The sequence below is a fragment of the Crinia signifera genome, chromosome 6 (genome assembly GCF_055691185.1).
Source record: "Crinia signifera chromosome 6, ASM5569118v1, whole genome shotgun sequence".
Taxonomy (NCBI): Eukaryota; Metazoa; Chordata; class Amphibia; order Anura; family Myobatrachidae; genus Crinia; species Crinia signifera.
This window is the reverse complement of record NC_139222.1, coordinates 243,160,851-243,232,939: the sequence shown is the minus strand read 5'-3', so window position 1 is coordinate 243,232,939 and position 72,089 is coordinate 243,160,851. Positions and strand designations below refer to the sequence as shown.

At 43.1% G+C, this 72,089-nt stretch overlaps 3 protein-coding genes across 3 annotated transcripts; all 3 read left to right on the top strand.

Moving 5' to 3' along the window:
- Positions 1-27,380: 27,380 nt before the first annotated feature.
- LOC146009744 (olfactory receptor 5AR1-like) lies at positions 27,381-28,313 on the top strand. The gene has a single exon (XM_083150206.1). It carries the CDS (start codon positions 27,381-27,383, stop codon positions 28,311-28,313), a length of 933 nt encoding a protein of 310 aa, XP_083006332.1.
- A 3,306-nt stretch (positions 28,314-31,619) lies between these two features.
- LOC146009743 (uncharacterized) lies at positions 31,620-55,922 on the top strand. The gene is made up of 3 exons (XM_083150205.1): positions 31,620-31,808; positions 54,663-54,923; positions 55,813-55,922. Exons 1-3 carry the CDS (start codon positions 31,781-31,783, stop codon positions 55,920-55,922), a joined length of 399 nt encoding a protein of 132 aa, XP_083006331.1. The 5' UTR covers positions 31,620-31,780.
- Positions 55,923-63,062: 7,140 nt separating this feature from the next.
- Positions 63,063-64,001, top strand: LOC146009742 (olfactory receptor 5V1-like). The gene has a single exon (XM_083150204.1). It carries the CDS (start codon positions 63,063-63,065, stop codon positions 63,999-64,001), a length of 939 nt encoding a protein of 312 aa, XP_083006330.1.
- The last annotated feature ends 8,088 nt before the right edge of the window (positions 64,002-72,089 follow it).

Genomic DNA, 72,089 nt, shown 5'->3' with positions numbered 1-72,089 from the left:
TACTTATAGTTATATTTATACTGTAAAATAAAACAATAACACACAGACCACTTCGAACTTTCAACACAAATATTTATTATGACATAACAAAATCTTAAACTTGAAAAAAATTTAGAGCAGCAGGTCACATACAGTCTCCACCTCTGCGGCCATGACAAGAAGGTGCTGCCGCAGCCTGAGTAGGGCCCCTCTTAAGCCCTCGCCTTCTTGCCTCTGGGGATTTGTTGGCATGTTAAAGGGGGAACAACATTAATTATGCTATTCAGGTTGACCTTGTACAGTCAATCCTAAGTACCTACAGCATGATAAATCATACATACAAACAATTACATAGCCAATACTGTTTGTAATGGGAAAAATAAAAATGGGCCCACACACACACACTGGCTTACACTACTGAATATGTGACTGATAAAAATCTCCTGCCTTAACACTCACCAATCTACTAGAAAGCTACATCCAATACAACATGCCACATTTTTCCATACATATATACCTGCATGTCACTGCTTAATAGCTAAACTGCATGATAGATAGATAGATACATAGATGGATGGATAGATACATGGATGGATGGATGGATGGATGGATGGATGGATGGATACCACATTTAAAGGCTAGCCTAGTCCCTCTACCCCTTACTTCCTGAATCATTGTCACATTGCCAGATAGGTGAAACTGCTGCACTAATCCGCTTCCTTACACCAAACAATTTCTAAAGTCAATCCATCCTACAAAATAGCTTTGCAAAATACATGGCAACAACACGGGCCAACTGGCAAGAGGGGGGCTCAGGGGAACTGGCCACTTGTGACTCCATTATTAATCACGCCTGACCATACTCCATTGATGTTTTATTTGTGCTTGTATAGAAAGGCCCTCCATAAATAAACACTCATCACCTACGTGAGCCTCCAGATTCCACGTTTTATGCTTGGGCCTATAACCCCTAAGTGTGTCTGTTGTAACCCACTTTTGTTTATTAATTAATAATAGAGTAAAATACACTAGATTCACCAGTGGTACCTAACAAATAGTACTACCACCAATTATTATTGATGCCTTATGTTTACCTACTACTTTCTTCTACCTCCACCACCTCACATGCCTCCTCCTCCTCAAAGACCTCCGAGGCCACCTCCTCCTGGGCCACTTCCACAGGTTCCTCCTCCTCAAGGGCCACTTCCTCCGGTGGCTCCTCCTCCTGGGCCACTTCCACAGGTTCCTCCTCCTCAAGGGCCACTTCCTCCGGTGCCTGCTCCTCCTGGGCCACTTCCACAGGTTCCTCCTCCTCAAGGGCCACTTCCTCCGGTGCCTCCTCCTCCTGGACCACTTCCTCAGCGGCATCCTCCTCCTGGCCCTGCTCACGGGCCTGTCTTGCACGGTCACGTGCTGTAAGAAAAATCAAAATGCAGAGTGTTAAATAAGGCCCTTATGTGCTGGAGCTTTTCGGGCTGCCGGCGCCTCAGATCAGACCATCGCCGCTCCGGCTGGGCGATGGTCCTGCGCACCTGGGTGCGTGCGAATATGCGCCTGCGGGCAGCGGCATACGCCTGGCGCTTCTGGCGGTTCGTTATGAACGGCCCCGCACGCCCCAGCCTGGTCTCCATAACGGAGACCAGTGTCCTCAGCTCCGCGGGCGAGAAGGGTGCTGTTCTCCCATAGGCCGCCATCTTAGCAATGGCACAATTCAGTCCTGTCATAGGTTGATCAGAGTGATATTTGGTATTAACTTTATTGTTCATTTTGTCATTAACAGTGTGTATGCGCCACAACAGACGGCTAACCCATTGCATCGCCAAACCACACTTGCTGTACCTTTGCATAGTTGAGCAGACCATGCCATTACTTAGTATCTCCTAAACAGACAGGGTGAAAGAAGTTTGCAACCCATTATATATAATCTACTAGCTGACCCGCAAATCATGTCCTGTCATAGGTTGATCAGAGTGATATTTGGTATTAACTTTATTGTTCATTTTGTCATTAACAGCGTGTATGCGCCACAACAGACGGCTAACCCATTGCATCACCAAACCACACTTGCTGTACCTTTGCATAGTTGAGCAGACCATGCCATTACTTAGTATCTCCTAAACAGACAGGGTGAAAGAAGTTTGCAACCCATTATATATAATCTACTAGCTGACCCGCCCGGCGTTGCCCGGCAAACCCTTGGGGTTTCTTTATTTTCAAAATTGCTGAAAAATGTCATCTTACAATATGCTGTGCCAAAGACCTAAGATTGTAATTTGTTATAGATTCCACCATAATGTTAGAATGTGTTTGCATTGATACTCAATGACGGCAATGAAATCAGGTGTGGTGTTGTTGTTTGAAACACAACGCTCCTGAGTTGATTACTTGTATGTGTTGATGAATTCCACATCCAGTCCTGAGATTTAGCACCTACTGTATGACATATCCTCCAACATCTGAGGGTCAGAAATCGGTACAAAATCAGAAAGGGACGTGGCCACACCTCCATTTCTATACTTTCAAATTGTACAGTTTCTAGGGTGTGTAATTGCAGGCGCTGAGTGTGAAGGGACCGGGGTGGGCGTTACTTACCCCGCCATAATTAATTAAAAATTCACTGCTCCCTGACACTGCCACTCCCCTCACCGAACCTGCAGCAGTCTCTGAGGTCTGGGGATCTGTAAAGCACATGCACCGGGCATCTCTACCAAACAGTGGGGCAGCCCCTGAGTGTGGGAGCAGGTCCACAGGCCTGGCCACATGATGTCATGACGCGATGCACGCTACCCGCACCACTGTAATGCCCCACTGGGAATGGGTGCAATGGCCCAAATTCTTCCCTACACCCGCCGAGCCAACCCACTGATCCAGCCATCACAATCATCAATGGGTGCATTGATAAGGTTTGAGTGTAAGAAGTTGAAGAATAAGACTGAGAAAAAGAATTGCCATGTTACAAAGTGTACAATTTACTCAATAAATCGTGAATAAAATGTAAGTGTACATAGAAGTACAATCAAGAAATGAAAATAGGATTAAAAAATAAGTTCTGATTCAAACTGATAATTGTTTGGATGGGGTGTGTTGTGAAACAAATCTATAGGTGGGGTATGGATATTGTGGGCATAATTGGTGTTTGTTACACCTACATGGGGCCCTCAATTGATGGGATTTTCGCTACAGTGTAACGGTCACATTGTCACCATAGGAGGATTCCCAATTGGGGTCCAGGTGGTCTTTTAGGAACCCTTTACAATCCTGTAGGTCTCTTCTCCTTGAGCTTACGGTCTCCCTTAATGATAGTCAATCACTGAGGGAGACCATAGGCTCCAGAAGAGACCAACGGAATTGTAAAGGGGTCCCTAAAAGACCACCTGAACCCCAATTGGAAATCCCCCTACGGTCATACTGTAGTGAAAATTTCTCATCATCTGGGTACCCCCTGTAGGTGTACCAAACACCAATTATGCCCACAATATCCATACCCCCTCCACCTATAGATTTGTTTCGCAAGCCACCGCCATCCAAACAATTATCAGTTTGAATCATAATTTATTTTTAATCCTACTTTCATTTCTTGATTGTACTTCTATGTACACATATTTTTTTCACGATTTATTGAGTAAATTGTACACTATAACATGACAAATCTTTATCTCAGTCTTATTCTTCAACTTCTTACACTCATAACATTCAAACAAATGCATGCAGCGCTCATGCCCATCGACCAAACATTATCTATGAACCAAAAGAGTCTGGGAAACCCTTAAGGCAGAGCAGTGCCTGATATCCAACTTACTAACAGGGTGAGTGCAGTGTACCTACTTTGTATTGATCAATGGGTGCATTGGCCAGGACAAAGATTTCTCAGTGCAACTGGAGGACTGGAGAGACGGATATGGGGAACAAAGTAGAAATGGTACATTAGGTACAGTTTTTATTTGCCGGTACAGACTGTTAAATAAACTGCAAATTATTATTTATGTGTTCTGTGTGTTTGTGTGTGTTGTACTGTTTTTTGTGTGTTGTAATGTATGTGGTTTTGTGTGTTATATTGTATGTATCTGTCCAATGCGTAAGTGTGTAAGGTGTGCTATATATATACAGTATGTGTGTGTTGTGTCTTTGTGTATCTGTGCAAAGTTTAAATGTGTGTGTTGTACTGTTTTTTGGGTGTGTGTGGTGAATGTGGGTGTGTGTTGTGCTGTTAGAGGTATGTTATGTGTGTGTATCTGTGCAATGTTTAAGTGTGTGTCCTGTGTATTGTACTGTTTTTGGGTGTGTGTTGTAGTGATGTTGGTGTGTGTTGTAGTGTGAGTTGTGTGTTATGTGTGTGTGTGTTGTGTGTATATCTGCCGAATGTGTAAGTTTGTGAGGTGCGCTACGTATATATGTGTGTGTAGTGTGCTGTGCATATCCTGGCAATGTTTAAGTGTGTGTGTTCTCAGTGGCGTAGCTTGGTTTGGGGCGCCCCCCCGCCGTTAATGAGGGGGTGCCCCCCCTCCCCGCCGGCCTCCACACCCCCACCGTTAATGGGGGGCGTCTCCCTCCCTCCCCACCCCGGCCGCCGGTGCCACCCCCCCCCCTCATCGCCGCAGGCTTACCTGTCTGCGTGTCCCGGCTCCCCTTCTGGCTTCAATTAATAATTATATGCAGACGGACCACGATAAAATGGCCGCCCCCATACCGCAAACAGTTTCAGAGAACTGTCTGCTTTATGGGGCGGCCATTTTATCATGGTCCGTCTCCATAGAATTGATTGAAGCCAGGAGTTGTGTGTTTGTTGTACTGTTTTTGGGTGTGTGTTGTAGTGTGTATGGATTTGTATTGTACTGCATGCGGTGTGTTTCCAGCGATTTCAGCCCCTATCTCCCCCGTGTGTACACAGCTTAAGTGTGTAAGGTGCTCTACAAATAAATGTGTGTGTTGTGTGCTATGTGTGCGTATGTGGTGTACTGTGTGTGTGTGTGTGTGCGTGTACAATGTGTACGTGTGTGTCTTATGTGTGGTCTATGTATATCCTCAATTATTTCCTAATTGTTTAAAGCCTTCACCATAATGTTAGAACGTGTCTGTCATACTCAATGACAGCAATGAAATCAGGTGTTGAGTTGTTCCTTCGTCCACGGTTTCCCAGATCGTCGATCTTTTCCCCAGATCATCAATGAAGGAAAATTAAAACTTGTTTTTTTTTTTTTAAATTCTAAGTGAAATTTCCCAAAAACGGCTTCGAGGTGCACACCACCGGGTCCAGAGGTATCTTGTTGCCAAGTTTGGTGTCTCTGAGTGCCACGGTGTGTCCGCAATGCGACGGACACGCACACACACACACGCACACAGACTCTTCAACTTATTATATAGATTACATTACATTCACCAAACATGGGTGAAAACAACAGGTGAAATAGTCTGCATCACTAGCCAGTTACACCTAACTCTACAAGGTACTAAACAGCTTTATTATAGTGAAAGCTATACAGCAGAAACATAGCAAATAGTGCAAGGCCATTTCCAAATATTAGTCCATGGTGCCATGTGAACACTTACCTTCAACAAGCTCAAACTAGAGATGTGGAATGAAATGTACCTAGCATCAAGCCAGTATTTGGAGACCTTTCACATGTGATTTGGATGCAAGCACTGATTACTATTGCCTGAGTGGTGGACTGGATTTACATATGGAATGGGTTAGTGTCATTTGTAGTACATACCAAACAAGTGCACAGTACAAATGTACATTGGTGTACAAATCTGCAATTAGCTACTAAATCAGACTTACTAAGTTTGCCAGGATTTTTTTTTTCGCTGGTAGGGGCATGGCCTATGCGCCGCACGGTCTGGGCTGCCGTACCGAACGCTGCCGCACGGAACACAGGGTGTCGCTGATGTACGCCAATTACAGAAATAGGATATAAAGGTGTGCTAGAAAACTGCAATGTTGTTGCAAACATGGCTGGCTCACAATCTGAAGGAGACCAGGAGTGCCAGGATCTTTTCGAACGCATGGACTTCATCACCTCCTATGTGCCCCTCAGCACAGACCAGCCAGGGGCAGATGAGCAGGCTGCTGGGCCATCCACATCAGGCCAAGCAGCAGCTGGCCCATCTTCTGCCTCAGCAGAATCGTTAGGAACACAACAGGTGGCTTCCCAACAGAGTAGCCTGGCCAGCACTTCAAGTACAGCGACAGGTGGCCATGGCCGAAATAGGCCAACGGAGGAACCGAGCAGCAAAAACATGGCATTCGAAGCGCAGGAGCTTGTCATCCTGGTACCCCGCGCACGGGATTGGATCAAGTGTCCACAGGACAGGTTGACACACACAAGGAGATGGAAGATTTGGGAGGACATAACTGCGGAGATTAATGCGGTGGCTCCACAAGTTCGTGAGGCGGAGCACGTTAAGAAGAGGCAAGTTCATGTGTAGAAGACCAGTAATGTTTAAAATAGATGTTAGATGGAGTTGGGAAATGGCCGGTCACGTTGCTTGGAGCCACAGACATGTTTGCCATGTCATTTAATCGATAGTTATTGTATGGTGAGTGTGAATGTATCCTCTAAGGGTTGTTTTAATATTTTCAATGATTGTAAGTTGTGTGTAATGAAGCACATGTTGTAATCTGTTGCAGATTGCAATGTTTGCTACAGCAAACATGAGGAGTGACATGTAGTAATATGTAAACTTTGATTGCAGGTGGCACGACTTCAAAATCAACCTCAAGAAGAAATTGACCAAGCGGTGGGAACACAGCCACACCTCTGGGGCTGGCCTCATGCCAGGCCGGCTGAAGCTCACCCCCCTGGAGGAGATGGCAGAGTGCTGCATTGCAGTAGAGGAGGTCCGGGGGGTGAGCACCATGGATAGCGAGTCCCCAGCGGAAGTCTTTGCTGCTTTTGTTGAAGGTAATTATTTGCCATGGCATAAGTAGTTGGTACTAATTTTCGTGGAATGTGTTGTAATTGTAATTTTCTCTTTCACCAGCATCCCCACCGCTTGGTGAAGAATCTCTTGAGGAGGTGGAGGAGTCTGTGCCACCTGCCACCAGTGCCAGGCACGTGCAGCAGCAGCAGCCACTGGCCAACCCTGAATACGACAGGTGGGTGCAGGTGCTTGGGAAGATTCACCAGCAGGGAGACTTAGCATCAGAGCGGATGCGTAGGACCGAGGAGGTCATGCAGGGTTTGGTCACCACCCAACAGACAATAGCTGGGAGCCTGCAGGCTATGGCTGAGGCCCAGCAGTCCATAGCTGCAAGCCTGCAGGTGCTGGCAGATCAAGCCCTGCGCCAAAATGACCTCCTCCTCCACCATAATGAGCTTATGGTGGAGCTAGTTTCCAGCAATAGGGTCCTAATGTCATCCGTTTCTGGTGCATTCCCACCAGCAGCACTCCCTGCTGGCAGAGGGGGAACACCATCCCCCCCCTCACCAGCATCTGCTCCACCTGGGCCACCATCCGAACGTGGCCGTGGCCGAAGAGCTGCTGCATGTGGCAAGGTGCCTACCAGGGCCAAACGTGCCCGCAAATGAATTTGTGTCCGCATTAATCTCCACCCTTATGTCTTCCCAAATCTTTCATTGAGCTGTGTGTGTCAGCTTCCTGTGTCCAATCCCGTGCAGAGGGTACCCACATTTGCCCTCGTTTCGAATGTGTTGTTTGGTTCCCCTGTTGGCCTCTTTTGGCTACCATTACTGTCTGCTGTACTTGAAGTGTTGGTGCTATACTTTTGTTGTGAAGCCACCTAATGTTTTCCTAATGATTCTGCTGTGGTTCTGTATGTCACAAATTCATTTATTTATTATATATTATTTTTGTACATTCCTGGCATGGTACCTTTTATTTTGTTACGGTTTCCATTTTATTTTTGAATTTATTGTAATAAATGTATATTTTTATCCCCAAATGTGTGGTTTAATTGTTACATGTAGAAGTGACATGTCTATTTCTATTATTGATAGTAAGTTCTGTCCATTGGTTGCAGTGTAAAAGTGTGTGAAAACTGCAGCATATATGTGTGTGTTTAGTAATGGTCCATTTAAGCTGCAATGGTTCCAATTGAAGCACTGACAAGCGTGTAATTAATGAGTAATGAGTAAAGGAGTGGATTGTATTGTGTTCAGCTGACATTGGTTGTACTGATTGGGCGTTCCGATTGCCTAGCGCATGAACGAGTGGTGTCCGCAAAGCAATACTTGCTTATGAACACCGCATATTTCTAGCCTTTTTGTTCGCGTGCATTCGGTGTGCTGTCCGAATGCACGCCTACCAGAATGAGTGCACTCCCCAGTGTCCGCCCATGTTTACGCCCAGTTTAGCCCACTTTGAAAGTACGCCCCTGTGTAGTTCCAAATGACGCCCATAATACGCCCATATTTCCGAGTGATTGCGGTGCACATTTCTGTACGGGATTATTGAGAACAAGTACGTAGACCATGCGTGGCACATGCGCATAGCGTTCCCCACGCATGCGCAGACGGCTAAAAAACGCCATCCGAAAGTATTCGGAAATATACGCACCAACCAGAATAAGGCCCAAAGTCTCAAACAAATCATCCCAGAACACAAGGTCGAACGCCTTTTCTGCATCTAGTGAAAGAATGACACTTGTTTCTGGGCTAATCGCAGTTTCCAACCATTGCATCACCAATAGAACCTTTTGCACATTAGTAAATGATTGTCTGCCCCAAATGAACCCTGACTGGTTCACATGAATTATTGAGGGAAAAAAAAAATTCAGTCTATTTTAAAATATTTTGGTCAAGATCTTATAATCAGAGATTAACATGTTATAACACACACCATAATGCCCATTACACATTATACCACATAGAATAATGCCTATTACATATTATTTATTTATTTACAGTTTCTTATATAGCGCAGCAAATTCTGTTGTGCTTTATGCCACATACAGTAAGTCCTGCTTTACTACATGCTCGTGGTCAGGGGTTACATGCTTGTTGCCAGTGGTTTTTTGCTCAATGCCTGAGGTTTAATGCTTCTAGTCAGAGGTTTAATTTTCACTGCCAAGGGGGATTATGGCCCTTATTCAGATCTGATCGCAGTACAAATTTGTACTCAAAATGGGCAAAACCATGTGCACTGCAGGTGGGGCAGATGTAACGTGCAGAGAGAATTAGATTTGTGTGAGTTATTTTGTTTCTGTGCAGGGTAAGTACTGGCTGCATTATTTTTACACTGCAATTTAGATTTCAGTTTCTGCACATGTTACATCTGCCCCACCTGCAGTGCATATGGTTTTGCCCATTTTGAGAACAAATTTGTACTGGGATCAGAACTGAATAAGGGCCAATATGCTTGTTCTCCAGGGGGAAGTTACATGCTCATTGCTAGGGGGAGTTACATGCTTGTTGCTAGTGTGAGTTACACGCTCATTGCTAGGGGGAGTTACATGCTGATTGATAGGGGGAGCTACATGCTCATTGCTAGGGGAAGTTAAATGCTCACTGCTATGGGGAGTTACAGGCTCATTACCTATTGGGGAGTGACATGATTGTTGCCAAGGGGATTTATATGCTCATTGACAAGGAATCTTACATGTTTGTTACCCTGGGGGAGTTACATGCTTGTTGCCAATAAGACTTCTCATTGCCCAGGGGGGACTTACATGCTCATTGTCAAGGGGACTTACATGCTTGTTGCCCAGGGAATTCCTTTAACCGTGCCTAAGCAATACTGGAATCTGCACTTCCGGGAAGCGCTACCAGCTTCCCACTGCTGCCTGTCAAGGTGATCAAGGTAGACCTGGTCACCAGGGCACTTTCTAGGCAATTCGGCGTCCAGTGCGTACAGTAAAAAAGTGGCCTAGCAGGGAAAAGTGTGTGGCCTAGCAAGGGAAAAAAACCTTCCCACTTGAACTCTTTGCTGGAATGCAAACTGGAAGCTTCCTGTGACCAATACTGGAGGGCAAATAAATTTCAAATAGGAAAAAAAGTAAAAAAAAAAATTCTATTATCAAAAGGGAATACGGTAATTTGACATTTTGACATTGGTTCATTTGCTTCTGCCCCATAGTTACACAAATATAAACCAACATACATAGTGTCACACACACACGCACACACACAATATATACATACATATATACAATATAAATACAAAAAATCTGATCCTATTACATGTCACCCATAGTCGCCTCTGTCTAGATCCCATCATGGGGGGATTGGTAACAATTCCATTAACACGTGACTGCAGCATGATGACTACTGGGATAGGATATTACCAGCAGATGAGCAACGGAGAGGACGGCTTTCCATACCGTCCTGCTATGGAAAGCTGTCCGCCCCCAGAGAAAATGGCTTTGTCCATTACAGCGGCATACACTAAGCTAAAAATGCAGTAAAACTCCAGTTTTTGGGGGTTTTACCACATTTCCTAATGTATGAATCGCCGGCCGCCGCATCACCCCATAGCCTATAGAAGCCTATGGGCTTCTCTTCACCACCCGCCACCTCCGCCGCAAACTCGCCGTCTCCGCCGCCCCACTCTCCACCTCCCTCCGGCTTACCTTGCTGCAGGTCTTCCTGGACCCAGAAGGTAAACCCCTCCTCCCTCTAGCAAGGCAGCCGGACATCCTTCCGGCTGCAGGGGGAGGAGGAGGTGCTGGGGACAGCCATGCTGAGCTGTACCGGCATGAGGGGAGGTGCCAGGGAGGTGACGGAAACCCGCCGCACACCACATTACAGGGGGCCTCCATCATGTTAGTACATATGCGCTGGCATCGCGGCGGTCGGGCGGCGATGTATATTATTACTTCCCACCCTTAGAGAGAGAATTTGCTTTTGCAAGTGAACCAGAATCAGGCCCTTAATGTAAATAAGCCTCATCTCTAATACATTTGCAAAAGTTAATAATCATTCATTTGAGAAAACTTCCCCTCTCCAACTTAAAAAAAAAAAAACTTTTCACAAGCTCTGTAGATTCCCTGAGGGACAAAATATCCCATGATATAACAGTGGAAGCCACAGTTACTTTTCATATGCTGTGACCAAGCCAGCATCTCTCGGCACTTGATAAAGCAGATAACACAGATTCAATTTTGTCATCCTTGGGTAAGTAAATATATGGAAATAAATAATTTTTTTTAATGTTACCTGCATATTTACTTATTATGCGTATTGGAGACTATACTACGGTATACTGTATGTGGTTTTCTTTTTTTCTTGAGACTTTATTTTTAATGAAAAACATTGCAACTTGTTACCATTTTAGTTCATTTAAAGCATATAATATATACCTCTCTGTTTCTTAATGCTGTCCTCTGGACCTCTGACAGATGGTGTGACATTTAATAGGATGAGAGATTCAGAAAGTGAGAGATTTGGTAAGAAAATTCCAGTTTTTTTAAGCTGCAATCAATTACACTTCAGAATAAAACTGGTTTTGCAGTGTAAATGATTGCCGCTTTAAAAACCTGAAGATTTCTTACCAAACCTCTCACTTTCTGTATCTCTCATCCTATTAAAATTCAACTTTCATGTTTTCCATACCACCTGTTGGTCTGTACAATGTGCAGCAACTAGGTGATCTAGAAAATGTGAACTGTTACGGACCCTGAGGACTGAGAAACACTGATATACTGTACTGTATAATTACTATTTTATCTATAGAATGAAATATTGTACATGCATGCTGATAGTGCAATTGTATATAGGTTTCTTTGTTTTAGTTTTATGTTTATCACCTGTTTTGATAGTCATTGTCAGAATTAGTAATCACACCAGCACACATTGGATGCAACAGGTTTGCCATGTCTGAAATGCTGGAGGACAGAAGTATTTTGGATTTCTAATTTTTCGGAGTTTGGAATATTTGCGTTCCATAAATGAGATACATATCCTGATAATGGGATCCAAGTCTATATACAAAATGCATTTGTGTTTCATATACATCTTATACACATAGGACCTGATACACAGGGCTGCTGGGAGGGGGGGGAGCAGGTACAGTTTACCCGGGCCCAGGCCTGTCAGGGGGGCTGGGGTCTGGACACACACACACAGTTTTTTTTGTTATTTGTTGGCTGGGTGCTCTGTGTCTGCTGCCTCCCTGCATGCATGAGATCCAACTCTGGAAGTCAACATGTAACCCCTGACAGAGCATGTACTGTAACTCCATGGCAACAAGCATGTTAACCCCTGGCAAAGCATGTAACCCATGGCAGAGCAGGTTAACCCCATGGCAATGGGCATGTTAAACCCTGGCAGAGATTGATAACCCCTGGCAGAGAATGTAACTCCAGGCCGAGCATGTAAACCCATGGCAACAAGCATGTTAACCCCTGGCATCAAGAATGAAACCCATAGCAACGAGCATTTAGGTAAGCGGAACTTACTGTATGTGTCATAAAATATGTGGTACTGTATATGTAATAGGCATTACAGTGTGTTGCATAATATGTAATGAGCATTATGGAACGTGGACTAACATGTAATGGTCATTACAGCATGTGGTAAAATATGTAAGGTATTAAGGTGTATGGCATAATTTGTACTGGGCACTACGGTGTGTGGCATAATGTGTACTGGGCACTATGGTGTGTGGCACAATGTGTAATGGCCATTATGGCATGCAGTATAATATGTAATGGGTGTGTGACAATAGGAATGACAGTGTACATTTTTGGCGCGCGCCTTTGGCGCACACTGTCCCTGTATACACTTTGGAAGCAGCAGCATAACAACAGGTCCGCAGACCACGCAACGGCTTGGGGGAGCCAGTGCCGGCAGAGTGCACAGTGAGCTCTGTCTGTGAGGGCCCCGGGAAATTGTTTTACCGGGGCCCAGGATTTCTCTTGGCGGCCCTGCTGATACAGACATGCTCATTAGACTGCTTATATTCACTGCCTAGCAAGCAGGTAAACTCCTGTCCCCTGCTGCCCTTATCCCCTCACTAGCATGTGAGCGTATGTGATCACTTACACATCCACTCGCATGCGGCCACACAGAAGAAAAATCATTCGATTCTCCCTCCCTATTAAATGATTTTTTTCTCTCTTTGCGAATAAAAGAAAGCCTAGACTTACTTTAATTCTGTCCGGAGATTGCCAAATTTGGGGCGGGCGCTGATGTCAGCTGCACATGTGCATGCGCAGACCCCCACCATTGAGGACAGGGCTGAATTTGGACCTCAGCAATCTTAATTGGCCCCACAGTCAGAAGGTATATTTATACAATATTTATAATCCTGTGCATTAAACAAATTTTGTATACATTGAATTATTGGAATGATTTGGGGTTGTCAGAATATTTTGATTTTCACATTTTCATATACTGTATGGGACACTCAACCTGTAAAATCATCTATAGTCAGTGACATATTGGGTGAGATTTAATAGGATGAGAGATTCAGAAAGTGAGAGATTTGGGAAGAAATCTCCAGATTTTTTAAAGCGGCAATCATTTACACTGCAAAATCAAACTGGTTTTGCAGTGTAAATGATTGCCGCTTTAAAAAAATCTGGAGATTTCTTCCCAAATCTCTCACTTTCTGAATCTCTCATCCTATTAAATCTCACCCAGTGTGTCTAACCACATGATATTGCTGACATGTCGTTCATTGAGACAGGAACATGGGGGCATCTCACATGCTTGCGCATACCATTACTGTGAATGGGGGGTCTCACACACACCCCCGTCCCTTTCTCTGCAAAATGGGCGCTTAGACGTACAGCTGTGGCGCACATGAGGGAGGAACTAACCTGGCTTCATCTGTATGTAAACGTCTTGCTGTAACTAAATTAGAACAACAGAGTTACTGTCTATTTCTCAGTAATCATTATTCACATTTTACACTGATTCACCGAAAATTAACTCATGCAAAAATTTAAAGAACTGGGGATAAATTTACTAAAGCTTCTGAAAATGAAAATTGGGCATGTTGCCATAGCAACCAATCAGCTTATGTCTATTATTTCTCTATTGCATCCTGGAAAATGATGTACAGAACTTGATTGGTTGCTATGGGCAATATCACTACTTCTCACTTTAAGAAGCTTTAGTAAATTTAGCCTCTGGTCTATGAACAGGGGCAGCAGCGTCACTGGTATACGGAGTCTAATCTGTTCCCCTATCACTGCAGCCAGTGTTCTGTCACTAGCCGTGCATCTTCCTCCACTCCTATTCTCCGCCCCCAGATGTCTCAGTCTTCGTTTCTGAATTTGTGCATGCAGCTGCTGCCTCTGCGCTGCCCCATCTGACTCTGTCTGTCCCTGGTTCATCGTGTGGCTTGGCCTCCTTATTTGTCAATGCAACTACTCAGCTGCTGGTCTCCAACTGAACTAAACTAGAGCCAGTGCTCGTGGGAACCAACCAAAACCTTGCCTAGGGCATTAAATTGGCTACCATTACCTTCCATAGTGGTCAGGGGAGGCAGAGTCTAATATACTACAGAGTTTTGACTATAAAATGATTAGAATAATGAAAACTGCATATTTATAAATTATAACTATCATATTTGTATTATTTGTATCATCTTTGTATTTAGCTAATCATTTTATAGCCAATAATCACCACCAAATCATGCGTGTGTCTACATCTGGCTCTCATACTAGCCAGTGCCTCCCTAGCCATTGACCTCACCCAGTGGTGGATTATACACGGGGTGACAGGGGTGGTTGCCCAGGGGCCCCCACACATCCTGCGCCCATACACCGGTCCCCCCCCCTCTCCTGGTACCTAGCCAGCGTGGGGATCCAGGCAGCGGGGTCCATGCAGTGCTGGGGAGGCAGCGGAGTCCCTACGGAGGATGGGAAGTCAGCAGCAGGGTCCCTGTGGCAGATGGGAACTTTTAGCGCTACTAGTTCCCATCTGCCACAGGCACCCCACTGCTGACTTCCCATAAGCTCCAGGGACCCTGTTGCCTCCCCAGAGCTGCATGGAACCCGCTGCCCAGATCCCCGCACTGGCCAGTGTGGAAAACATATTTGCACCTCAAACGCCATTGGCGTATTACGGTCGGCCTTTACGCAATACTCAGGCGCAGTCGCGTCTTATTAGCATAAATTCACGGACAAGGACGGACGTAATGCATTAATGGCTAAATCATAGTGATATTCCTTTTTGTATGTACATTTGTGTATTCCCCAAAGTATTGGAATATGATCGTCCATACTTTATATGTAGAAATGTTGTAATTGCCGCCACAGACGCAAGGTCAGTATGGTGATTGTAATGTGATCACAATACATGACCTTAGATATATTTTAACTGTGTAATCTAGTGAATCATTATGTGGGACACCAAGGACAAATCAATTCAAAACAGGTTTTTGCCTCATGGCCAGAAACAAAGGGAGTATTTAAAGGAAATGCATCATGAGAACAGGAAGATGCCCCTATGGACAGGAGGGCCAATAAAGAGAGGCCCAGTCTCTTTATTTTAGCCAATGCCAACCAAGATTGACTTCCCCGCCCCCTTACCTGCTCCCAAAAATATACTGTGTTTCTTAGGCTCTCTCTGATCTCACAGACACACCAAGAAGATGTGATCCAAGGAGGACTCTTTTCCCCTGTCTCTGTGGCGGTAATTGTATCCATGTGTGTATACTGGTGTTAGGATGGTGTTGGGCCTGCGTTCATTTACATGTATAATTGTTATAGTTGATGTAATCTGTGTATAGTCTAAACAGTATTGTGTAAGTACCATGTAAATATCTGTTACCCTTTTTGGACCATTTTCCCATATAATATACTATCTGTGATCTCAAATATAACCGTGTGTCTATGTGCATCTTTTCTTTATACTTATAATGGCATCTCAGATGCAAAAGAAAGGTTTATTATTATAAGTGTGGATAGCGATTATCGCTGAAAGATAACCGTCAGTAACCTGAAAGTTTATATTGTGTGGTATTTTTCAATATATATATTCTTAGGAGATTAGTCGTATTAGCAAGTGATTCACACGTATAGTCACATGTGGGGCCGCATTAGACATGCAGTATAGATTTATTTCTGGATAAGCATATAGTAATGTATATAGGTTTATTTCTTATCAAGCCAGTAAACAGGTTCAACATGTGGGGCACAATGTACAATGGATTCAAGAGCATCTATTCATATGCTAATGTGGTTTACAGCCCTCCAAAGTGTCTGTGAATAGGAGAGAAGTTAGGTAAATGCTTACATCACCATGGTAACCTTGTTGCTAAGGGTAACGGTATATGTATTATAAGGTAACGAATATAAAACCAAGAGAATATAGTGTAACAATAACTTTAGTCACCGGTTTGTTATCATAACGATTTTTACACCAGGTACCAGAGAAGAGGGGGAACCTGCCTCCATCCAGGGGGGCCGACCTGCCTCTGTACGGGGGGAGGGGGTGGCACAAACCATTTGTTGTCCAGGGCCCCCACAGACCTTAATCCGGCCCTGACTTCACTACACCTCACTCTTTAAGCTCTTTTCTGTATACTGTGTTGTGTGCTTATTTTTACTCCATATTGTGACAAGGCTGCAGACAGAAAACATACAGTAAGTAGGTATATAACCTGCCCCCTTTAACTTTTGTTGTACAAAAAAATAAGTATTCTGTCTATTGCAGTAGCAAACATATTATTTGAAATAGCTGACAATTATGTATTCCTTTCAGCTTCAGCCCAACTATCATTGTGATTCCAGAAATCTCTCTTTTTTTGGTTTTCTGTTGTCCATATACTGTATATATAAAATAGCTATGAAAGCACTATGAATACAAGTGTACAGTGTATAACTGTAGTATAGGAATTAATTTTTGTGCTATTATCCATTAGTAACTATGTGTAATGTGTGATGAAACTTTTTATTTTCACAGGGTTTTTTTTTCTGCATAAACATGATAACAGGTTGTAATAATGTGACAGAATTCACACTGCTGGGCCTGTCTGATGACCCGGAGTTACAGATCCCTGTCGGTGTATTACTTATATTTGCCTATTCTATTATATTATTAGGAAATGTCACCATCATTATTGTTTTTTCTGCTGATTCCCACCTGCACACCCCCATGTACATCTTCTTATTCAACCTTTCCATTATTGACATCACTTCCTCATCAAACATTCTGCATATACTATTTAATATGCTCTTCACAAAACATAATATTATTTCATTTGCAGTCTGTATAACCCAGATGTATATCTTTGCATCCCTTGTTGGTACTGAGCTAATCCTGCTGGCTGCCATGGCATATGACCGCTATGTGGCAATCTGTCATCCTCTTAATTACATTGTTCTAATGAGTATAAGAAACTGTGTCGGTCTCTCAATTGCTACTTGGGTTGTGGCTTTTTTGGACACAATTGGATACCCTGTCCTCATATCTAATTTGTGCTACTGTGAAGATCGTCCTATTGACCATTTCTTTTGTGATATATCCCCATTGCTGATGATCTCCTGCAGTGATATATCCAAGGTGGAAATGTTAAACTATATAGAAGGGGTACTACTGGGATTTTCTTCATTTCTGTTTATATTAGTTTCATATATATTTATTATCTCCAATGTTCTGAAGATAAAATCTACAGAAGGGAAACATAAAGCATTTTCCACCTGCACCTCCCATCTAACCTGTGTTATCATTTATTATGGAACTATGCTCTGTTTGCATATGAAGCCTACAACTAGTTATTTCCCAAAACTGGACAAGCTCCTTGCTCTGGGTTATGTAATTTTTGTGCCTATGCTGAATCCTTTTATTTACTGTCTGAAGAATAAAGAAGTAGCAAAGTCCTTAGTTGGTCTAAAGGATAAGCTCTTTATGGGCTAAGCTTTATAATTGTCTCTGTGATTTACATAGTTACTGCCAGCGGAGCATTTAGGGATGACGGCGCCCCTAGACACAACAATAACGCCGCCCCGCACCCTCTGTCTAATTGTATTATTTTTATTGATTTGATAATAGCCAATATAATGGATTTATTAAAAAAAGCCACTTACTGTGACATGTTCTTTTATTATGAATACATATTTACTAAGTAGGACAGTTTACAAGGGCAGTATCTGCTTGTCCTATCCATTTAAACTCTATTTAAGATGGAATATAGTACAGTATACTAAATATTTTGCAGTTATAGGTACATTTTGGGCTGACAGTGCCATCACAGGCATCCAAGTGCCGCCCCCAAACATGTGCCGCCCCTAGGCACGTGCCTAATGGAAAATTCGGTTCTGGTTACTGCCCTCCAGTGGTCAGCACAGATCTATCCCACAAATAGCTTGTCCCCCTTAGCTCTCTGTAGCTAGCCACTGGATTAAATGTCATTGTCACTAAATCCATTATTTATCCATTATGGCAGGATGATATTTACCTAAAAAATGTTTTGAAGAGTTATATCAAAACATTGGTGTATTTCTAAATATATGCAATCATTTTATATTCTGTTTTTTTTTTTTTTTTCATTTAGTAATGTTAATTTCTTCTCTACGTTTCATATACTGTAGTAGTGGTTCCAGTACACATCATTTGCCCAATAAACATGGAGTACATGGGTATAAGTAAAGTGGTGGGCCTGTGTCATCATCCAGAATGCAATGCTCTAGGGATGTCACAGTCTCCGGCCTAGCTCATATTAGTGCCAGTGTCCAATTGCCTATGTTTCAAGCACTACAGTGACACAATGCTCTGTAATATATGTGCTGAGAACAGGACTGTATACCTCCAAACTGTCCCAATTTTTGTGGGACACTGCCACTGAGACCACTCCCATTTTGACATGCAGTCATGCCGCTTTTCAGGCATCCTGATCCTCGAGTTTGGAAATGTTGGAGGTATAGGACTACATGGGCCCAGCTTTTTGTTTCCACGTTTTCTCAGGCTGTTTATGTTACAAGATTATGGATGGAGAGAATAATTGCAGGGTCATTGCCCGGAGAAATAGAACAGTGGGGGTTAAGTGATGAAAGGGGTTTTTATGGCTACTGTATAGGATGCAATTTTTAGTATGGTTCTGAAATCGCACCATATCACATGTTTTCAAATTGTGTGATTTTTTTAAAGAAATCGACTATTTAATGGGATGCAAATTAGTGGCTGAAAATGTGATATGCTGCAATGGGGTGCGATGTGGAGGAATTCTATGACCTGATAATGTGCGAATTTTTGAGCAACTGGAATGCGAGTTCTATGAGAACCTTTCCAAACAATAGGACACCCCACCTAGTCCCCTAGAATATGCATCACACACCCTATATAAAGGGGTCAGGCACCATTATGACCTTTCTAAGGTAGTAAAGAGAGCAGGATGGAGAGGATAGATGGAAAGAGAGAGAGAAAGCAGCAGTGACAGAGGCATCATGGTGCCAAAGAGGGCAGTGGTGGGGAGGAGGCAGGTGGAGCAGCCACAGCAGGAGGAGCAGGAGGAGGTTGCTACTGCAACCTGCTACAGCAGCACACAGGAGGAGCTGTTTGGAACACATCATGAGGAAGAGCTGGAGGAGGCAGACATCTCCGATATTGACTGGCAGGAGGAGGATGATGCTGCCCAGGATGAGGATGTTACAGAGGAGGAGGGTGAGGAGGAGGTGGATAGTGAGGGTGGCTCTACCAAAGGACGCACTCCTAGTAGGTTCCATGTGCATTTTTCATACAAAGAAAACTATTCCCTTGTCAGAACCATTGTGCCACATTTTAATCAATTCCTAGGCAAAGATAATCCGTGCACTAATATGGTGCCTAAGCGCCAAATGTGAGAGGACATTTCTGTTGCAGTTAATGCAGTTAGCAATCACAAATGTAAAGTCAGGAACGTTAAGAAGCGCTTTAACTACATCAAATGACTCCTCAAGGCCAAAGTGGCAACAGAGAAGAAGCAGGCCACTTACACAGATGGAGGAACACGTTTTGTAATTACATATACTATGAGGAGAAACTGAAGAGAGTGATCCCACCAGAGGTCCTTCCCGGCCTACACATTGCTGACACAGATAGACCGGAATCACCACCACAAGCTGATAAATGTTGTCATATTTACACAAACAACTAAGCATTCTAATGTAAAAATAATGTTATGGTGTGTTGGTATGTTTTCTTCAATACACTGTAGTGCTGCTGCGGCACTACACTTCCCGGTAAGATGGCCTCCTGTAAAGATAAGGTTGAAAATAGAATTTTTGTGGCCATGCTGGTTCATGTAGTTCCACAACTGCTATTATTGTAAAAAAAAAACATTACATACTATTGTAAATGTTATAAACAGCAATATTTTATAAGATATTTGTAACACCATCAATAAGAAACATCACTAGGTTTTTTTTATAGAGTAAGGGTGCATACACACTGTACAATTTTGACCAATTTGGTTGAAAGACATTTCCATTGAACCCAGTGTCCTGGACTAAAGATGTTGACGAAAGATATTGATGACAGACGAAAGAAGAAAGATCTAGCTACAGTTTATAGGCTCTTTTTGAAAGATATTCAAATTGAGCTGCATGCACAGTTGACGAACAATCTTGATGAACAACTGGCGGGTATGCGCATCATCATTCATCGTTTGTTTGTTGACAATATCTTTTGTCAACATCTTTCGTCCAGGACACTGGGTTCAATGGAAATGCCTTTCAACCAAATTGTTCCAAAAATTGTACAGTGTGTATGCACCTTAAGATTTTTTTACCAAAAAAAAAAAAAAAACATTGTAATGATGGTTTTCAATTTTTTTTAGTTTCCAAAGTTTTGAGGGATATCACAGATTAATGTCGGGCCATGTAGTTAATTAGTTCTGATCAATTTACAAATCTGATGATGCATGCTGGTTACAAATGTCCATAATATAAAGCATTTAAACAGTGTCCACATCTCAGAGTCAGAAGGGGTTCTGCTCCACAGACTGCACAGCGTGTAAGAGTGGATGCACAATCTGCTGGTGAGTTATTCCTGTAAAAATGTACAAAAACACTATTAGCATGTAGCCATGAATGTAAAACTTAGGATAAAGTATAGGATAGCCAAAAAAACACACCCCGACAGTCCTTTGCATAAACAATATCATTCAAGCAGGTAATTCTTAGAAGACAAGACAAGGTTCAGGCAATTTGGATTTTAAGAATAAGAAGAAGATGTACCTGAAGATTGAAGATCAAATGATTGGATGATTGTAGATTGAATGATTGGAGATTGGATGATTGGAGATTGGATGATTGAAGATTGGATGATTGGAGATTGGATGATTGGAGATTGGATGATTGGAGATTGGAACAAGGTTCAGAATCAGAATCAGACCAGAAGGGTATTGTGATGAGCCAGGGAAGATCCAGGAAGGAAGACAAGTGGAGAGTGTAGCATACCAGAGACAGCAGTGATGGGGTCAGAGGCCAGCAGTGTGCATAGGCACTAGGATAGCCGGAACTTCCCCATGCTTGCAGGCTGAAGAAACACTTTGCACTGACCCAGATTGCCTTAGGCAGTTCCCCTTTATAGCAAGGGAAGGACTGCCATAGGCTGACTGGAAATAATGGGAGGAGAAGGCCTGATCTGGCCAACCACTGCTTTTGCCCTCAAGCAAGATGACAACACCGTACTCCGGTGCCGGCCTCCTGACAGCCAGACCGCCACGCCTCCATTTGAATCCATGCTGCCGCTCACAGTGGCACAACGCCACCACCGCCGTCCCGACCAGGACCCCAGCGGACACACGCCAGCCGCCGGTGCGCACGGACGGGTGAGTACTGTACCCGCCATGTGATGCCACGGTGGCGTGTGACAGTGTGACTCTCTGATCCACTGTGTATTCCCAGTGAGTTCACATCAGTGTCATACTCTGCTCCACTTTGTGTCACCATTGAGTGTGCATCAGTGTCATTCTCCGCTCTGCTGTGTGTTCCCAGTGATTATACATCAATGTCAACTTTCGCTCCATTGCATATCCCCAGAGTATGTACATCAGTGTTACCTTCTACTCCAGTGTGTCCCCAGTGAGTGTACATCAGTGTGATCCTCTGCTCCAGTTAATGCCCCAAGTCATTGTATGTCAGTGTCACCCTCAGCTTCACTGTTTGTCCCCAGTAAGTGCGTCAATGTGACCCTCTGCTCCAGTCTTTGTGTCCAGTGAGTGTATGTCAGTGTCATCCTCCGCTCCACTTGGTGTCCCCAGTGAGTATACTTCAATGTCACCCTCCGCTCCAGTGCGTTTCCCCCGTGAATGTATGTCAGTGTTACCCTCAGCTCCACTGTGTGTCCTCAGTAATTCAGACCTGATCGCTGGGCTGCAAGATTTTGGAGCCCAGCTATCAGGCAAACACCGCCTGCCACTGCATCCACAATCCCACTCCCTCGAATGAGATCACAGCCATGCCTAAGTGGGCAAAAACATTAAAATCCACTCACCATGGAATGGTTTTCCACTTTGGTCACAGCAGCGAGTAAGTAGTGCCTTACTTAGCACTGCGATGGCCGTTAGGAGAAGGAAGCCACTGATGACGTCAGTGGCCATCTCTCCCAACGGACAGGGAACACCTTCATTTTCCGGGACATTCCCGGAAAACACTGTGTTCCTGCACCCAAATGCAATATTAAAATAAATAAATTGTATATGTGTCAGTTATATGGTGAAGGATAAGATTCACTTCTGGTTGGTGACATAGTTTATGATTGGGAGCCACCAGCACTGGTTTTAAATTGGTCCTGGACCATCAATCCAAGGCCCCCCTGAGAGTGCCCCAAGCCATGCAAGGTTTTAGCTTCATTACAAATTGTTTAAAAGTTATGCACCAGTTGTGCATTCAATGGAGGTCACCACACCCACAGCACAGGCCACACCTAAGGGCATAAACCACACACCCACAGTTGTGTTCAAAAACCCCACATGAGTCATTCTGCCGCAGCAATTGTCACACACCCCGCCTAGAGTGGCACCCAATAGGCCATTAGTAAATGTCAGCTCAAGGCCCATGTGGACATTAATCTAGGACGTGCTCGGGCCTCTGATCTAGTACTTGATTAATGAAAACATCCTTATAATTTTCTATGTGGTTGTCTGGCTTATTAATCTGCCAAAGCAGTGCCGCTAGATGGGTCATGTTTGAAGTTGATTTTCCACAAGTTTGTGCCGCCCTCTGCTATAATTTAGCTTAGTCAGCCATCTAGCGTGGTGCCACCCTCTTGGCCTAATCTGGATAAAAATAATATTGTGAGCTGTTAAGTGGTCAAACTTGTTTGGAAATGATTGGTACAGAGGTTAATACTGTAGGACCAAGACAGGTCAAAATTACATGATTTAGCAGCTTTTCTTACTTTTTGAAAAAATACAGATCCAAAGCTAAAATATGTGTGGGTGGTTCTGTCCAAATTAGTATCAAAATCAAAATAAAGAATGTAATACAAATTCAAAACAAAAACATGAGGGTCGGTGGACATCTCTAATTATAATGTAGCAGAAGAGTACACTATAGTAGATGCCTTCAATATTGCAACTACTTCATGTAAATAATCCTCCTATCTAATACATTTGCAAAGTTAATAATCATTGAGTTGAGAAAACTTGTTCTCTCCAACTTAAAAAAGAAAACTTCTCACAAGCTCTGTAGAGTCCCTGAGGCACAAAACATCCCATGATATAACAGTGGAAGCCAAAGTTACTGTTCATATGCTGTGACCAAGCCAGCATCTCTCGGCACTGGATAAAGCAGATAACACAGATTAGATGTTGGCATAATTGGGTAGGTAAATATATGGAAATAAACTTATAATGAGACTTGGAGACAGTATATGTTTTCTTTTTTCCTGCAACTTTTTTCTTTGTAATGAAAAACATTTAAGCTAAATACTTTTTTTTAGCTCATTTAAAGCATATTAGTAATATATGCTTCTCTCTTTCTTAAATTCCGTCCTCAGGATCTTTGACAGTTCATAATTTCCATACCACCTGTTGATCAGTACAATGTGCAGCAACTAAGTGATCTAGGAAATGTGAACTAGGGACCCTGAGGACTGAGTCTGAGAAACACTGATATCGGGTTTTTTTTTCCTGTCTATTGAATGGAATATATGCTTGCTGATAGTGCAATTGTATATAGGTTTCTTTTTTAGTTTTGTGTTTTGCACCTGTTTTGAATGTCATTGTAAGAATGAGTAATAACACCAGCAAACATTTAATGCTACAGGTTGAGTCTGCCATATCTGAAATGCTGAAGGCCAGAAGTATTTTGAATTGCTATTTTTTTTGTAGTTTGGAAAATATGCATTACATAATGAGATACATACAGTAACTTGATAATGGGATCCAAGTCAAAATGCAAAATACATTTCTGTTTCATATACACCTTATACACATAGTCAGAAGGTAATTTGTAATTGTATGCAATATTTTATAATTCTGTGCATTAAACAAAGTTTGTGTACATTGAACTATTAGAAAGATTTGGGGTTGTTAGAATATTTTGTTTATCATATTTTCATATATGGCAGACTCAACCTACAGTATAATATCATCTTTAGTCACTAACATATAGAAGAAGTGTTCTAACCACATAAGATATTGCTGACACAAACTGGGATATTCTATTATCCCCGATAAAACATTGGGTGTGAAAACTTTAAATATTTTACAATTTTCCAGATGTTTTACTGATGTTTTTTATTTGGCTATCCATTATGGATTGCCTGATAAAAGCATGCAATCTCAGGAATACAAACAGGATCAGTGACAATTGGGTGTTTTTGCCCAATTTCGAGGGCTGACGTCCAGGCTCCACAGCCCTAGTGCTAGTAGCAGATTCAGTGGTGAGACACTTTAAAATAAGAACATTAACATCGTTCAAATTTAATGTAAACCATTTTTGAATAATAATTTAAAAAATTTGAATTAATTTTAACATTTAAATCAGACTGTTTGAAATGCAAAAAAAAAAATTGGACTGCAAAAGGTTAAAGCAATTCAAAATACTGACTGGATATAATGCTGTCCGTGGACGGCGGCCGAGCGGGATGCTGGCCATTCTCTGATGTGTTTTTAAAACGGCAAACACTTATAAGGCAAAACCATACCTTGTAAGTGATTGCTCCTTTAAAAAAGTGTCCGAGTTTGGCCGGCATCTCACTAACCCACCGGAAATGAGCAGCATTACATACCACCCTACATATCTAAGTAAATATTGCATTGACACTTTCCAATAGTGATTTGGTTATTGTTCGATTACTAAACACCGAACGCAATCCCATAATTAACTCTTTATGATAAATTATAGAAGTATTGTATAATTATGTAAATGTTTTGCTGTAACTAAATTAGAACAACAGTTACTGTCTATCCCTATGTAATCATTATTCACATTTTAAACTGATTCACCAAAAATAAATTCATGAAATAATTTAAAGAACTGGGGATGCATTTACTAAAGCTTCTAAAAATGAAAAGTGGGCATGTTGCCCATAGCAACCAATCAGCTTCTACAGTATCTATAATTTCTCTATTGTATCCTGGAACATGATATACAGAATATGATTGGTTGCTATGGGCAACATCACCACTTTTCAGTTTTAGAAGCGAAATATCGTTTGTGTATTATTCATATAATCTTTGTATTTAGCTTACCATTTTATAGCCAACAATCACCACCAAATTGTGTATGTATGTGTGTGTGTTTGTGTGCGTGCACACTTGTATTTCTAACCTTAGAGGGGCATAGATCAGACAGCACTCCAACACTGGTGAGACATCCAACATTGTGGGTCCCCATGAGTCAGACATCTGGAGGCAAGAGTGTACACATGGTCTCAACTACCCAGCATCAATATCAGGCATGTCACAGAGAATACCGTTTTCCAGACCATATTGTGTGTATGTGTGTGCAATGCAGATTAGGGGCCAGATGTATCAAGCTTCACAAAGGGAAAAAATGGAGAGTGATAAACAATCAGCCAATCAGCTCCTACCTGTCATTTTTCAAACCCAGTCTGTAACATGACCGGTAGGACTTGATTGGCTGGCTGTTTATCACTCTCCATTTTATCACTTTGTTAAGCTTGATACATCTGGCCCTGGGTGTTAAAGCATCAACATTTTTTGGGGGGCCAAGTAGTTGTGCCCAGTGGCATACCCTCCAACATGACCCATTCCATTAGCATACCCTCCAACATGACCCATTCCATTAGGTACAAAATGCTCTGTTCCTGGACTTCCCTACCAGTGGCAGTTACAGATGTGAGCCTGCAGCACAGTCCAATATTCAAAAAGGGGAGCCACACCAGCTGCCATCCCAAACATCACTGAGAGTTGATGTGACCCCCCCTCTTTGAATATTGGACTGTGCTGCAGGCTCACATCTGTAACTGTCACTGGCAGGGAAGTCCAGGAACAGAGCATTTTGTACCTAATGGGATGGGTCATGTTGGAGGGTATGCATTAGGTACAAAATGCTCTGTTCCTGGACTTCCCTGCCAGTGGCAGTTACAGAGGTGGGGCTGCAGCACAGTCCAATATTGAAAGAGGGGAGTCACATCACCTGTCAATGAGTCCAGGACAGTGATGTTTGGGGTAGCAGCAGGTGTGGCTCCCCTTTTTGAATATTGGACTGTGCTGCAGGCTCACATCTGTAACTGCCACTGGCAGGGAAGTCCAGAAACAGAGAATTTTGTACCTAATGGAATGGGTCATGTTGGAGGGTATGCAGTGGTTGCTGGGGGTGCCCTCTGATGTCGCCCTGTTCTCCCATTGGCTGCATTGAGGACCCTTCCCAGAATTTTTCTTACATGTGCTGCAGTTCCCATCGTCAACTGTGTGTGTGTGATTTGCATGCAATGCGATTTAGCAACCCCCCACTATCCACGCCAGTCTGAAGTGTGGCGAGCGCAGAGGTACGCGTTCTCCCAACCTGTTCACACCCCCACTATCCACGTTGATTTTATAAAGTGTGACGAGCGCAGTGAGTTACCGCGGCCGAAGCGCAGCGAACCCCACTAGGGGATGCATAAAACTAGCAATATGCGTGGCGAGCGAAGCGAGTCCAGCACGGGAACGCACATTACTTGATGTGCATTACGTGTATTACTCGATGTGTATTCCGCATCCCCTCGCCACGCTTCTGGCTCGTTTTCTATGTCCCCTCATGGAGCTCGCTGCGCTCGCCACACTTTATACAATCAACTCCACACCAACGTGATATGAACAGGTCAGGAGGAGGCATACTGCGTCCCCTACGCTCGCCACGCTTCGGGCTGACGTGGATAGTGGGGGGTTCTAAATCACATGCAAATCGTATGAAAATCGTATGCGATTTGCATACGATGCGATCCATGGGCAGTGCCACCGTGAAACTACACAAGTACCGTATATTTAAAATAGCTATGGAAGCAGTATGAATACAAGTGTACATTGTATAACTGTAGTATAGGAATTAATTTTGTGCTACCAACCATTAGTAACTATGAAACTATTTTTTTCACAGGGTTTTGTATTGAATAAATATGACAACAGGTTGTAAAAATGTGACAGAATTCGCACTGCTGGGCCTGTCTGATGACCCGGAGTTACAGATCCCAGTCGGTGTATTACTTATATTTGCCTATTCCATGATATTATTAGGAAATGTCACCATCATTTCTGTTTTTTCTGCTGATTCCCATCTGCACACCCCCATGTACATCTTCTTATTCAACCTGTCCATCATTGACATCACTTCCTCATCAAACATTTTGCCTATACTATTTAATATGCTCTTCACAAAACATAATATTATTTCATTTGCAGGATGTATAACCCAGATGTATATATTTGCGTCCCTGGTTGGTACTGAGCTAATCCTACTGGCTGCCATGGCATATGACCGATATGTGGCAATCTGTCATCCTCTTAATTACATTGTTCTAATGAGTATAAGAAACTGTGTTGTGTTCTCCATTGCTTCTTGGGCTGGTGGATTTTTGGACACAATTGGACACGCTGTCCTTATATCTAATATGTCCTTTTGGTCAGGGCATCCTATTGATCATTTCTTTTGTGATGTATCCCCATTGCTGATGATTGCCTGTAGTGATATATCCATGGTGGAAATGTTGAACTATATAGAAGGGGCTCTGCTTGGACTTTCTTCATTTCTGCTTATATTAGTTTCATACACATATATTATCTCCAATATTCTGAAGATAAAATCTGCAGAAGGGAAACATAAAGCATTTTCCACCTGCTCCTCCCATCTAACCTGTGTCATAATTTATTATGGGACTATAATCTGTTTGCATATGAAACCTACATCCAGTTATTTCCCAAAACTGGACAAGATCTTTGCTCTGGGTTATGTTGTGTTGGTGCCTATGCTCAATCCTTTTATTTACTGTCTGAAGAATAAAGAAGTAGCAAAGTCATTAGTCAGTCTTAAAGCTAAGTTCTTTATAGGCTAATCTTTATAGCCTTGTTTTAGGTAACAACATGTTTGGGACAATATATATATATATATATATATATATATATATATATATATATATATATTAAAGTTGTTTAACAGGATGGCACTCAGTATGGAAGTAACAGATCTTCGGTGCCAGGAACTTAATTAGGCAATAGAGAGCACTTACCCCCTTCCTTTGCAGGCGAGGATGGAACCGGCACACGAATTTAAAGGTGAAGAAAAAATGTAGTTTATTGTACAAGCATAATTTCAGAGGTGACGAAAACCACTAGGAAGTGGTTGAAACGGCTGTTAGGTTACAGCTGACTGTTTGTGCAAAATTATGCTTGTACAATAAACTACATTTTTTCTTCACCTTTAAATTCGTGTGCCGGTTCCATCCTCGCCTGCAAAGGAAGGGGGTAAGTGCTCTCTCTTTCTCCGATATACCACTGTTCTTATATGCTTTGCATAAGTAAAGTATTTTTTGTGTTTGCTTTTTGTGGTAAACGCGTCCCTTCGCGGGCTTAAACATGTATTTATTACACATGTATTGCAAGATAATGGATTCACACACCTGTGCCTGGCGCACACGCCCAGTGGGGCTGGGCTACAGCACACAGGTGAGTGAAAGCACGTATCACGATGGGTGGGAGGGCCCACCTCCCCACCCATGTGACATACACCTGGGGCTATTTAAATGGTTTTGATCTGTATGTATGTTGAGCTTGACGAAAATGCACATGCATTGAAACGTTGCTTGTCTGCAAATAATTTTTTTGGGATTACTACGATGTCTGGAGTGCTACGTCCACACCCGCCACAGTATATATATAAATATATATATATCGGTACTCTTTACCTAGCACGGCGCCCATCGCGGGCATCGCGGCCATCGCATGCACTAAAAAACGGGTGTGACGCGATGCCCGCGATGCCCGCGATTTCCCATAGGGAACAATGTTAAAAGTGTGATTGGATGCGATTTTACTGTTCAATGCCTCAATGCTCGCGATTTTTCCATAGGAAACAATGTTAAATGGGCCACAGAGCCCAAATAGTCCCCCTGAAGTCTGAAATGGCCCCCACAATTGTTAACGCCACCCCACGATCAACGTGAACCCGAAGCGTGGCGAGCGTAGCGAGCCCGCGAGGGGCGGCGGTACGCGTCCTCTGACCTTTTCATACCCCCACTATCCACGTCAGCGTGGAGTTGAGAATAGAATAGTGTGGCGAGCGCAGCGAGCCACCGAGCCCGAAGCGTGGCGTGCGCAGCGAGCCCCGCCAGGGGACGCGGATACCTTCACAGGTAAACGCGTCCCTTCGCGGGCTTAACAGGTATCCGCGTCCCCTCGCGGGGCTCGCTGCGCTCGCCACGCTTCGGGCTCGGTGGCTCACTGCGCTCGCCACACTATTCTATTCTCATCTCCACGCCGACGTGGATAGTGGGGGTATGAAAAGGTCGGAGGACGCGTACCGCCGCCCCTCGCGGGCTCGCTGTGCTCGCTGCGCTCGCCACGCTTCGGGTTCACGTTGATCGTGGGGTGGCGTTAACAATTGTGGGGGCCATTTCAGACTTCAGGGGGACTATTAGGGCTCTGTGGCCCATTTAACATTGTTTCCTATGGAAAAATCGCGGGCATTGAGGTATTGAACACTAAAATCGCGTCCAATCACACTTTTAACATTGATCCCTATGGGAAATCGCGGGCATCGCGTTGCACCCGTTTTTTTAGTGCATGCGATGGCCGCGATGCCCGTGATTTTTTACCCCCGATGACCGCGATGGACATCGTGGGCGCCGTGCTAGGTAAAGAGTACCTATATATATATATATATATATATATATATATATATATATATATATATATATATGCAACATCAAATTCAATAAATCTTTTTCAATGGGCCTCTGTGATTTTTTAATGAACATGTAAATCAGGGGCGTTTTAAGAGAGGAGAAGGCCTCACTGCAGCCTCCTCTGGGCAGGATATACTAAGGGAAAAATGCGGTAAACCCCCCATTTTCTGGGGTTTTACCGCATTTTCAAATGTACTAAGACCCAGCCGCCCGTCTTCTCTGGGCAGGGCCTATGGGCTTCTATCGCCGCCCGCTGCAGACGCCGACCCCACTAGTCCCGTCCCATCCTCCGTCAAACTCCTCCTCCCCCTAGCAGCGTGTCAAATCCGGAGGTCATTCCGGCTGCAGGGGGGAGTAGGAGGTGCCTGGAATAGCTGATGAAGCCAGGGATGTGACTAGGGATGCCAATCCCGGGGCATTTTTTCAATCCCGGGATTGAAAAATGCTCAATCCCGGGATTCACAGGATCCCGGGATTGGCATCCCCACCAAAAAAAAACATTGTTAGCATAGGACCCACCCCGGCCGACCCGCACATCTACTTACATTAGGGTGCGGGCGGGCGGGCGGGCGGCCGGGAGTGGGTTTGGAGGTGCACGGTGCCTCCCGGCAAGTGCACCTCCATAGAAGACAGCAGGCGGGCGGAGGCAGGCAGGCGGGCAGCGGAGAAGAGGCGGGCAGGCGGAGGCGGGCAGGCGGGCGGAGTCAGGCCGGCATGCTGGCGGGCGGCGGAGAAGAGGCGGGTAGGCGGGCAGGCGGTCACTGGTGATGTGTGGCCTGCGCAGCGTGACCTCTACTGTCACGCTACGCTGGCCGCACGCCGGGTCAGGTTACGGGAACAGCCGGGCAGCGTCTGAGCGAGTGCTCAGACGCTGCCCGGCATTAGACCGGACTTTTTTAGGCCAAATCCCGGGATCCCGCCGATCCCGATCCCGGGATTGGCCACACTAGATGTGACAGAGACAGGGCTGCCACCAGAAATAGTGGGGCCCACGACTGACAGAAATAGTGGGGCCCGCCCTCCTTGAAAAAAATAAAAATAAAATAATATACACACACATATACCAGTTTACTTGCCTTATATCAAATGAATACTGACATTACAAGCTGCTGGTATTTAAAAAAAACATTTTACATAAGAAAAAAAAGAATCATTACCCTATCTGTGTTTAAACACGTCTTCGTGCACGGATGAAGAGGAGGGGGAGATCTGGAAAGCTATCTCCAACATAAACAGCCTTATCCCATTCCCAACTTCAAAGTAGAAACATTCCGGCAAGTGTTGCACGTGGGAGACGTCCTGTGACGCTTTTATTGCTCCCACTCCCACTAGTAGCCTATCGGGCTGAACTGCATTATGGAATTTGTAGTTTATATTTAACTGCTCATCGTCTGAGCAGTAAAATATAAACTACAATTCCCAGAATCCACTGCCCCTTCTTCTCTGCCTGCCCGGCCATGTTCGTCTGACAGTAGCTGAGCCGAATCCCGGCACGTACCTGGCATAACAGACAGGTTCAGCCTTTCATGTCATTCATGCTGCCACTCGGTCTCGGGCCCCATTTCTGTCTGGGGCCCAGGACTCAAGTACCCCCAGACCCCCCCTCTTGACGGCCCTGGATGGAGACCCCCACACACCACGTCACAGGTATTGCGGGAGACACCACATCACAGGTATCGCTGGGGGCCTCCTTCACCACGTTGCAATGCTAGTTGCATATGTTAGTACATATCTGCTAGCATCAAAGCGGCGGCACTGCGATGTATTTTAATTCATCCCGCCCACTGTCTGGCCCCTCCGCTCAGCCGGTGGTGGCACAACACAGAAGAGTCCGAGCACTAGAGCGATCAGACTCTGCTACCCAGGTGGAGATCTCCAGTAAAATGGCACAGCAGCCATTTTTCCGGATGCTGCCACTGCTGTTTGACTCCAGAGAGTAAGAATTAAAGAATGCCCAGTGTTTCATGGGCATCACCATGCAAGTGCTGGACCTTCCCATGCAAATGCAGCTGTGATGCAATGGGGCAGGGCGGACGGCTGACATCACATGATGAGACTCGGTAAGCTGCAATCTTCGCAGCTTACTGAGTCAACCAGAATCAGGCCCTTTATTATATCAGAAAGACCAAGTGCCAGTTTAAGCTTAGTATTGTGCAACATCGGTCAGCCAATAAGACAGAACTGTCATCCGGTACAGGTGACCAGCCAATCGTCTGGCATTTTGCCAATTTTAAACATGGTATGGCCACACTACAACATAAAATCATAGACGATGTGCCACCAGATGTGAGAGAGGCTTTCTCAGTTTGTGTGGAAGCTGCCAAAAAGACAGAGGCAGAGAAATGCGTCTTACCATCTGGATAGCCTAGACCAGGCATGTCCAACCTCAGCCTTCTAGCTGTTGTGAAACTACAAGTCCCATCATGCCTTGCCACCGTTTTGCTATTAGGGAATGCTAAAACTATTGCAAGGCATGCTGGGATGTGTAGTTTCAAAAAAGCTGGAGGTCCAAGGTTGGACATGCCTGGCCTAGACCCTTAACATGCTTTAAAATCTGCTTTGCCAGCTGCTGGGTTCTCTAGATATGACTCTATGAAGTGCGAAGACTCAACAGCCAGGACACAATCAAGTACAACCCTGGTAATACAGAGGGACTGTGAGGAAAACTTCTATTTTATTATAAGTATGACCATGGTTTATTTCTCTTACAACTGAATGCTGCAGCTGCATAAAAAGTACAATAGAAACTTTTGCCTGTGAAGGAAAAGTTCACACACATATAATGAAATGAGCATGCTATTAAGGTGAATTTAAATTGTTCCCTTGAGCCTCAATTATAAATTGAATGAACTACTGAGCTGAACTTTTATTGTCTTATAACTAAGTATTCAACCAAGTTTCACCTGACAAGAGGGGGGACATTTATTTGCACATTTAAAGGAAAAGTTTCCATGAAAGTGTCAGCACAATTCTATGATTCTATAAGGCATGGGTCTTCAACCTATGGCCCTCCAGATGTTGTGAAACTACATGTTCCAACTGTCAGGGCATGCTGGGAAATGTTGTTCCACAACATCTGTACTGCCACAGGTTGAAGACCTGTGCTATAAGGGGTGGATATAAAGTCCAATTCTCCCTTTATTTTTTATTCAGTTTAAAAGTTCTCTCCTGCTTTTTTTGCTATGAACATAACTGAGTAATTTTTAGTTTTAATGTATGTTTTAAAAGTATAACATAACTGAGAAATTTTAGTTTTTATGTATGTTATAAAAGTATAACCGGACGGTTTGTTTATAAAATCATTTTAAAGTGTAAATTTCACCATAATCCTAAAAGAAACCGCATGCCAGAACTTTCTTCAGCTTTTTATTTATTGTGTAAGACTTTAAAATTCAACCTTAATAGAACCAAAAATCAACTAAAAATCACCATTTCCAAAAAAAAACATCAGATATATTTCTATTTGATTTTATTTCATGTGGTATTGTATGAAACCTTAATATATGTAAAAATCATGGGAGGGAAGCATGTGGGGTACTCTGGCGAAGTCACGTCACAGTAAAACAAAATATGGATATGCAAATTAGACCAGGACTGAAGGTGTTTTTGGTTAATATAGTGCATGTGACTTGTGTTGGCCAATAGTAATGCTTTTGTATAATTTTATTTATTTTGAGTTTATTTTCACACCCCTTTGAGTACATTTTTGGTTCTATTGAAGGTGAAAAACACATTTACAAATTCAATAGAACTACAAATAGCAACTAATGCACAGTCGAAAGCAGAATAGAACTAAAAATGCACTCTTGTTATTAGTTATTTACTGTATATGTGACCAGTGGTTTAAAGTGTGCTACTATGCATAGCCGCACTTCAATTTGCACTGCCCTAGAACTCCACAGGTGACATTATGATAAGTCAATTTGATTATATGCCTCTGCACTGCAAATGTTAAATGATGGTGCCCCAATGCAATCAAGGGTGCCCCACACCCCAAAAGTTCACCCCATACTGTATCTGAGTAGCTATATAATTATAAGGATCTTACCTGGAGTTTGGCTATAGAATTGTGCAGTCATGAAATGACCAGAAGATTAATTACGTGTATGGCCTGACTAACTTCATTGGTGACAATTTCAAATGGTTTAATTAGCTTATATTTACCATTATTACAGTAACATGACCTCCTTCTCCCTACAAATGTGTCACAGTGTATAATGCTAACCACCTACACAGGGAGGAGATACAGCATAAATTGGCCCTTGACATATAGCTCAAAGTTTGTTATCTATGCTATTATGGGTCCATATGGACTTGGGCACTGATTCTACTTCCTTCTATTCCCCCCATGTGTTCACATGAGACACTGATGGTGAAGTAGCTGGTATTGGCATATTCTCATATGTGCAAGGCTAATGTGCGGGCGCCTTTGTAGTGATTGCACAAGCGAGGCAGGGGCTTGGGCAGGGGAGGTTCAGTGGTGGAGCTGGGACATACTGTAGGAACAAGAAAAGTAGGGGTGCCCTCCACCTTAGAATAGCGCTATAAAATGAATATGACTCCCCTGTTTGCAGGCCTGTGTCTGGGTTGGACCCGTGTCTAGGTTAGATCTCTTATGCACTTGGTCGTAGGATATGACAGACAAGAAAACAAAGAGCTCCGCCCTCGTGTAATACTGTTTGGTCACAAACTCACTATATAAATTTGTGGGATGACAAGAGACTGATACAACTAAACAGTGAGATCGGGAGATTCCCCCTTTCAGAACACTCACACTATCTCAATGTATTCAGGCGTATCACAATAAAATCAATAGACTTCCTTATTCTACACGGATATTCAAATAAATTTCGGGATTCCCCCTTTCCATGTACTCACTCTTTCCCGTCTTGAGAAAAGCACTTCATATGGTGTTTATCCTGTCTAAAGAAGCCGAAAAACCTCACCAAGGAAAGGATAAAAATGGATCCTTTATTTAAAAATGAATGGTAAAAAACACAAGCTAGGTGACTCATTAAGGGTTGACTGACGTTACAGAGGTCCAGATGGTAAATTCTACGGGGCCCCACAAATAATCCCTCTGATAACAGTCAGATCGCCCAGATGAGTTCAGCTGCTCCCTATACAAGTCACCGCCAACGCGTTTCGATCTCCATTTGAGACTAATGCCGAATAAGGTGTACCAAGATGGCCGCCGAACGAAACTCAGACGCTATTCACACCACTTCCGTGAGGTGTAGGAGGACTTAGAAGACAGCACATTACTACATCACTTCCAGCGAAGAGAGACAGCCGGTATTTCAGTCCGCCGGAGAGAATGGAATCCCGCCGCGTCACTTCCGGGGAGGTGACGCGTCACAGTCCCGCCACGTCACTTCCGGGGGAGAACTGAAGAGACAGGAAGTGTCCTGTTACGAGCCCCATACCCAGGAACATGAATAATAATAGTGATATAGGGGAATTTTATTGTATACAGGAGGCTGATCATCCCACAGGTGTTGGGAATACAGATAATTGGAGGGCTATTTAAACCTTGTATATGGAAGTCACTGGCACCTTGAACAAAAATCTCAAACGGAGATCGAAACGTGTTGGTGGTGACTTGTGTAGGGAGCAGCTGAACTCATCTGGGCGATCTGACTGTTATCAGAGGGATTATTTGCGGGGCCGCTAGAATTTACCATCTGGACCTCTGTAACGTCAGTCAACCATTAATGAGTCACCTAGCTTGTGTTTTTTACCATTCATTTTTGAATAAAGGATCCATTTTTATCTTTTCCTTGGTGAGGTTTTTCAGCTTCTTTACACAGGATAAAGACCATATGAAGTGCTTTTCTCAAGACGGGAAAGAGTGAGTACATGGAAAGGGGGAATCCCCGAATTTATTTGAATATCCGTGTAGAATAAGGAAGTCTATTGATTTTATTGTGATACACCTGAATACTTTGAGATAGTGTGAGGGTGACATTCTATGATCTGCGCTAAATGCGCATGTTTTATTTGCGCACCATATCGCCGCAAATCGCCTTTTTTGAAATCGCATTTTTCTGCCTAAATGCGCATATTTAATGTGATGCGCATTGGAGGCTGAAAAGTGCGAATAGGGGCGATTTGCGGCGATGTGGTGCGCTGTTTTTAGTCCTGAAAATGTGCGATTTTCATGTCTGAAAATCGCACATTTGCAGGACAGCGCAAGGTTGTCAAAAAAAGAACCGAGCGCGGGGTCCCCCGCCCGAGTGTAACCAGCCCCGGGCTCACTGAGCCGGTGCTGGTGACATAAAATCAGGGTCCCCGACAAATAGGGGTCCCCTTGATTTTATGAAACCAGCACCAGACTCAAGGTCCGGCGCTGGTTCCCAAAATACGGGGGACAAAGTGACTAGGGGTCCCCCGTATTTTAAGAACCAGCACCGGACACAACCAGCCAGCAGGGTAATGCCACAGCCGGGGGGAGACTTTTTATACAAGTCCCCCCGGCCAAAGCATTAACCCCCTGGCTGGTCAGCATGGGCAGGGGTCCTGGGGAAGTGGGGACCCCTCCAATGAAGGGGTCCCCCCCTCCAGGACTTACCAGCCCATGCTGATAGTCCGGGGCTGTCCTCCATGCCCCTGGGCTGTGGGCATGGAGCTGATGCTTTGTGTAAAAAAAAGAATGTAAACTATTGTTTTACACTGGCTAAATATCAGTCCCAGCAAGCCTACCCTGCATGCTGGGACTTGGGGAACCACAAGTCCCAGCATGCGGGGCATTAAAGGGCCCGCTGGCACTTGTAGTTCTGCAGTGTAAAAAATAGTGCACAAAATCACACTGACACCCTGTAAAATAAAACTTTAATACACACAAAACACACACACACTGATACTTACCTACCTTGAGCCCGTAGGTCGGTCCCTGGATCCTGGATTCTTCCTCCGGGGCTCCAGGGCAGAAGAGTCCGGTTCCGGGGCCTTGGTCCTGGTTCCGGGGCTGGTCCTGGGGTTCCGGGGCTCCTGGCGTGAAGAATCCGGGGTCCGGGATCCGTGGTAGTCCAGAGGGGTACCTAAGGAGGGAAATCCAACTCACCTGCTCCCCGGCGGCGACCTCCGGTGACAGCGCTGCTCCCGACTGGTACCCGGCTTGAAGGACTTTGGCCGGCGCTGAGATGTTTCCTCTTCGCCGTCTGTGAACAGAATGATTTCTCGGCCAATCAGGAGCCGAGAAAGTCGGCTCCTGATTGGCCAGAAATCATTCTGAATATAGACGCCGACGGAGTAACATCTCAGCTCTGGATGCGCTGAGATGTTACTCCGTCGGCGTCTATATTCAGAATGATTTCTGGCCAATCAGGAGCCGACTTTCTCTGATAGTTCGCCAGTGTAAAACAACCCAGACACAGGCCTGCAAACAGGGGAGTTATATTCATTTTATAACGCTATTCTAAGGTGGAGGGCACCCCTACTTTTCTTGTTTCTGTATCTATTGGAGGTGTGGTGTTCCCTCCAAGCCCTCACCGTGACCTGCTGCTATATTGCGCAACAGGAATCCCACCCACTTCTCATACTGTAGGAACGCCCAGTGTTTCATGGGCATCACCATGCAAACGCTGGACCTTCCCATGCAAATTAAGCTGAGATACAATGTGGCGGAGGCGGGCGGCTGACATCACATGATGGGACTCGGTAAAGTGCCATCTTCGCAGATTACTGAGTCACCCAGAATCAGGCCCTTTATTATATCAGAAAGACCAAGTGCCAGTTTAAGCTTAGTATTGTGCAACATTGGTCAGCCAATAAGACAGAACTGTCATCCGGTACAGGTGACCAGCCAATCGTCTGGCATTTTGCCAATTTTAAACATGGTATGGCCACACTACAACATAAAATCATAGACGATGTGCCACCAGATGTGAGAGAGGCTTTCTCAGTTTGTGTGGAAGCTGCCAAAAAGACAGAGGCAGAGAAATGCGTCTTACCATCTGGATAGCCTAGACCAGGCATGTCCAACCTCAGCCTTCTAGCTGTTGTGAAACTACAAGTCCCATCATGCCTTGGCACCGTTTTGCTATTAGGGAATGCTAAAACTATTGCAAGGCATGCTGGGATGTGTAGTTTCAAAAAAGCTGGAGGGCCAAGGTTGGACATGCCTGGCCTAGACCCTTAACATGCTTTAACATCTGCTTTGCCAGCTGCTGGGTTCTCTAGATATGACTCTATGAAGTGCGAAGACTCAACAGCCAGGACACAATCAAGTACAATCCTGGTAATACAGAGGGACTGTGAGGAAAACTTCTATTTTATTATAAGTATGACCATGGTTTATTTCTCTTACAACTGAATGCTGCAGCTGCATAAAAAGTACAATAGAAACTTTTGCCTGTGAAGGAAAAGTTCACACACATATAATGAAATGAGCATGCTATTAAGGTGAATTTAAATTGTTCCCTTGAGCCTCAATTATAAATTGAATGAACTACTGAGCTGAACTTTTTATTGTCTTTTAACTAAGTATTCAACCAAGTTTCACCTGACAAGAAGGGGGACATTTATTTGGACATTTAAAGGAAAAGTTTCCATGAAAGTGTCAGCACAATTCTATGATTCTATAAGGCATGGGTCTTCAACCTATGGCCCTCCAGATGTTGTGAAACTACATGTTCCAACATGCATTGCCACATTTTTTCCTATAAGAGCATGCCAAAACTGTCAGGGCATGCTGGGAAATGTTGTTCCATAACATCTGTAGGGCCACAGGTTGAAGACCTGTGCTATAAGGGGTGGATATAACAGGGACGTGCAGTCAGGGGAGGCAGGGGAGGCAGTGCCTCCCCTGTCATAAATGATAAACATAATAAAATAATACAAAGAAAATACTTATGACACATATTATGTGTCATAAGTATATGCTTTATATCATCCAATTAATTTTTACACCATCATTTTTTTTTTTGTATTCGTTTTGCAGGCATTGGGAGCCGTGCCTCTGTCTAGCAATGTTCAGGTCTCAGAAACACGGGGCGGGCAGGGGGCGGAGCCAAGCAGCAGGCTGCAAAATGCCATTGAAAAAACCTGTATAGGCGGCACCTATAGCGGTGCCTCAGTGACAGGGGGTGCTTGTCCTGTCACTGAGGCAGCTATGATTGGTCTCTGCTGCCTGTCAAGCGCAGCGCTGCACCCTCCGCACCGCCCCCCCCCCTTCCCCACACTGCGCGTGCAAGAGCCTCCGCAAAAACTCCCCCTTCCCTTCCCTACTCGGCGCGGCTGCACGGACCCAAATACCGGCTCCCCCCTCACCTGGAGAGTGGAAGCGCTCCTTCCCCACCCGGATCTCCGCACCCCAGCCCCCCTTCCTGCGTGTCCGGCATAAACGGCTCCCAACCCCGTGGGCGCCTCTGAGCACATGGCTGCTGTCAGCTGACAGCTACATGCCAAGGGGACATCCAGCAGGAGATCCCAGGAGCCCTGCCGGAGCCTTAGGGTAAGTGGCAGCCCCAGGGCAGTCGGGTGAGAGCCAGGGACGGGAGGGCAGTAGGGGAAATGCAGATGCCGGGGACCACTGTCTGGGAGTTGGATGGTTGCCACTTTGAGAGCCGGGGAGCAGACAATGGGAATGTGTAAGGTGAATTATCCTTATCTGTGTAAGAGAAATTTTAATAATGTGGGGCGATGTAATGAGCATTTTGTATAAGAGCAATTTTGATAATGTGGGGCAATGTAAAGAACATTATGTGTATATGGGAATTTAAAAATGTGTGTATATGTGGTGCATATATGTACGGGGCCTTATGAGTATATGGGAATTAATCATGTAGGACATATGTGTAAGGTGCATTATGTGTATAAGGGCATACTATAAGTAATGTGGGGCATATATGTACAGCTCCTTATATGGGCATTAATCATAGGGGCATATGTGTAAGGTGCATTACGTTTAGAAGGGCATAAGTAATGTGGGGCTTATGTGTAAAAGGTCTTATGTGTATATGGGCATTAGTCATGTAGGGCATATGTGTAAGGTGCAGGGCCGGACTGGCCATCTGGCACTTCTGGCAAATGCCAGAAGGGCCGATGGACCTGTGGGCCAATATTGTGCTGCAGTAAATGTTAATGTTGTGTCCGCCCTGCTGCCGCCCTCCCAGTCCGTCATACTGGGCGCCGCGTCATTTGCATACTGACGTCATGACGCGGCGGCCACCACTGCAGATGCCCGCAGCCCGCCCGTCCATCCCTACCTCCCTCCATTGATTGCCACCACCGCTAGCACTGATGGGAGGAGAGCGCATCGCGCGTCTCTCCTTCCCCTCAGTGTGTATTCCTGTGCCGCCATCAGCCAATCAGAGCTCGCGGGCCGGCAGCCACTCAGGAGCAGGCCCACGAGCTTTGATTTGCTGATGGCTCAGTCACAGGGAACTTAAGTTGAGACGCTGTGCTGTGTGACGATGTGCTGTGCTGCTCTCCTGTCTTTGGAAGAAGGGTAGCAGGCAGCAGCCACAGCAGATGGGGACATCAGATTCTCAGAGCAACAATGGTGAGTGCTGGCACTATTGGGGGCATTTCTATGTTTCTATACCTGGCACTATTGGTGGCATACCTGCCACTATTGGTGGCATACCTGGCACTATTGGGGGGCATACCTGGCACTATTGGGGGCATATCTGGAATTAGTGGGGGCATACCTGGCATTAGTGGGGCATACCTGGCACTACTGGGGGCATATCTGGCATTAGTGGGGGCATACCTGGCAATATTGGGGGCATATGGTGTGTGTCATATTCTGTGCTGGGTATTACGTGTTGGTGTGTGTGCCACAATGTGTAATGGGCATTACGGTGTGTGCCACAATGTGTAATGGGCATAAGTATTGTGTCATATTCTGTAATGGGCATAAGGATTGTGTCATATTCTGTAATGGGCATAACGGTGTGTGCCATAAGGTGTAATAAGCATTACGGTGTCTTCCATAATGTGTACTGCTACTTTTTGTGATGCCACGTCTCCTTTCTGTGAGGCCACGCCCCCTTTTTCACCGCGCGGCTTCGCCGCTCAAGGGTCCCGCCTACTGCTAGTGGGCCTGTGTGCTCAAAAATGCCAGGGCCTATTTCTGGTCCCAGTCCGGCCCTAGTAAGGTGTATTATGTGTATAAGAGCATAAATAATGTGTAGAAAACAGTTTGTGTATGGGGGAATTATTTGAATCAGTGGATTCATAAGGTGTGGCATAATTTGTAAAAGGGCATTACTAAGGTGTGCCATATGTATAAGGGGCTTTACTGTGTGGCAATATGTGTAAATGGTGTATTACTGTTGCATATGGTATATAAGAATACCATTATGGAGGTTGAGGCTGCTATGGCGCCCTTGATGTTTGCAGGACTCGCCGCTCCCCTGCACCAAGTCATTCTGCTGCCAGTGCCTCACCAACCACTGACCTCACCGCACGTCTCTGGGATATAAAGTCCAATTCTCCCTTTATTTTTTATTCAGTTTAAAAAGTTCTCTCCTGCTTGTTTTGCTCTGACCATAACTGAGTCATTTTTAGTTTTAATGTATGTTTTAAAAGTATAACTGGACGGTTTGTTTATGAAATAATTTTAAAGTGTAAATTTCACCATAATCCTAAAAGAAACCGCATGCCAGAACTTTCTTCAGCTTTTTATTTATTGTGTAAGACTTTAAAATTCAACCTTAATAGAACCAAAAATCAACTAAAAATAACCATTTCCAATAAAACCATCAGATATATTTCTATTTGATTTTATTTCATGTGGTATTGTATGAAACCTTAATATATGTAAAAATCATGGGAGGGAAGCATGTGGGGTACTCCGGCGAAATCACGGCACAGTAAAACAAATTATGGATATGCAAATTAGACCAGGACTGAAGGTGTTTGTGGTTAATACAGTGCATGTGACTTGTGTTGGCCAATAGTAATGCTTTTGTATAATTTTATTTATTTTGAGTCCATTTTCACACCCCTTTGAGTACATTTTTGGTTCTATTGAAGGTGAAAAACACATTTACAAATTCAATAGAACTACAAATAGAAACTAATGCACAGTCGAAAGCAGAATAGAACTAAAAATGCACTCTTGTTATTAGTTATTTACTGTATATGTGACCAGTGGTTTAAAGTGTGCTACTATGCATAGCCGCACTTTAATTTGCACTGCCCTAGAACTCCACAGGTGACATTATGATAAGTCAATTTGATTATATGCCTCTGCACTGCAAATGTTAAATGATGGTGCCCCAATGCAATCAAGGGCGCCCCACACCCCAAAAGTTCACCCCATACTGTATCTGAGTAGCTATATAATTATAAGGATCTTACCTGGAGTTTGGCTATACAATTGTGCAGTCATGAAATGACCAGAAGATTAATTACGTGTATGGCCAGACTAACTTCATTGGTGACAATTTCAAATGGTTTAATTAGCTTATATTTACCATTATTACAGTAACATGACCTCCTTCTCCCTACAAATGTGTCACAGTGTATAATGCTAACCACCCACACAGGGAGGAGATACAGCATGAATTGGCCCTTGACATGTAGCTCAAAGTTTGTTATCTATGCTATTATGGGTCCATATGGACTTGGGCACTGATTCTACTTCGTTCTGTTCCCCCCATGTGTTCACATGAGAGACTGATGGTGAAGTACCTGGTATTGGCATATTCTCATATGCACATGTGCAAGGCTAATGTGCGGGCGCCTTTGTAGTGATTGCACAAGCAGGGCAGGGGCTTGGGCAGGGGGGGTTCAGTGGTGGAGCTGGGACATACTGCAGGAACAAGAAAAGTATGGGGTGCCCTCCAACTTAGAATAGCGCTATAAAATGAATATAACTCCCCTGTTTGCAGGCCTGTGTCTGGGTTGGACCCGTGTCTAGGTTGGATCTCTTATGCACTTGGTCGTGGGATATGACAGACAAGAAAACAAAGAGCTCCGCCCTCGTGTAATACTGTTTGGTCACAAACTCGCTATATAAATTTGGGGGATGACAAGAGACTGATACAACTAAACAGTGAGATCGGGGGATTCCCCCTTTCAGAACACTCACACTATCTCAAAGTATTCAGGCATATCACAATAAAATCAATAGACTTCCTTATTCTACACGGATATTCAAATAAATTCGGGGATTCCCCCTTTCCATGTACTCACTCTTTCCCGTCTTGAGATAAGCACTTTATATGGTGTTTATCCTATGTAAAGAAGCCGAAAAACCTCACCAAGGAAAGGATAAAAATGGATCCTTTATTCAAAAATGAATTGTAAAAAACACAAGCTAGGTGACTCATTAAGGGTTGACTGACGTTACAGAGGTCCAGATGGTAAATTCTACGGGGCCCCGCAAATAATCCCTCTGATAACAGTCAGATCGCCCAGATGAGTTCAGCTGCTCCCTATACAAGTCACCGCCAACGTGTTTCGATCTCCGTTTGAGACTAATGCCGAATAAGGTGTACCAAGATGGCCGCTGAACGAAACTCAGACGCTATACACACCACTTCCGTGAGGTGTAGGAGGACTTAGAAGACAGCACATTACTACATCACTTCCGGCGAAGAGAGACAGCCGGTATTATAGTCCGCCGGAGAGAATGGAATCCCGCCGCGTCACTTTCGGGGAGGTGACGCATCACAGTCCCGCCACGTCACTTCCGGGGGAGAACTGAAGAGACAGGAAGTGTCCTGTTACGAGCCCCATACCCGGGAACCTGAATAATAAAAGTGATATAGGGGAATTTTATTGTATACAGGAGGCTGATCATCCCACAGGTGTTGGGAATACAGATAATTGGAGGGCTATTTAAACCTTGTATATGGAAGTCACTGGCGCCTTGAACAAAAATCTCAAACGGAGATTGAAACGCGTTGGGAGTGACTTGTGTAGGGAACAGCTGAACTCATCTGGGCGATCTGACTGTTATCAGAGGGATTATTTGCGGGGCCGCGTAGAATTTACCATCTGGACCTCTGTAACGTCAGTTAATCATTAATGAGTCACCTAGCTTGTGTTTTTTACTATTATTTTTTGAATAAAGGATCCATTTTTATCTTTTCCTTGGTGAGGTTTTTCGGCTTTACACAGGATAAAGACCATATGAAGTGCTTTTCTCAAGACGGGAAAGAGTGAGTACATGGAAAGGGGGAATCCCCGAATTTATTTGAATATCCGTGCAGAATAAGGAAGTCTATTGATTTTATTGTGATACGCCTGAATACTTTGAGATAGTGTGAGTGTTTTTTGAAAGGGGGAATCCCCCGATCTCACTGTTTAGTTGTATCAGTCTCTTGTCATCCCCGATATTTATATAGCGAGTTTGTGACCAAACAGTATTACACGAGGGCGGAGCTCTTTGTTTTCTTGTCTTTCATATCCTACGACCAAGTGCATAAGAGATCCAACCCAGACACAGGCCTGCAAACAGGGGAGTTATATTCATTTTATAGCGCTATTCTAAGGTGGAGGGCACACCTACTTTTCTTGTTTCTGTATCTATTGGAGGTGTGGTGTTCCCTCCAAGCCCTCACCGTGACCTGCTGCTATATTGCGCAACAGGAATCCCACCCACTTCTCATACTGTAGGAACGCCCAGTATTTCATGGGCATCACCATGCAAACACTGGACCTTCCCATGCAAATGCAGCTGTGATGCAATGTGGCGGGGCGGACGGCTGACATCACATGACGGGACTCGGTAAAGTGCCATCTTCGCAGATTACTGAGTCACCCAGAATCAGGCCCTTTATTATATCAGAAAGACCAAGTGCCAGTTTAAGCTTAGTATTGTGCAACATCAGTCAGCCAATAAGACAGAACTGTTATCCGGTACAGGTGACCAGCCAATCGTCTGGCATTTTGCCAATTTTAAACATGGTATGGCCACACTACAACATAAAATCATAGTCGATGTGCCACCAGATGTGTGAGAGGCTTTCTCAGTTTGTGTGGAAGCTGCCAAAAAGACAGAGGCAGAGAAATGCGTCTTACCATCTGGATAGCCTAGACCAGGTATGTCCAACCTCAGCCTTCTAGCTGTTGTGAAACTACAAGTCCCATCATGCCTTGGCACCGTTTTGCTATTAGGGAATGCTAAAACTATTGCAAGGCATGCTGGGATGTGTAGTTTCAAAAAAGCTGGAGGTCCAAGGTTGGATATGCCTGGCCTCGACCCTTAACATGCTTTAAAATCTGCTTTGCCAGCTGCTGGGTTCTCTAGATATGACTCTATGAAGTCTGAAGACTCAACAGCCAGGACACAATCAAGTACAACCCTGGTAATACAGAGGGACTGTGAGGAAAACTTCTATTTTATTATAAGTATGACCATGGTTTATTTCTCTTACAACTGAATGCTGCAGCTGCATAAAAAGTACAATAGAAACTTTTGCCTGTGAAGGAAAAGTTCACACATATAATGAAATGAGCATGCTATTAAGGTGAATTTAAATTGTTCCCTTGAGCCTCAATTATAAATTGAATGAACTACTGAGCTGAACTTTTATTGTCTTATAACGAAGTATTCAACCAAGTTTCACCTGACAAGAGGGGGGACATTTATTTGGACATTTAAAGGAAAAGTTTCCATGAGTGTCAGCACAATTCTATGATTCTATAAGGCATGTTGTGAAACTACATGTTCCAACATGCATTGCCACATTTTTTCCTATAAGAGCATGCCAAAACTGTCAGGGCATGCTGGGAAATGTTGTTCCACAACATCTGTAGGGCCACAGGTTGAAGACCTGTGCTATAAGGGGTGGATATAAAGTCAAATTCTCACTTTGGCCCTTATTCTGATCGGTGCGGCCCGATCAGAATATGCGGCCGCAACCGTGCAGGCGAATCCCCGCCTTCCATACGGATCGCCACCTGCCGTCCGTACGCGGATATGTGGCGATCCGCGTGAAATTGGACGGGGATACGCCTCCTCCGTCTTGGGAGCTGCCCCTGCATTCGATGGTCGCCGAACATCGAATGCAGGGCCGCACGCTCCACCAGGTCCCGCAACACAAGACCACACGGACACTTGTCCGTGTGAAAACATGTATGGGGGCGGGCAGCTGACATCCGGCGATGTCAGATGCCCGCCCCGTACCCACGCGTCACGGCCTCATTACCATGCATACGCCCCGCGTTTTCATGGGAACACCCATGAAACGGGGGGCGTATGCATAGGGTAATGAGGATAAGTAGCCCCTCACGCCCCTCTACGCCCCCTGTGCGGCGTATAAAGAATCCGTGCGGCGAAATCGCCTGCACATGCGCAGAGTGACCTCTGCACATGCGCAGACGATCAACATCGGCGGTCCGTCCGCATGCGGGAATATCCGCACCGATCAGAATAAGGGCCTTTATTTTTTATTCAGTTTTAAAAGTTCTCTCCTGCTTTTTTTGCTATGAACATAACTGAGTAATTTTTAGTTTTTATGTATGTTTTAAAAGTATAACTGGACGGTTTGTTTATGAAATCATTTTAAAGTGTCAATTCACCATAATCCTAAAAGAAACCGCATGCCAGCGTTTTCTTCAGCTTTTTATTTATTGTGTAAGACTTTAAAATTCAACCTTAATAGAACCAAAGATCAACTAAAAATCACCATTTCCAATAAAACCATCAGATATATTTCTATTTGATTTTATTTCATGTGGTATTGTATGAAACCTTAATATATGTAAAAATCATGGGAGGGAAGCATGTGGGGTACTCCGGCGAAATCACGGCACAGTAAAACAAATTATGGATATGCAAATTAGACCAGGACTGAAGGTGTTTGTGGTTAATACAGTGCATGTGACTTGTGTTGGCCAATAGGAATGTTTTTGTATAATGTTATTTATTTTGAGTCCATTTTCACACCCCTTTGAGTACATTTTTGGTTCTATTGAGGGTGAAAAACACATTTACAAATTCAATAGAACTACAAATAGAAACTAATGCACAATTGAAAGCAGAATACAACTAAAAAAAATACACTCTTGTTATTAGTTATTTACTGTATATGTGACCAGTGGTTTAAAGTGTGCTGCTATGCATAGCCGCACTTCAATTTGCACTGCCCTAGAACATAGAAATTATGATTAGTCACTTTGATTATATGCCTCTGCACTGCCAAACACCAGGCAAAGCACAGCTGCTACTATTGGTGAGTGTGATAGTAGTCTTGTTTGTGGCCAGAGTGGGAGGAAGAGCTGCTGCTTCTCCTCCATCATCCACCATGACTGAAAGCTTGCAGTCCATTCCTTTCCAGAGGGGGAGGAGCAACTCTCAACGCTTCGGGTTGATCGTGGGGTGGCGTTAACAATTGTGTGGGCCATTTCACACTTCAGGGTGCCTATTTGGCCTCTGTGGGCCATTTAACATTGTTTCCTATGGAAAAATCGGGTCAATTGAGGCATTGAACAGGAAAATCGGATCAGTTGAGACATTTAACATTGTTCCCTATGGGAAATCGCGGGCATCGTGTCGGTCGCGTCGCACCCGATTTTTTAGTGCATTCAATGCCCGCGATGGCCGCGATGGGCGCCGTGATAAGTAAAGAGTACCGAAAATATTAACTTGTTGCTTGCTCTGATATACACAAACTGAACGCAATGCATAACACAATTACTTATTGCGCTAATGAAATGTGGCCATTCATATCAACCAGTGGAGCTTACAATGTAAAGTATATATACTACAACATGTACACACATATATACACATAGAGAACATTTTTTCTTGTATGCCAATTACCCAGCAACAGAAGCCAGGACCTAAGGAGGAGCCCAAGCTTCAGAAAATAATGACTAAGAAGCCTATCTTCTATGGAGAACAGGGAAAAATCGCCACCACATTTCTGTGTGGAGAAGCTGGTGCCATCCTTGACCATTGAGGCCAAGTAAGCATATATTGACCTTGATGTAAAGGAGGTGTTGGTATACTCAACCATAACGACTAGCTGAGTATACCAATGATATACGCAACCAGTACTGTCGGTGTTACCAAGCGGTGGCAGACCTAGTAATGTTGTGTCTCCAAAGAGACATCAGTCAAAACTCAGCTGCTTTAATAAACTTACCGAAGACGTGTTTTAAGCCAGAATAGAACTCCCCAATGTATAAAGGAGCTGTTGGTAATTAACCACTGCATTTGTTCTTTGGACTAGGGTCTGCAAAAGTACATGAGAAAGCCCAAAAAGTACATGAGGAAGTCACAAAGCCCTGAAGCATTTGCCTAATTGGTGAAGAGACTTGGGGCATTTCAAAAAATGTCAAAGCCTCCTGGTTTATTCCAAAATCTATGCCAAGACAAAAACTGAGGTCTTCTGGAAACCATCTGCCGGGCCGCAAACTCCTATTGGCTCACAAGTCGGAACATATTTTAAATGGCCGCCAACATCCAGAGGTGAAGGAGAAGACTGCGCTCCTATACAGCCACATTGGAAGCAGTGGGATTCTGCAAAAATAAAACAGCTCTAATTACTGTATGTCCATATTATAAAGCTGTGGTGTGAGACTTTGTAACTCTTACCCCTTTGCCACTGACTTAAAAATCCCGGGTATTTGCACATTAACATGCACTGACCCATGATTTTTGTCAGTAAAAATGGTGACCAGGTAAAAATCTGGATAATTACCTGGGAACCAAGCTGGGTTTTTAGTGGGATAAACCCAGATAATGAGCCATGGAAATGGCCCTTATGCAGGTTTTTCAGAGGAAAAGGGATCAACCCAGGAAGAACCTGGGATAACAGGGCAGTGTAATTGGGGACCATGAAGGGGATCCACCAAAATCCCAGCTCAAAATCTTGGGTGTGGGACCCTGGATTCTGGTTGAAAAACAGGATCAGCTAACATCGCATTGGCTGAGTTGTATGTTTAACATGGGCAAAACATCCAGATCCTATGGAGGTTAGAGAGAGGAGTTTGGAAGCATGCAAAGATGGTGGACTGTCAATAGCAATATTGAAGTCACCCAGGATGATAGTGGAGATGTCAGAGGATAAGAAATGGGGGTGCCATGGAGAGAAATCTTCTAGAAATTGAGTTTTGGGAAGCGCAGGTGGGCGATAGATAGCAGCAACACGCAGAGAGAAAGGGGGAGAAACCCTAATAGAGTGAACTTCAAATTATGTAAATGTGAGTTTATTATCAAAATAAACTACAACCCCTGACAGCCCTTGCGGCCTGCTGCTCCTGTCAGTAAGGACTGCTGGTAGCTTTAGTTTAATTTGAGCACTGTTGTGTAGTGCAGTTTCGGACAACAGTGCCAACAGTGGCCCCTGCCTAGATTAAGCTCTGCCACATTGGTCACATATCAGTAAATTTGCTATGACATGGACCCTTCTAGACTTTGTGGTTCATGTGCACCACAACTCTGCACCCATAATATATATGCCGATACTTTTATGGCTTTGTGTTGAATATTGTCACACCTTCAAAACCATTCTGATTGTCCTCTTATCTGAAGAACTTATCTTTCAAGATCCTTTCTATTCTGATTTTTCTTGTCTGTAGCACACAGTATCAATTTGAGGCTACTAACTTCATTCCCTACACTTAATCTGATTAATCTATTTTCGCTTCTTGGCTTCTTACCGCTTTTAGCTCTACCTGGTCAGCTACATTCATCCATAAGGTGCATCTCTTTTATTTTCCATGGCTGTTTTGACTTTCCTTCTTATTATTTCTCCAGTCCCTTTCATTTTCTGTAAGATTTGTTTATTCACATGTATTTTCCTTAAAATTTGTCAGATCCCACTGCATTGTTGTTTCTGATCTCTTTATCATGTTGTACTGTTGGTGTTTTAAATGCAATTTCAGTTTTCATTGCAAACTGCTTACAAGACCACTATTCTAAAGATAATAAAACTAGTTACATATTGAGCACCTTTATTTTGGTGCAGCAGCAGCCTGAATTATTTTATAGAAATTTTTCTTAATCTGATATTGCAGTGGACAGAAAATGTTTCAAATTTAGCACAATACAAGGGGACAAATCCATGTTTGTATGCAATGGCCAAGATTCTTTTTGAATATTTTTCAGACTAAGGAGCGAATTTATTAACATTATTTTAGAAAAAAATATTATATTACTTGAATGTATTAAAGGCATTTTGGAGCAGTTTTCAGGAAAATTGGGCTGGGTAACAGCTAACAAGCATGGAACAAATTAGGCCTTCATTTTATTACTCAGCTCTCACCTGCCAGTCAACCCCTCCCCAGTCATGGCACCCTAGGATGTAGCCTAATCAGCCTATCGGCACTGGCCTAGATGCATGCAATACTGCAATGTCCACACTGTAAATAGCCCTAATCTCTATTGCATTTGTATAAGCCAATAATTACTTTGGGGCCGATTTATCACCATCCAAATCATAAGATTCAGATGTGCTGTGATAATATTAGCCCAACTCACAATGCGATAATTGACTATATTGCATGAATGCATCAATTACCGCATGCAGGGACAGAGCTTGCACAGCAATATTGGGGTATTTTTTTAAAATACCCAGATGCTGTGCTGCGCATTCTGCCACCGCTTGCACCCCCTCCCCTGGGGACGACCAACTTCCTGTGCTGAGTAACCCCCCCATTACTGGTAATATATTGCCAGCTAAAGCTGCTGTTATTATCATTAGAGATGAGCGGGTTCGGATCCTAGAGATCCAAAACTCCCCCAAACTTATCTAATCCAAGGCTGGATCCATGGAGTTTGACTTTCCAAGTTCAAAACGAGGCCAAAACGTCATCATCCCGCATTGGATTCTCATGAAACTGGATCTCTATATAAATCCCGGCTCCGGTGCCATCTTCACTTGGCAAGTGAATGTCAGACAGCACAGATGTACGGGCTGCAGCGGGGGCACACACTAAAGGGGGAACTAAACAGGCTATAGGGGCTGCTGGAGGGGGGACAAACTAAAGGGAGAACTACTGAGCAGCCAGGGTCTAACTATTAAGGGGGAACTACTGAGCGGGGATGTACAACTACAAAGGGGGAACTACTGAGTGGCCAGGGAACAACTACTAAGGGGGAACTACTGTGGAATAAACTAAGGGGGAACTACTGAAGGTACAGCTACTAAGTAAGGGTCTCTCTGAAAGAAAAACAAGAATTTTATTTTTACTGCAGGGCTGGCCGGTATCAGTCCAGCTGTGCTGCCAAGTGTCCCTTATCAGTCCAGCTGTGCTGCCAAGTGTCCCATATCAGTCCTGCTGTGCTGCCCAGTGTCCCGTATCAGTCCAGCTGTGCTGTCCAGTGTCCCGTATCAGTCCAGGGGAGCTTCCCCATTTTTTTATTAAAATAAAAAAGTTTTTTTTTTTTTTTTACCTGCAAAGGGTGTTAAGTGTGCCATATCAGTCCAGCTGTGCTGCCCAGTGTCCCGTATCAGTCCAGGGGTGCCACCATCTGTGTCTTATAATTCAATGGGTGCCCCCTTGTGTCCTGTATCAGTCCAGGGGTGCCCGCATGTGTGTCATATAATTCCAGGAGTGCCCCCATGTGTCTTGTATAAATCCAGGGGTGCCCGCATGTGTGCCATATAATTTCAGGGGTGCCCCCATGTGTCCCATAAAAGTCCAGGGGTGCCAGCATGTGTGCCATATAATTTCAGTGGTGCCCCCATGTGTTCCGTATCATACCAGGGGAGCTTCCCTTTTTTTACTGAAAAGAAAAAAAAGTTAATTTTTATTTTTACTGCAAGGGCTGTTAAGTGTACTGTATCAGTCCAGGGGTGAGCCAAGAGTGCCGTATAATTCATGGGGTGTTGCTAAGTCTGCCGTATATAATTCTAGGTGTGCTGCTTTTTTTAAATTAAAAGAATAAAAGTTTTTTTTTTTACTGCAGGAATGTCACCATGGGCCTTATTCTGGTCTATGCGTACTTTCCTGAATTCTTACGGCTGGCGTTTTTTAGCCGTCTGCGCATGCGTGGGGAACGCTATGCGCATGTGCCACGCATGGCCTCCGTACTTGTACTCACTAATACCGTACAGAAATGTGCACCGCAATCACTCGGAAATATGGGCGTATTGTGGGCGTCATTCGGAACTACACAGGGGCGTACTTTTAAAGTGGGCTAAACTGGGCGGAAACATGGGCGGACACGAGGGAGTGCACTTATTTTGGTAGGCGTGCATTCGGACAGCACACCGAATGCACGCGAACAAAACGGCAAGAAATATGCGGTGTCCATAAGCAAGTATTGCTTTGCGGACACCACTCGTTCATGCGCTAGGCAATCGCTACGCCTAATCAGTACAACCAATGTCAGCTGAACACAATACAATCCACTCCTTTACTCATTACTCATTAATTACACGCTTCTCACTGCTTCAATTGGAACCATTGCAGCTTCAATGGACCATTTCTAAACACACACATAGATGCTGCACTTTTCACACACTTTTACACTGCAAATAATGGACATAACTTAATATTAATAATCGAAATACACATGTCACTTCTACATGTATCAATTAAACCACACATTTGGGGGCAAAAAAAAAAACATTTATTACAAGAACTTATTAAATAAAATGGAAACCGTAACAAATTAAAAGGTACCATGGCAGGAATATACAAAATAATATAGAATAAATACATGAATTTGTGACATACATAGCCACAGCAGAATCATTAGGAACACATCAGGTGGCTTCACAACAAAAGTATAGCACCAACACTTCAAGTACAGCAGACAGTAATGGTAGCCGAAAGAGGCCAACAGGGGAACCAAACATGACATTCGAAACGAGGGCAAATGTGGGTACCCTCTGCACGGAATTGGACACAGGAAGCTGACACAGCTCAATGAAAGATTTGGGAAGACATAAGGGTGGAGATTAATGCGGACACAAGTTCATTTGCGGGCACGTTTGCCCCTGGTAGGCTCCTTGCCATGTGCAGCAGCTCTTCGGCCACGGCCACGTTCGGATGGTGGCCCAGGTGGAGCAGATGCTGGTGAGGGGGGGGGGGGGATGGTGTTCCCCCTCTGCCAGCAGGGAGTGCTGCTGGTGGGAATGCACCAGAAACGGATGACAATAGGACCCTATTGCTGGCAACTAGCTCCACCATAAGCTCATTATGGTGGAGGAGGAGGTCATTTTGGCGCTGGGCTTGATCAGCCAGCACCTGCAGGCTAGCAGCAATTGATTGCTGGGTGGCAGCCATAGCCTGCAGGCTCCCAGCGATAGTCTGCTGGGTGCTGACCAAACCCTGCATGACCTCCTCGGTCCTACGCATCCGCTCTGATGCCAAGTCTCCCTGCTGGTCAATATGGGAACGCACCTGCACCCACCTGTCGAATTCGGCCTCGGCCGGTGGCTGGTGCTGCTGCACGGGCCTGGCACTGGTGGCAGGTGGCACAGACTCCTCCACCTCCTCAAGAGATTCTTCCCTAAGCGGTGGGGATGCTGTGAAAGAGAAAATTTCAATTACAACCCTGTATGTGTGGGATGTGGGGGTGATTATTTTATTTGTAGATGTAATATTTATGATCACATATATATATATATATATATATATATATATATATATATATGTTTATTTGGGGGGTTTAGTTGAAAATATATAAGCAGTAGGAGCTAGGCAGGCAGGCAGGCAGGCAGGTGTCCAATATAATGGTATAGTCAGGAGAAGTGCTAGTATGTGTATGTGTATGTGTTTTTCTCATAAATGTACGCATACACATAAATGCATACAATAAGTAATGCGAAGTACAGCTAAGCGATAGCACGCGTTGCTTGGCGGTGCGATGTTATCGCCGATTGTTGGGCGCATACACAATGTCCATGTCAATATGGATAATAAAGTTAATACCAAATAGTAAAGTTAACAACCAATCACAGGACAAGAAGTATTTTCATGTGCCATTGCTAAAATGGCTGCCTACCAGCGAGCACCATCCTTCTCCACTGCGGAGCTGCTGTCGCTGGTGGCAGTCATGGAGAGGAGGCTGGGGCAGGCAGGCCCCTTCATTAGCAACAGGGACAAGCGCCGGGCATATGTTGCGGCCCGGCGCCGCATATTCTACCGCACTAATGTGCGAAGGACCATCGCCTAATTGGAGAGGCGATGGTCCGACCTGCGGGAGCGGCTGCAGGCTCTGAGGTGGCGTCTTCAACGCTGTAAGTATTTTCGCAAAATGCACATAATTGACAGTGGGCCAGATTCTCTCAGCTTCAAAAGTGATAAAATGGAGAGTAATAAACAGGCAGCCAATCAGCTCCTACCTGTCATTTTTCAAATACAGTCTGTGACATGGCAGGTATGAGCTGATTGGCTGCCTGTATTTCACTCTCCATTTTATCACTTTTGAAGCTTAGTGCATCTGGCCCAGTGAATGATATCATTTGCACATTACTTAATATTAAGATTACATGAGGTCAATTGGGTGTTTATGACATAGAAATGCCATATACTATATGTGTGATATATAACACATATATAATGTGGTTATGATATGTACTTGTTATAGTGATTACAATGTCAAATGACACTCAACCATTTTGTTTGTTTAACCCACAGCGCGGGAGAGAGCCAGACAGGCCAGAGAGGAGGCGGAGGTGGGACAGGTGGAGATGGAGGAGGAGGAGGTTGAGGGCCGCCATGAGGTGGAATACCTCACCTCCACCACCCCTACACACACCCCTCCCCATAGCCACTCACCAACCTCCACTGTCTACCTCCCCCCCATGTACCAAGAGGAGGAGTTCGGGCTACCCCTCCCGGATTTGCCACCACCTCCAAATCTGGAGGAAGAAGAGCTGGTGGAGCTGCCTGGCAGGGGTAAGTAGACGTCATGCCTCATTACTGACTTAGGTACAGTTTGTTATGTCGCAAAGCTGATGACATTTTGCTATAATATAGTAAAGAGTAGTCCAACAAAATGGAAAACAACAGACACACTTTGGCCTTATAGGGCCATGCTGCAAATGTGCAATGTGGAGGCTCATGTAGGTGATGAGTGTTTATTTCTGGAGGGTCTTTGTATAGAAGCAACAATAAAACATCAATGGAATATGGGCAGGCCTGATTTCTAATGGAGTCTCAAGTGTCCAGTTCCCCTGGGCCCCCCTGTAGCCAGTGGTCCCGTGTTGTTGCCATGTATTTTTGAAAGGTCTTATGTAGGATGGATTGACCTTAGAAATTGTTTGGTGTATGGAAGCGGATTAGTGCTGCACTTTCACCTATCTGGCAATGTGACAAGGAATCATGAAGTAATAGGGTAGAGGGACTAGCCTAGCCTTTTAATGTGGTATCTATTCTCTATCTATCTATCTATCTATCTATCTATCTATCTATCTATCTATCTGTCATGCAGTTTAGCTATTAAGCAGTGACATGCAGGTATATATGTATGGCTAAATGTGGCATGTTGTAGTGGGTGTAGCTTTCTAGTAGATTGGGGAGTGTTTTGGCAGGAGAAGTGTGAGTGAGCCTCAAGTGTTGTTGTGATTTTGATAGATACATTGTCAAATGTATGAGTCACACAATGTGTGTGTGTGTGTGTGTGTGTGTGTGTGGCAGCTTCATATATTTTCTGCCATTAGATACAGGATTGGCTAAGTAATTGTTTGTATGTATGATTTCTCATGCTGTATGTACTTAGGATTGACTGTACAAGGTGTACCTGAGTAGCATAATTAATGTTGAACCCCCTTTCACATGCCCACAGATGACCCGGAAGAAGGCCAGGGTGTGAGAGGGGCCCTAATGAGGCTGCGGCAGGACCTGCTGCGGATGGCTGGCCACGTACAGGACCTGTGCGACCTCCTGCTGGAGTGATTTAATTATTTTTTTGTTATTTTATGTAAATACATTTTTCAGTTTAAGTACGAAGTGGTCTGTGTGTTATTTTATTATTTTACAGTTTAAGTATAAATATACAGAAATAATTAAAAATATTGATGTCTAGTTATGTAAGGTGCAAAAGGTATATACAGTACATAGATGTTTTTATTGCATAGCAGTGATTGAAAGGGAATGTTAAGGTTAATGTAAAGTGGTTTTAAGTGTTTAATGATCAATTAGATAAATAATAGATGACCAGGATAAACAATCCCTTTTCAATGAGGTTGGCTAATTGCCTAAGTGTGTCATGTGATCGATTTGGGAATTCAGATAAGAGTGGTGGTGATTTGTGCGTAAATACACCGCATCGGTGCGTACGGCCAGGTTCCCGTCCGTTCTGACGCGGTAAGACTGTGCATACGCGGTAAGACCGTGCATACGCTGTAAGACCGTGCAGAATATGTGCGTGTCCACCGCACACGCATGGTTTGGATGTCGTCCGTAAACACGCCCTCTTCTTAAAGAGTGAGTCCGTCCGAATGCGGAGGACCGGTGGGCGTTTCTACGGACGATGTCCGCACAGCGTGGCGTGCGGACCGCTCCATAAGAATTCGGGAATGTACGCATCGATCAGAATAAGGGCCCATGTCTGCCTCCATGTATCAGTCCAAGGGTGCCGCCATCTGTGCCATATATTTCCATGTGTGCTGTATCAGTCCAGAGGTGCTGTCATGTGTGCCGTATAATTTCATGGGTGCACCATGTGTCTCGTATCAGTACAGGGATACCCAAATGTTTGCTGTATAATTCCAGGGGTGAGCCAAGTCTGCCGTATAATTCATGGGGTGCTCCAAGTCTGCTGTATCAATCCAGGGGTGATGCTAAGTGTGCTGTATCAGTTCAGGGGTGCTACTAAGTGTGCCGTATCAGTCCAGTGTTTGTGCTACCCACTTGTGTCACTTATCATAGTCATCCAGCTCAGGGCCATTTTAACATAATCTTGGGCCCCTGGGCAAAAAAAAACACCTGCCCCCCCTAATACCCACAGCTGGGGTGCCAAAGGCCACTGCACGGACCTGGAAGCACAACAGCAAGTCAGTAGCTGCCATTAATGCTGCTGTGTGCGGGTGCAAGGGATGGAGGACCAGAAAAATGTGCAGCGAGGAGGAGCAGGACAGGGTAGAGGAGGAGGATGGTGGCAGGGGCAAGCATGGGTAGGCACTACAGCTGAAGCCCCTGTGCCTGCGCGCTATGACCAGGGTGGTGGACTCACAGACAGTGGGCAGTTTGGAGCAGTGTCCCAAGGAGAGGGTTCTGCAAGGGCCCCCCCTACAGACAGGGCCACAGAGAGTGAGGAGACAGGACCCTTGAAGTACTTGGTTTTGGGTACAACCCCAAGAAGAGGTGAAGTGTGCTGTGCACCATGTACTACGTAGAGAGCAAGCTGGTGGGCGAGCTTCCCCCTTGTACCCGGCAGAGCATCGCAGGCTGTCTGATGCCAGCTCCAAGAGCTCCCAGTGGGGGACAGGAGAGCTCCTTCTCAGCCTGGCCATTCTGGAGCTGTCCCCCTTCCTGATCAGCAGCCTGGCCGATGCAGGTAGCCATAAGGTGGTGATTAGCTGTCGTGTGTGCCTGGAGAACAAGTCACTGAAGCCGCTGCTGTGCTGCAGGACTGCCCGTCAATGTGGCTGGGAACTTGTATCTGTATTTGCCAGGGCCCAGCAAATACCGATACAAGCTGCCAGCCGCCACTGCCCAGATCTCCACTGTCCACCCAAAACCTTGAGGGGGTGTTTTGGCAAAACCCATTAGATCCCAAAAACTGAACGTAATCAGAACCCAAAACGCGAAAGTGGCCGGTGCACATCCCTAATTATCATAGGGGTCACTTGCAGTAAGTTTTTTTTTTTTTCAGTTTTTGTTTTGTAATTTTGCTAGATTGCATTTCCCATTATATATATGAGAAATGCAATCTTATTACAAGAAAGAAAATGCTAATTAAAAGGTTTATAGGTTAAACCTTTAATACAATCAATATATACAGTACTAAATTTATCCAAAATGAAAAACACCCTTTTCACATTATTTTAATCAAAATAATGTTAATAAAGTGGCTCCTTACACTGAGAAAACGTTCTTTCTAGAATGCTACAATACAGTAGAAACTTTTCTAAGCTTTGTGGAGTCCCTGAGGGACACAACTCTCTCATCTCATGATATATAAGTGAAGAACTCAGTAACTGTGTGCACACTATGACCAAGCCAACAACTCTCTGCATTTGGACATATCAGATAAGGTTGGATTAGAATTTGCTATTTCGGTAGGTAATTACTGTATATGGACATAAAGCAAGAATGTGATGTCATATATTGGCATGTTTTACTGTATATGACTTTTAAAAGAGTATATGATATTTTATATTGTTTTACTTTTAGCAAAAATAAATGAATATCATATAAGGAATTTTGTTTTTGTTTAATTGGAAAAATGGGGCAGATGTACCAATCTGCCTATAACTTTTTTAAAATAACGAGTCCCACTTCTCCAGCATAATGTGGAGAACCGGGCAAATGTTATAGGCAGATGTATTAACCCCCCAAGCCGATAAGGAGAGCCGTTATGCCCAGCGTGAACGGCTCTCCTTATCGGCTCCCCCATGCATGCGCACGCGTGGCTTCCCCCCAGCCGGCTTTCTGGGCATGTGCGAGATCTCGCTAAAACCGCAAGATCTCCAGTGCAGCCCAAGCCAGAAGCAGGGCTAGCGTTGTCCCCACAGTGGGGGATAGGACAACGCTAGCCCTGAGCTAATCACTGGAGGGGATTGCAGGGGACAGCCCCGCCGAGCTTAACTCGGCTGGCTGTCACTAGCGCACGTTAGGTGCGCTAGTAATACATTGGGGTAAATGTAATCCCCCCCCCAGTTAACCAGCGTTAAGTGCAAAAATGCACTTACAGCTGGTTAGTACATCTGCCCCATTATTATCAAACTTGTGTATTTATACTAAGTTTAGTTTCCTGTTGCAGATATAATTTATTTTATATTTGTTTGATGGAATAAACGCGTTATAATAATGATGTTGTCCATATAAATATTAGTTTGTTAGTAATTGTTAATACTTTAATAGTAACTGCACCTGCAATAATTTAATAGTAACATCATCTGTCGCCTAGGCAACGACCCATAAATGTATACCTTGCAGATGAGATCGTAGTGGTCTAACATACAGTCATTCAAAGGGAACATATTACAATGAGTTTTTGAACTGATGTAACTATCCTATATCTAATATTTGTAAGAAACAAATGCAAACACTTTGGTGAATTTTATCTTCATAAAAGTTATAGATATATTATATAATTATTTCAATAGGTTACTGGGCATAAATATAAGGTTATTTCTGAATTTAAGTATTTTGCAAACGGTTAGAAAAATTTAAAGAGCTGGATCAAATTGTATAAAGGTGTCTTTTTTAGTAACAACAGAAGGCCATTGTTTGCAAATGTTACAGCTCTTTTTCAGAATAATTATTACTTGGACTCTTTATTTATTCTGAGAAAGAGCTGTAACATTTGTGTCTTTATTTTATTATTATTTTATTTTATTTTATTTGATCGTATTTTACTTTATTTTAACCCAGTTTTACTATTTCTTCTTTCATTTATTGCATTTTACTACCACATATAGCGCTCTAAAAAAAATATAGAGTCAAATCCAATAGTTCACTTTGGTTGTAAAATCTGAAGACAATAGTAAAAAAATAAAAGGTGCCTTCTAGTGCAATATGTACAAATTCTTATGGTGTACTGTATAATTAAAATAATGAAATGCACACGTACCCTGTGTGTATGCAAAATATTAAATTTTTTACCCAAGACAGCTTTTACAATTTTTCACAATGATGGCTTCATATTTCCATTTTGTCAACAGCACAACATATATTAGGTGCTAATTTAAAAATATTCATTTATTAAATGCAAATTAAGAAATACAAGTAAGCTTAGAATAAAAAGCTTATCTGGTTGTAGAATTGTAGATGTGTAACAGCAACAGGTCCTGAACTATCCAACCAGAAGTATATCTCCATGTAATTCGGACCTTATTCTGGTTCATGCGCACCCATGCAAATTCACACGGGTGCGCAATGTTTTACAACAGAGCATGCACATTTCTGCACATGTGCATGCACTGTGTGGGAGCGGCCACGACGAACAGAGTGTTCGCTGGGCGCACACACACAACACTGGTGGGGGTTATGGGGAGGCGGGCCAGGAGAAGTGCCCATGGGAACGCCCGGTATTTCATGGGCGATTCCATTAAAACACTTGGCATTCCCATGGTAATGACCCAGTGATAGCGGGTGCCAGGGGCGGGCAGCTGACATCACCGGATGTCAGCCACCCACCATGTTAACCTCAAGAACACACACAAACCTAAGACACCTTAGCATGTCTTAGTTTTGCGTGTACCTTCCACATCATGCGATGGTCGGTGACCATCAAATGATGTGGGTTTGGCCCCATAGGCTGCAAATGGATGTTTATGCAAAACATCCATTTGCAACCATGCGGGGATACCTGCATACAAGGTGAGGGTGGACATTTCTGCGGATGGCGGGCGGGATTTAAAAGACAGTGCGGCGTGTCAACCAGAATTGCACCCTTTGTCCATTAAAATGGCTTAATTCCTCATAATACACAAAACTGTTGACATAATGGAAATCTAAGGGTTCAGACATCATTGTGGAAAATTGATAAAGCTGTTCTGGGCAAAAATTAAAACCTTTTGCCTACACACACGGTACATGTGCATTTCATTTTATTAATTATTCACTGTGAGAACTTGTACATATTGAACTATGAGGCATGTTTTCTTTTGTCACTATTGTGTGTGTGTGTGTTTGTGTGTATATATATATATATATATATATATATATATATATATATATATATATATATATATATATATACAGGTTGAGTATCCCGTATCCGAGTATCCGTTATCCGAATTATTCCGAAAACCATACATTCCAGAAAGTGAGAAAAAAATATTTTTTTTGCTAAAAACTCACTGGGGACATTTGTAACAGCAGTACTGGTGACATGATATGTAATTGGCACTATATATGTGCAAGAAAATGATTGCTTAGCATTCAAATTCAATATCTGAGATAGTACAAAATTTTGTTTCACGTTTTGAAACCTTGTTTTTTGAACAAATAAAATATATTTGTGTGTATTTTATGTGGTAATAAAATATATTTGTGTGTATATTATGTGTTTATACAGCATAAATGCAAGATACTTCAAAATACATAATTGAAATATTAAAATATTCCGAAATACGGAATAATCCGTTATCCAAAATTCTCCTGGTCCCGAGCATTTTGGATACGGGATACTCAACCTGTATATATTGTAACTCTACAGCTACATGTATAAATACTGAATGAAGGAACCTCACCACACCCAGGTTCTCCACTGCACATGATAATTATGATAAACCGCAAAATTAAACATCTGTATAGAATATCTGGTTGATTGTTCAACAGTGTCTAGTATCTGGTAAATTGGTCAACAGTGTCTAGACATTAGGTCGATATGCACAAGGTCAACATAGACAAAAGGTCAATATGAGGTGTGTTTTATTTATTTTGTTGGACTTTTTAATACTTTACCGTCGACATGGACGAATGGGAACTGTAAAGTGTGCTGGGATACAAGGCACCTTGCCTGGAGCATGGCGAGTGAAGAATCCTCATGATAAAATCTACAAATTGACACCAATAATCACAAAAAACTCATGTCGACCTTTTCAAGCAACGACCATTTCCATGTCAAACTTTTGCTTGTGTCTGTCCTTGTCTGTGTCAACCTTGTGCATGTTGGCCATTCAGTGCCGACCTCTTGACAATTGACCTAGACACTGTCGATATTTTGTACCATAACCTCTGTTTAGCAGTTGCAGTTCTATATGTGTAGAATTATTTATTGCAGACTTGTTTTCTCAAATACAAAATGTGTATAAAATGGTTTTAAGCATCTGACTATCTTGCTATTTGGCCCTAAGCCAAACACATTCTACAGGCAACATAATCTAAATAGACTTGCCTGCACCATCTATTTTTTCCCAATACTGTTACTTTTATCATCAATTACACAACCTAAGACTCAGGCAATGTTCCTAGGATGGCCAATCACGGGATCGGCGGGATCCTGATATTTGGCCCTAAAAACCCTGGGACTTCAATTCCAGGATTGGCCTGCGCATGTGCATATCTAATGCCGGGCAGCACTGAGAGACCAGCTCAGACAATGCCTGGATTCTCCTGACCCCAGCGCACTGCTCTGTGGCATGACACAATGGCAGAAGTCATGCTGCACAACCTGCCGGAGTCTTCAAGCCCACCTGCCACACCACAACGTGGCTTCCGACTGCTGCATCACCACTTGGCACCTGACCCTCTCACCACCGCAGGGATCCTGACTGCCGCACTGCCACCACCACTGGGCTCCGTACTGCTGTCAGCTCCTGGCACCTCCATTGACTACCACACTGCCACCGCTGCTGGGCTCCCACACTTCCGATGGGCACCAGTACTGCCATCAGCCCCCGGGACCTCCATTGGCTCCCGCATCGCGGCCTGGCTCCTGACTACTGCACAGGTAAGTGATGCTGGTTTGGGGGGAGAGAAGGAAATTAAAGTTCATCATTATATTGACAAACTCAATCCCGAGATGTTCCTACAGTATCTGCAAAATCTCCATTGGATGCTTGGTTGTATTGGCTTCTACAAATACCGACCATGTAAGAATAAAAATGGGACTCTCGCCAACAATAATTATCTACAGGTGGTAACTATATTTTCAGATATACTATACAGCATGGTGTGTATAGGAACGGACTATACAGGCTCTTCTAGTTGTATAGCGCATTGCAGTGCAACCAACTATTCTTGTTTTAGATGTTAAGTGCAATGTATTTACTTGAGTATTGTATATAATAAACTTGTAAAGACAATCCAATCTCATCTTTTTAAGGTTTTTAAGATTTGCTTTTTCTATTGTTATTGTAACCACGCATTAGTGTAAATATGGCAAACATTTTCATTTATACAGGGTTTTTCTGCCTAAAAATGACAGTGAATTGCTATAATGTGACAGCATTCATGTTTCTTCCACTGTTTGATTATCCAGAGTTACAGATCCCAGTTGGCATATTACTTATATTTGCCTATGTCATCATTTTTGGGGGAAATTTTACCATCATTGCTCTTTTTTCTGCTGATTCCCATCTGCACACCCCCATGTACATCTTCTTATTCAACCTTTCCATCATTGACATCGCTTCTACATCAAATACTTTGCGTAAGCTATTCCATATGCTCTTCACAAAACACAACATGATTTCATTTGTAGGATGTATAACCCAGATGTATATCTTTGTGTCCCTGGTTGGTACAGAGTTTCTCCTGCTCACAGCCATGGCATATGACCGCTATGTGGCAATCTGTCACCCTCTTAACTATGTTGTTGTAATGAATTTTACAAACTGTGTCGGTCTCTCAACTGCTTCTTGGATTATGGGGTTTTTGGTTCCAATTGGACACGCTGTTGTTATATCTAATATGTCCTTTAGATCAAGGCGTCCTATTGACCATTTCTTTTGTGATGTATCCCCATTGCTGATGATCTCCTGTGGTGATATATCCAAGGTGGAAATGTTAAACTATATAGAAGGGGTTCTGGTGGCATTTTCTTCATTTCTGCTTATATTAATTTCATACATATTTATTATCACAAATATTCTGAAGATAAAATCTGCAGAAGGGAAACGTAAAGCTTTTTCCACCTGCTCCTCCCATCTAACCTGTGTGATCATTTATTATGGGACGATAATCTGTTTACATATAAAGCCTACATCAAGTTATTTCCCAAAATTGGACAAGATTATTGCTCTGTTGTACGCTGTGTTGGTGCCGATGCTTAATCCTTTTATTTACTGTCTGAAGAATAAAGACTTCAAAAAGTCACTCATCAATCTGAAGTCTAAGATCTTTATAAAAACTTTGTAAACTTGCAGAAGGTATCTTGTCATTAATATGTACATGAATATGTTTTTTTTTTTCAATTCTTTTTTATTGATATATTTTCATGCGTACAAATAATAGACAAACAATACAGCATATCAACGTATATGAATGTTCAATTCACCTTGTCAATTCTGGGTATTCAAATACTATTCTAAACATATTAGATAATCAGGTAAATTTACAAATAATGTACAAGTATTTAGTTGTATGTTATTGTGAGCATTCATTGGAACATAACCAGAAGGAGTGGGAGACTAAGGGGAGGAAGGAAAAGGGTAGAGGGTAACGAAGACGTTTAGTAAGATTATATGCTGTGAACAGACCGAATAGACATATCTAAATTAGAGATGACATGTGATTTAGTGTTATCACCTAAGGTGTCTATAAATAATGACCATTTCAAATAAAAGCTTTTCGTTCCCTTATATAAATCTAGCCTATTATATTTTCTCTCGAAATATAAGATTTGTAAAAGCTTTTGTTTAACAATTTACATGCTTGGAGCAGCTTTTTTTCGTCCAGAAAGTTAAAATACATTTTCTTACCAATGTTAATATTGTTAACAATAAAGGAAGAGCGGTACTTGTGTAGTTTCACGGCGCCACCACGCGCACATGAAACTTGGCAGCTTGCCAGACTCTGTGTTTACTGAGCGCGTGCCGCTCTAGATGTAATGTACGTTATCAGCATAGCGCTGGCAGCAGCAGCGCGCGCTGCCCAGCGCTGACAGGTCATTGTGGTACTTGTAGTTCCACAGTGGACACCCTGGCACACCGCTAATGAACGGGGCTTCACCCCGGCACACTGCTATCAAAGGGGATGTCCCAAATGCAGACGCTAAAATTTAGACGCGAGAGCGTCTGAATCTAGACTCCCTGCAAACCGCAAAGAAGGGGGCATCTGAATTTAGACGCTAAAGCGTCTAGATTTAGTAGGGTGTAGGGGTACATAGGGGTGCACTGTGCAAAACACTATTAAACCTGTTCACAATGACACTAGTCAATGTTACAGCTGTCAACCTTGTTAATTCCACTATCCACGCCACCCCGAAGCATGGCGAGCGGCGGCGGTACGCATCCTACGACCTTTTCATACCCCCACTATCCACGTTGGCGTGGAGTTGATTGTATAAAGTGTGGCGAGTGCAGCGAGCCACCGAGCCCGAAGCGTGGCGAGCGTAGCATGCCCCGCGAGGGGGCGCGTATACCTGTGAAGTTATGCGCGTCCGCTCGCCTCGCTGCGCTCGCCACACTATATAGAATCAACTCCACGCCGACGTGGATAGTGGGGGTATGAAAAGGTCGTAGGACGCGTACCGCCGCCCCTCGTGGGGCTCGCTGCGCTCGCCACGCTTCGGGGTGGCGTGGAAAGTGGAATTAACAAGGTCGACAGCTGTTACGTCGACTAGTGTCATTGTAAACAGGTTTAATAGTGTTTTAAAACTAACAACTATGGTTGGAAAAACCAAACCAATCGGGCGCAATGAGTGACCTCACCTTTTATAGAAAAAAGGGGAGGAGAAACACGGATGGTATTTAAAGAGGGGAATTGCACACAACTTATTAGATTCTTAAATGGTATTGATACCAATATCAATGAATATAGAAGCGTAGTTGGCTGCTCCCAATTACAAATTGGATGGTTTGTAGGGGGACAAGTATAATAGAATCAGATATATGTGATCACTCACATATATCTAGAGAGCGCCACACCAATGGATGTAATCAATATAGATTTATTACTTTTAAAATTATTATAAATCTCTCAATAAAATGTACAATTTAATAAGTACTCACAAAAAAATATAAAAACACAATGGAATAACAATAGATTTGCATACACTCCTGATAAAGTCAATTTAAGGACTGTGTTTAAACAGTAGTATGTCCTTTAATTATCCCTTGATAGGGACTTAGAGCTTTTTAGACAATGATAGTTTCATTAAGGGTGATAGAACAGACCTCAATTTCTTTTTCTATAGCCGATGGAATGAATTGATGGCAATCTCTATTCTGTGTGATTAACAGACAGCTCAAGCTCCCCTGTCAGCGGTCGCCGCCTGTTGACGATCCGCTGATGTGATGTTTGTACAGGGGGCGAGCCGTCCGTCTCCAGCAAGCTGTACAGATTAGCTGTATGCCGGGAATCACAATTAGTGACACGGTGCGGGACTCACCCAGGTTGGTGGAATAACCAGTCGGCCGCCGGCTGTTGGTATATGCTGGAAACACTGGGGAGATCACCGCAGGAAGGCAGAAGGAAAAGCGGCTTGAAGATTGTGGAGGCAGGTGGTTGTATCTATCACTCAGTAGTAGCTGTAGGAGGTGTATAGCAATCCTTTACGCGTTTCTCCGCTATAGCAGGGCAGCGGTTTCTTCAGAAGGCAGATAAAACTGACATTGTGAGTCAGGGTATTTATTGGGCTGACATCCAATCGTATTTTGGTGTTAATTGATGCTTCAATGAGGTATCAGTATTCAGGTGGTTCATTAACCCTTACAGGATAGAGTCTTTGGCAGAAGCATCAATTACTTACATGTGTGCAATTTTCAGATGTTTTTTTAAAAGAAGAAAACCATCATATTGAACTCCCTATCTCTGTATAACATAGTGTTATTACATACAATAAATAAATAAACTAATAAACATTGGCTAATGTGTAAGGGATATTCAATGTTAGATCATTAAGAAAAAAGCATATAAGAACACAAAGAAAAAAAACAAATACTAAACATATAGATACTAATGTGGAAAAAAAAAATATATAATACAATAAAATAAAATAAAATAAAAAGAAGAAACAGAAAATAACGAGGAATGGCATCATAGTAAATCACGGAGTGAAAGAGGAAGGTTCTGTGGAATCAGGGTGGATATTTAACACTATAATAGGTAGAGTGTCATGTTTCTTTGTATAGAGCCAAATGGCTCAATCAGCAGTGCTCCGGCTTAGCAACAAAAGCACCAACTGCACCATTCACAGGTTCAAATCCCTGGGTCGACACATTATTTTTTTTTTTTTTTTTTTTTAATATTATTATTATTTTAGTCTTTTATATAAACTATATTGAATTTGATATATATAATAAGGTGAATTAATACACTATTTCCTCTTAAAATCTGTGACATATCTTAATAATGATATAGGTCAATATCCAGAGAATGTTAATACATTTGATAAATGTCTAATAGACGGTCCAACTCAAATTACTTGCAGAGACAAAACGTGTTGACATATAGGTGGAGAGAGTCGATACTAATAATAATAATTATACCGAATCACAATATTAAATAAAATGAAATCACACAAGAATCTTAACATTTTCATATATAGTTGAGTAATAAAAATTAATTAATAGTTCAGAAACATAAAAATAGAACAGAAACATAAAAATAGAGAAGTGTCAATATATATATATAAGAAAAAATAGAGAATTATTCTCTATTTGTATCTGTATTGTTAATCAGAGACAGGACTAAAACATGTATATATACTGTACAACTAAACATTGTGAATCAAAGAATTAAATTATTCAGATGTTATTAAGTTCTATACATTCGTTTAGGCCAGCCGGATGTAAGCTATTTAAAGCAAATATCCAGTAGGCTTCCTTGCGGCATAATTGATTGAATCTGTCTCCACCTCTGGAGGTGGCATCTATGGTCTCAATCCCTTGAATGGTCAGACCACCGATGTCACCCCCATGTTTGTATTTAATATGGCGTGAAAGGCTGTGAGTTGTGATACCTTTAAGTATGTTTCTCCTGTGTTCCAGGAACCTAACATTCAGTGAGCGTGTTGTGCGGCCCACATATTGGGCGCCGCAAACACAAGAAATAAGATAAATAACAAAAGTGGTAGTGCAGTTAATGTAATTCTCTATAGGGTGTGTTGTCCTGATGGAGGATGAAGAAAATTGTGTACTGTCTTTCATAAATTTGCATGTGATGCATTTGTGTCTTAGACACTTAAAGCATCCTTTGCGTTTGTTAAGCTGAGAGTTCATTCCTGTAGGGTTAGATGGAAAGTGACTAGGGGCTAACGAATTCTTAAGGGTGGTATTTCTCTTAAAAACCATTTTTGGGTGATCTTCTAAGGATTCTGAAAGGATTTTATCATTTTTTAGGATCCTGTAGCTCTTATAAATAATGTTTTTAAGTTGTTTCGAATAGGTATTGAACTTAGATACATACACAGGTGTGGGATTCTCTGACGTCACCTCATTATTCTTATGTGCTGATTTTTTAATTAGTAAAGAGTCTCGATCCACCTCCAGTGCATTACTTCTTGCTCTAGATAATAGATCCTCTGGATAACCAGCCTCTCTAAAAGCGGTCGTGAGTTCATCCATTTGTTTTTCGAAAACCCGTCCATCTGAACAATTACGTCGGATTCTTAGGTATTGACTCTTGGGTATATTATCAACCCAAGGTCGATAGTGACAACTTTTATAATTCAAATAGTTGTGACAATCTACTTCCTTGTGAAAGGTTGAAGTATATATAGTACCCTCTCTAACCGAGAGAGCAATGTCCAAAAAAGTAATTTCTGTGGGGTGAAAAGTGCTGGTGAATTTCAAACCAAAAGTGTTGGAATTAAGGAATGTAACAAAATTGTGCACTGAAGAAATATCCCCATCCCAAACAAAGAACAAATCATCTATGTACCGCCCATAGTACACCAAATTCGCCCCAAATGGACCGCCCCAGATAAGTTCCTCCTCGAGGCGGCCCATGTACAAGTTGGCAAAGCTAGGGGCGAACTTGGTGCCCATGGCGGTACCAAGAACCTGTAAATAATAAGACCCATTAAACGTGAAATAATTATGTGATAAAATGAAATTAACCGCATTTAACAAAAAATCACGTCTGGTGTCACTGAGGCCCTCATCAAGATCAAGATAATATTTTAGTGCCTCTATCCCTCTTTCATGAAGGATATTGCTATAGAGGGATTCTACATCACATGTGAGAAACAAAAAATTAGAATTCCAATTAACAGTTCTTATATTATTGAGAAATTGTGTAGTATCTCGGATGTAGGACCTCAGTGACACCACCCGTTCTTGGAGGTGCGCATCGACAAAAGCTGATAAATTAGACGTGAGGGACCCAACACCTGAAATAATGGGACGCCCGGGTGGTGACGTGACCGATTTGTGTATTTTGGGCAAATGATAATAAGTTGGAGTGACAGGAAAGGGGTTGTGCAAAAAATGTAATTCCTTTTTGGAGATCGCTCCCTCGGCCAGAGCATAATCAAACATTTTTTTCAATTTTTTGGAATAAGGGGGGTAGGATCCTGTCTCAGAATTTTGTAGATATTTTTGTTGTCCAATTGGCGATAAGCCTCCTTGACATAGTCAATTTTATCCTGAATTACTGTCCCCCCCCCCCCTTATCCGCTGTTTTAATGATAATCGAATCGTCTCTCATCAAAGCTCTGAGAGCGGTTCTTTCATTTGGATGGAGATTATCCTTTTTGTGGGTCACTTTTTTATCATCAACCGTATCACAAAGAAGTTTAAAATCTTGCAAAGTCAGAGAATAGAAGGCCTCGATACAGCCATCCTTCTGTTGTATTGGATAGAACTCAGACCGCTTCCTGAGTTTGTTCAGATTTTTGGATGTAGTATCATAGATGGGGGCAGGTTGAGTGGGACCAGTCATACCCTCCCCCTGTAAATCTTCTAAGATCTGCACTAAATGTTGGTCGTTATCATCTAAGATGATTGGTGTACTTTCAATACTCTGTTCTCTAAGTATTTTACCAACAAAATGTCTCTGTCTACAGAGATCCCTGGTGTAACGGTTGAGTTCTACATAGAGATCAAATAATTTAGGTGGTTTGGCAGGTGCAAATTTTAAACCCTTAGCTATTATAGCTTTCTAGCTCTCTGTTAGAACTTTAGAGGATAGGTTGAACAAATTTTTATTTCTTATTCTTTTCTTGAAGTTTTGGATTGATTTCTTAGTTCCTCCTCTCCTTCCCCGAAATCTGTGCTTTTTCTTTTTGGTGATTCTATACTGAGGGCGCTGTACCTGTTCTGTGTTTGCCACAGCGGATAAACATTTTTCTCTAAAAAAGAGACCCGGGGAGAAGAATCCCTATTTCTGGTATAAGATTGTTGTTTAGGTATCGCCCCTTTATTTTGGTAGTCAATTTTTTTATTAATATTACCGAATGTCTGGGAATCTCTTAATGAATCACTGGTTTGATTCGGGATATTGAGGTTGCTTCCCATATTGTTACCTCCTATAGTATTAGTGGAGTTCTTTCTCCCCCTATAAGATCGATTCCTACTATTATCTCTATGAGTACGGGGGTGATCGTTTGTATCTCTACTAGAAAGTCTCCTTCTGTTTTGTCGTACCTGGGAGTAGTGATTCTCATAATTGGATTCTCTATAGTTGGTTTCTCTATATTTTCTGTTATAGGACCTTACTTGGTTATTTTTATAATCAGAAATATCTCGTGAGAGTTTATTGTTTTTTGATTTTATTAGAAACTGTTCGTATTCATCAATTTTTTGATTAAGTTCTAAATCATATTCTACAAACTCTGGACAGGTTTTATGATTTTTTAGTAAGTTTTGAATTTTAACTATCTCTGAATTAGTCTCTGTGACTTTGGTATCCCTGTAGGAAATCAGAAGTTTGATCAGGGCAAATGAACACTGATCAAGGGTCTCATTCCATTTAATGGTTAGATCGGGATCTTCTTGAAAAGAACAATTCTTAAAAATACGGAGACCCCTCGGAATCATCTTGTTATCTAAATACTTAGTAAGCAACATTTTGTTGAGCCAATGGCGTGTTTCTGTTTTGAGTAAACCCTCTAATTTATTAAATAGGTGTGTAATATTGGAAGAATTGGAGCTAGACTGTGGATCTTCAACATTTATATTCACCCCTAATACTTGGCTACGTCTGAGGTTCCTGGAGTCAATATCAGAGGATGCCATTCCTCAAAAAAAAAAAAAAAAAAAAAAACACCAATAAAAATTAAAAATACAAATACAAAAACAGGAAATGAAGAAAAAAAAAATGTTCTAAATACAAAATTTATAGTACGTATTATCAAGGTTCAGAATTTACACAAACAACCGGGTGGAAACTCAATGCTGCCCAAACATACACCAAATAGACCTAAAACTAACAACTATGGTTGGAAAAACCAAACCAATCGGGCGCAATGAGTGACCTCACCTTTTATAGAAAAAAGGGGAGGAGAAACACGGATGGTATTTAAAGAGGGGAATTGCACACAACTTATTAGATTCTTAAATGGTATTGATACCAATATCAATGAATATAGAAGCGTAGTTGGCTGCTCCCAATTACAAATTGGATGGTTTGTAGGGGGACAAGTATAATAGAATCAGATATATGTGATCACTCACATATATCTAGAGAGCGCCACACCAATGGATGTAATCAATATAGATTTATTACTTTTAAAATTATTATAAATCTCTCAATAAAATGTACAATTTAATAAGTACTCACAAAAAAATATAAAAACACAATGGAATAACAATAGATTTGCATACACTCCTGATAAAGTCAATTTAAGGACTGTGTTTAAACAGTAGTATGTCCTTTAATTATCCCTTGATAGGGACTTAGAGCTTTTTAGACAATGATAGTTTCATTAAGGGTGATAGAACAGACCTCAATTTCTTTTTCTATAGCCGATGGAATGAATTGATGGCAATCTCTATTCTGTGTGATTAACAGACAGCTCAAGCTCCCCTGTCAGCGGTCGCCGCCTGTTGACGATCCGCTGATGTGATGTTTGTACAGGGGGCGAGCCGTCCGTCTCCAATGATCTCTTAATGATCTAACATTGAATATCCCTTACACATTAGCCAATGTTTATTAGTTTATTTATTTATTGTATGTAATAACACTATGTTATACAGAGATAGGGAGTTCAATATGATGGTTTTCTTCTTTTAAAAAAACATCTGAAAATTGCACACATGTAAGTAATTGATGCTTCTGCCAAAGACTCTATCCTGTAAGGGTTAATGAACCACCTGAATACTGATACCTCATTGAAGCATC

What these genes read in the sequence shown, in the direction of transcription:
- LOC146009743 (XM_083150205.1), top strand. Translation starts at nt 31,781, where the DNA reads ATGGAGACCCCCACACACCACGTCACAG. An exon ending in CCCCACACACCACGTCACAG is followed by an intron (nt 31,809 to 54,662) that starts GTATTGCGGGAG and finishes TTTAACCCACAG; the next exon opens with CGCGGGAGAGAGCCAGACAG. An exon ending in GGTGGAGCTGCCTGGCAGGG is followed by an intron (nt 54,924 to 55,812) that starts GTAAGTAGACGT and finishes ACATGCCCACAG; the next exon opens with ATGACCCGGAAGAAGGCCAG.
- LOC146009742 (XM_083150204.1), top strand. Translation starts at nt 63,063, where the DNA reads ATGACAGTGAATTGCTATAATGTGACAGCATTCATGTTTCTTCCACTG.
- LOC146009744 (XM_083150206.1), top strand. Translation starts at nt 27,381, where the DNA reads ATGACAACAGGTTGTAAAAATGTGACAGAATTCGCACTGCTGGGCCTG.